Source organism: Vicugna pacos, chromosome 32, assembly GCF_048564905.1.
Source record: "Vicugna pacos chromosome 32, VicPac4, whole genome shotgun sequence".
Classification (NCBI taxonomy): Eukaryota; Metazoa; Chordata; class Mammalia; order Artiodactyla; family Camelidae; genus Vicugna; species Vicugna pacos.
Window position 1 is genome coordinate 9,625,781 of NC_133018.1, and position 70,656 is coordinate 9,696,436.

At 50.7% G+C, this 70,656-nt stretch overlaps 1 protein-coding gene, 3 long non-coding RNA genes and 2 other non-coding genes across 16 annotated transcripts in view; 4 read left to right on the forward strand and 2 right to left on the reverse strand.

Moving 5' to 3' along the window:
* Positions 1-765: 765 nt before the first annotated feature.
* On the reverse strand, positions 766-43,882 carry CMKLR1 (chemerin chemokine-like receptor 1). Of its 11 annotated transcripts, none has more exons than XR_012066215.1 (3): positions 32,489-32,508; positions 2,814-4,492; positions 766-1,513 (listed from the first exon to the last, which is right to left on the reverse strand). XR_012066215.1 is itself a non-coding variant. In XM_072953016.1 (3 exons), the coding sequence occupies exon 3, from the start codon at positions 4,487-4,489 to the stop codon at positions 3,392-3,394; it is 1,098 nt and encodes a 365-aa protein (XP_072809117.1). In that variant the 5' UTR covers positions 4,490-4,492; positions 7,582-7,748; positions 43,635-43,882; the 3' UTR covers positions 766-3,391. The 11 variants fall into 11 exon arrangements, 10 of the variants coding, with proteins under 10 accessions (XP_072809117.1, XP_072809120.1, XP_072809119.1 ...); XM_072953016.1 differs by lacking the exon at positions 32,489-32,508 and adding exons at positions 7,582-7,748; positions 43,635-43,882 and having other exon boundaries at positions 766-4,492; XM_072953019.1 differs by lacking the exon at positions 32,489-32,508 and adding exons at positions 43,355-43,409; positions 43,635-43,882 and having other exon boundaries at positions 766-4,492.
* On the forward strand, positions 14,684-14,756 carry TRNAG-ACC (transfer RNA glycine (anticodon ACC)). Its single transcript has one exon. It is a non-coding gene; the product is annotated as a tRNA-Gly (tRNA).
* On the forward strand, positions 20,698-24,163 carry LOC140690874 (uncharacterized). Its single transcript, XR_012066217.1, has 4 exons — positions 20,698-20,778; positions 22,652-22,701; positions 23,376-23,595; positions 24,053-24,163. It is a non-coding gene; the product is annotated as an uncharacterized lncRNA (long non-coding RNA).
* Positions 38,080-38,152, forward strand: TRNAA-AGC (transfer RNA alanine (anticodon AGC)). Its single transcript has one exon. It is a non-coding gene; the product is annotated as a tRNA-Ala (tRNA).
* Positions 43,883-63,739: 19,857 nt separating the features above from the next.
* Positions 63,740-64,397, reverse strand: LOC140690896 (uncharacterized). The gene is made up of 2 exons (XR_012066241.1): positions 64,051-64,397; positions 63,740-63,930 (listed from the first exon to the last, which is right to left on the reverse strand). It is a non-coding gene; the product is annotated as an uncharacterized lncRNA (long non-coding RNA).
* The window catches only part of LOC140690897 (uncharacterized), a 24,179-nt gene continuing 17,809 nt past the window's right edge, over positions 64,287-70,656 (forward strand). Inside the window, exon 1 of the long non-coding RNA XR_012066242.1 lies at positions 64,287-65,089. This is a non-coding gene — a long non-coding RNA (uncharacterized lncRNA). The remainder of the gene's footprint in view (positions 65,090-70,656) is intronic.

Consider the following 70,656-nt stretch of genomic DNA (forward strand, 5'->3'; position numbering starts at 1 on the left):
GCGGTCAGGGAGGGACCGGAGAGGGAGGCCAGAGGCAGGAGGTGGAGACTCACTGACTACGTCCGTCCAAGCCAACACCACCTCCTTTTGCAGGTTTCTCAAAAGTTAGCTCTCACACCCTCAATTCCCTCATCTGTAAAATGGGAAAGGCCTGGGGGAGATAAGTTTGAGAGGTCCTTGTGATTCTGGCTGTTGGATTCTCTCTTCTCCCACCCATCCTGGCCCCTACGCCCTCCAGGGCTGAGTCTGGAGTCAGGCTTAAGGTAAACCCCTCCATCGGCCAGCGCCGGGGTCAGTCTCCCCTTCTAAGCCCCTCCCTCTTGCCCCCCCTCCGCCTTCTCCTCCTCCTCCTCTCTCCCTCTGCTCCCTCTGCCCCCCTCCCTCCTCTCTCTGTCTCTCCATCCTCCCAAGGGCTGAAGAACTTGGACACTCAGGCAGCAGACCCCATTCCACCATTTACTACTGTGTGACCCCGAACAAGTGAGGTCTGCAGTCCGAACCTCGCTTCCTGCATCTGCATCGTGGGTCCGATGGTCCTCTTCTCCCACGGCTGCTCTGAGGCTGGATGAGATTTTGTGGCTGACACTTGGTAGATGCTTAATACACGCCAGATCCTTTTCTTCGTTGGCAGTCCGTTTCCTCTGTGCAACTCTCCTCCCTCCCTCTCCCCTGCCCTCAAACAGCATGATCTCTTCCCGTCCCTTTGCCCACAGCCCTGCACCCCCTCCGCCCACCCACCTGCTCCACCCACCCCACCCAGGAGGCAGCACTGAGGCCCCATCAGCCAGATCCTGGCCCTGGAGGGAGTGCTCCCGGGCACAAAGCGTGCTGGCCGCCTGTGGAGTAATTCACATGAACAGACTTTGTGATCTCCACGGGGCCTTTGTACGTCTGACCTGCGGAAGGTCTCAGAAGAAGCTGTAGGGACAAGATGAAGGGGATGTCCTGGGTGCATTTAAGCATTTGATGGGAAACTCCAGTCAGAGCAGGGCAGCCAGAAAGAGTGGGCCCTGGCTCTGAGGAGAGAAACAGCTGGTTTTCATTCCGCTTCTGTTCGTCAGCTTTTCCAATGACAAAATCGCTTCCTGGCTCCCCTAGCCCGGCCTGGCGAGCACGCAGCCCAGGAAGAATGAGACAGCGAGCCCCAAGGAACAGCGTGGTCCTCCCCAAGCCATGGATGACCATCTCCAGGACTGGAATGCATCCCACTCCAGCTTGGGTCTCGGATGCCTCACCCGTGGAGATGGGGTGGGGTTGGGGGTGGAGGACGGGGATGCTGGGCGGTGTGTCCGGCCCCCTTCTCACTCTCAAACTAAGCTCAGATGGCTTGGAGCCAGTGGAGGCCCCAGCTGGGGGTCAACTCAGAGCTGTCTCGTCACAAGCACAGGACGGAACAGTTTGTCTCTTAATGAGGTGTGATTCCAAACAGTCCATGGCCTCAGGAAATCGCTGGGCACTGTGTAGACATCTATTCATGGCATCTTGTTGGAGAATTGGCTTCACAATGAAGAAACTTGGAAGAGAGCAGAATGTGGACACTTAGAGACCAAAGGGCCCTCCTACTGGCCTCCCCCCACCCCGCCCCGCTCTCCCCGGAGAGCTTGGGGGCACACGAGGTGGGAGCCATGGTGGCCAAGTGTGAATGGGAGCCAAGGGACCTGGAAGCCAAGTTCATTTTCTTTGCCATGTTGGGTCTTTTCCAAAAACTATTTGCAAAGCTGACTTCAAAGCCCTTAAGATGTTGATATTAATCTGCTGAGGGATATGGAGATATTTATAATCAAAACCCCAAGCCTCTGTAGCCTTATTTCAGGCAGACAGACCTTGGTTCAAGTCCAGGCTCTAACGCAGACCGGCTGGGTGCCCTTGGGCAACTTACTTAAACTCTCTGAGCCCCAGATGCCTCCTCCATAGAAGGGAAGTGATGATTGTTCCTAACTCAGGGCTGCTGTGAGAGATAAATGAGATACACATGTAACGTGCTTAACGTAGGAGTGCTAAATAAATGTAGGTTATCCGCATTGTCTACAATATTCTCAATAGATCCATCCTGCATAAAAGATGAGTTTCTGGGGCCAGGTAGGGCTGGCTTCAGATCCTTAACTCTTAGCTTCTGGCTCGCTGTGTGACGTTGGGTGAGTGACTTCCCTCTGCTAAGCCTCTGCTTTGTCGTTTGTAAATGGGACAAGGACACCCTGCAGCATGGGGAAGTGGGGGGGTCCCAGTTGAAAAAAAGACAACGTAGCTACACACAGGAGATGCTCTGGGCCCTCGGCCCCCCTCGGCCCTGCGTCTCGGGAGCAGAGTTCAAGAAGCGAGGCTCCCGCTTCTGCTCTGAGCACAGGGACAGAGCACCGGACACCCCTTTGGCCCTCGAGGTGCTCCCAGATTGATTTTGGACCAGCCTCCAGCAAGGCTTTGAGAAAGGTGAGGAGGAGGAGATGTGCAACCCCCAGTGCCCCCTACTCCCTGCCCCCTGCCCTGGAGTATTCTGAGCACCTCCAGCCTGAGCCAGGGGGTTAGAGAAGAGGGGGGTGATGGGGTAGGGGCTGCCTGCCTCAAACCAGCCCCAGGGTAACAAATGCAAAGTGAGATCAGGGCTTGGGCCAAAGGGCTGGCATCGCTTATCCCCACCCTGAAAACAGCTAAGATCCGAAGCACTGTCACCCTGGGAAGTTCAAAGGTGGGCTGCATCAACCCTCTTCTTTCTCTGGCCCTCCCCCCGCCCCCGGCCCCAAGTCCTCACTGCAGTCCTGTTTCTCTTGCTCTCACAAAGAGCCCTGTGGCCCCTGGGGATCTCTTCTCTGTCTTACCAGCTGATCCGAAAGCCAAAAAACATGGCCCCAGGAGATCAAGCGCTCACATGTCGCCTCCTCCTCCCAGGTAACCTCGAACCCAGAGGAGTGGCTTGAATGGCAGGATTCCTGGCCAGCTGTTGATATAAGGATGTGGGACGAGGCGTGATCTCCATCGCACCAGGTTTGCTCTGACCTCCTCTGCTCCCATCAGGAATGGACCTTGGAAAGTGTCTGTGTTATTTCAGGGGAGTGCTCCCCTGAAGGTGGGATTAATCCCTCTGTCTCATGTCCAACCCAGTTCGTGGCAGTGCTTTTGAGAATTCTCCCTTTTTCGTTTTGCATCGGTCCAGGCTAGCCTCCCAAAAACCATGGGAAGCTGGTCCAAGGCTGAGTACCATGGATGCTCTGTCTACCATGACACTGAAAGAAAGGAGTTCCAGGCCCTGGATTCCCAGCTCAAAACACTGTTCAGCCCCATGCAAAATGCAGTGGGCATCTGTGGGTACCCAAGAGGCTCCTACCATGGTCCGGAGAATGCATCACTTTGAGCTTCCAAGGCTGGGAGTATCCATTCGGGGGTTTCCAGGCGAGGCTCAGAGCATGCTGGTCTCCCTCTCATTCATGGATGACATCTTGGTAAAGCTCCTGTGGCTGGGGTAGGAGGAGTGGCCCGTGTCCTCACTCAGAGCATTGACGAGACGGGAGAAGAGGGCCACCTTGAACTTCTTGAAGTCCTGACCCATGAAGACGTACAGGATGGGGTTCATGCAGCTGTTGGCAATGGCGACGGCAGTGGCCAAGGGCACACCCAGGCTGAAGACGGAGCCCGACATGGCGCGGTGGTGGAGTTCCAGGAGGTACAGCGTGTGGTAGGGGCACCAGCAGAGGAAGAAGGTGATGATGATGGTCACGATGATCTTGAAGGGCTTCTTGGTCTTGGCCAGGCGGTTGTGCCGCAGCTTGTAGACGATAGTGATGTAGCAGGCAGTGATGACGAGGACCGGGATCAGGAAGCCACAGAGGAAACGGGTGATGGTCACCACCATGTGCCGGCCGAACCCCACAGGGTCCACGTGGCGGTGATCGGGCCACGAGGCAGAGCTGGCGGCAGACAGGCTGAAGTTATTAAAGCAGGATATTTTCCCGTGCAGGTAGGCCGTGTCCCGGAAGACGAGGGATGGGGAACTCAGGAAGAAAGCCAGGACCCAGATCACCATGCAGGCCGTGTAAGCCAGCCGGACGCTGCGGTGGTTCTGGGACCAGACGGGGAGGAGAACAGAGATGCAGCGGTCGAAGCTGATGATGGTCAGCAGGAAGACGCTGGTGTACATGTTGTGGATGAGCAGGAAGTTGCTGATCTTGCACATGGCCGTCCCGAACACCCAGTGGTAGTCCATGGCGGCGTAGGCGATGTGGATCGGGAGGAAGACATTGAACAGGAAATCCGCCACAGCCAGGTTGAGGAACCAGACAGTGTTCACCGTCTTCTTCATCTTGAAGGCGGCGATGACGATGACCAAACCATTGCCCAAGAGCCCCAGGAAACAGACGATGCTGTAGACCACCACCAGGAAGATCCTGACCACCCTGCCTTCCAGGGGAGATAAGTCCTCCAAAACCAGGATGGAGTCTAAATCCTCGGAGTACTCATACTCGTCGGCGAAGGAGCCGTTGTAATCCTCATTCTCCATTCTCTGCAAGGGGAGGCGGGGGTCAATGGGGGAACTTTGGTTAGAACTGACTTTCAGAGGCTGACCAATACCAGCAAGACTGACAGTGTTCCCCCCCCCCACCGCCCCCGGCTCTGAGCAAGGCCAGTTGGGTGGTTTAACCATTTCTCACTTTGCTTTTTTATTTATTTAACAAACACTTCTCTGGAACCTCCTACATCCCGGGTCCTAATCTAAAGCTGGATGCATATAAACTCTCTTCATCCTCACAACAACTCCATGAGATCAGAAGGTTACAAACCTCCTTTTACAGATTAAGAAACTGAGGCACAGAGAGTTTAAGTCACTTGCCCAAGGCCACACAGCAGGGAAGAGGCAGAGCCAGGAGTCAGGTCCCAGCTTCTGAGTCTGTCCTCTTGATATTTTACTGCCTCACTGGGACCCTCCTCTTCCCCTTACAGTCTAGTAGGGGAGACAGACATTCATCAAAAACTCCTCAAATCATGGAAAAGTCACAATAATATTTAGAGCAATGAAGGAGAGGTGCACGGTCCTGTGAACTTGGTTCCGATCGTGTTTCTAAAGCCCAGCCGACAGCCGTGCTGACATCCTCCCCTGCTCCCACCCGGGCATGGTCCCCCACAGGCACCCTTTGGAGAGATGAATTCAGACCACAAGGGTGCCTCACTGTTCACTGTTGTGGTGCCCAAAGCTCCCCAGTGTGGGTCCCCAGGCAATCAGTCCCTGCACACAGCTGGAAACACCTGCAGGGAAGAACGAGGAGGCAGAAGCCGGATCGAGGTCTAAGAACCAAGGGTTTGGGTGGACTCGGAGCCTGAGAGAGAATTCTACTGTTACTACTCCCAGTTTATAGACGAGGAAGCAGAGGCTCGGCGTGGCGCTCGGTGCGATGTGCGCGAGGTTACAGGGCTGGGAAGTGGTGGGGTCTCCTGAGTCCAGACCTAGAGCTGGACACGTCATCCCAACCCCCATCTCCCCCCACTCCCCCCAAGCACATCCTTAGGTGAAGCATGATTCAGCGGTGGGTGCAGGGGAAGGTGCAGGAGAGAGAGTGTGGATGGCTCGATACAAATCCAGGGTGGGACCCAGGAAACATCATTTCAGGCAGTGTTGGCGACCCAGGGGACAGGAAGAGGAACTGCCCAGAGGACCTACTATGTGCCAAGAACCATAATTCCTTCATCTCATCTAGCCTCCCCAGGGCACAGAGAGCTTAAGTCACTTGCCCAAGGTCACACAGGCAGGGGATATTGCTCCTGTTTTGGAGCTGTGGAAACTGAGGCTCAGAGAGAGGAGCACCATTCTTACTGGGGATTTTCTGGGCCCTGTGGGTACCAAGAATCGGATGCAGGCCCTGCTGTCACAACGGTCTGGTGGGGACACAGACACAGATGCATTCCCTGAGCACCTGCTGTAGGCCAGACAGCGGAACTGGCACTTCACACAGTCCCCATGACAAGCGTGTTGTTGGATATTTTCCCAATTTATAGAAGAACAAACTGAGACTGGAGAATGGGCAAGCTTGGGAGGTCTTGGAGGCGGTGGTCGTGCGCATGGTTCAAACCCAGTCTTGGCCACCTCCCAGCCCTGTGGTTTTGGACACGCGATTGCTCCACTCTGAGCCTCAGTTTCCTCATCAGTAAAGTGAGAATACTCACTACTACGCAGAACGGATGTACGGATTACAGGCAATCAGGAACAGGGAGCATTTGGCTCGGGGCTGGCACGTAGTAAACCATCAATAAATATTCAGTGGTAACGTTACAGCCCAGGGGTAGACAGCTGAATTCTGAGCTGGAAATTGAACCCAAGACTCTGACACCCCAGGGCCCGTGCACTTTCCACCACCCAAGCTCTTCCCTGCTGACAAGTAGGCTCCAAACCAGATGTTTCAGCAAGACTGCCAAACGATGCTCTGTTATAAATAACTTCAACTTTCCTCTGTATCAATTCATTACTGGTCCTAGCTGGGCTTGAGGTTGTATTTTATTGCATAAAAGTCATCTTTGCTTTGTATTAAATAAAAGCCTCTTGGAAATTTCTGTTGAGGCCAGGGACTGAGAATTTAAACTTGGGCGTCACTCCACTCTGCAGCCTGGGAGGATGTTCCGGAGGTGCCCAACCAGGGGGTCCTCAAGGGCTTCCTGGGGAACACGGAGAGAAGATGGGAAGGCTGTAGATGCCCCCCCATTCCCATAAGTGGGAAAAATGATGGGTGTTCATGATAATAATGTACGTGCTGAGCATATGACACCAAGGGTGTGACTTTAACCCCAGGAGGGGCCACCCACAAGGAAGACTTGCCCAAGGCATCCAGGCAGGAAATGGAGAGCCCAGATGTGCACCAGGTCTGCAGAACCCAGGCTCTTGACCATTCCTCCACACTGTCCCCAAAATCATCATCCGATGACAGCCACGGAGTGCTTCCTTGAGGAAGGAATGAGCTTGTCCACGGTCCCTGCGCCAGGCTGTGCAGGATCCAGGAACGAGGAGATGGCTTCCCCAGGGTTCCTTTCCACGGGGGCTCACAATCAGTGACAAGGGACAAGACAAAGGTGGTGCTGTGACAGGGCAAGGCCAGGATGCCCCCAAAGAGCCCCGAAGAGGGGCATTCCCCAGCCTGGGCATCAGAGGCTTCCTGGGGCAGGCAGGATCTGCAGCTGAGTTCTAAAGGACAAGTGTGAGCTCAGACGGGAAGGCAGGAGGAAAAAGGACATGCCAGGCCGTCTCCCCACCCACCATGGGCCCCCCTTATTGGTTGAAGTCTGAACGCCCAGAGGAGGGTGAAGGGGAGCAGGGTCTCAGGACCCAGCACTTGGCAGCAGCGTCGGCAGAGAGTCGAGGGACACAGATAACGTCATGTCTGGCTCTCCCGCTGGGCTGGAAGCAGCTCAGGGTCAGAGGCCACATGTCTTTTCATTGTCGAGCAGGGTCCAGGGGGGCGGAGTGTGGGGATGCCTGGCCTCGTCCCACCAGGAATGAGTCAGCCGCTGGTGCGCGCCCCTCCCCCTCCTGCCCCTTCCCTCCCGGTCCCTGAGCCCTTGGGATCTCCCTACAGGGGGGCCTTAGTCACAGGTTTGCCCTCAGCTCACCTCCCTCCTGTCCTGAGAGCCCGTTTCTGCCCACAGCCCAGGTGATACAGCACAGTGGTCAAGGACACAGACCCAGCCAAGCTGCCAGCGTTCACATCCTCTTTCTGCATGAACTCCCTGTAACCTCGAGCCAGTCGATTATCTTCTGTGTACCTCAGTTGTCTTATCTGTAAAATGGGTATGATCCAAAGGGTTTGAATGGTTGAGAGAATTAAGTCCTAAGAAGTCCTGTTATGCAGTAAACACTATTCCTGTTATTTTATTATCACCATTTTTCCCCTCGGGCTATTCTTTTCTTCTTTCTTTATTTTAATTTTTTTATCTTTCAAAGGCAGTACTGGGGATTGAACCCAGGACCTCGTGCACGCTAAGCAAACACTCTACCACTGAGCTATGCCCTCTTCCCAGGCTTCTACCCTTAACTCCCTCCTAAAGGGAGGCTTCTATCTCCTAACTCCCTCGGCCTGAGCCTGGGAAGGTGGGTGGGGCCAGGAAGGCCAGAGGACCAGTGCATCCTGCCCACTGGTCTCCCCAGCTCTGGGTTCAAGAGAAGGTCAAGCACGACACAGCGAGAATTTTGCTTCTGTAAGCTCCAGTCTCCTCACCTCTCCAGTGGGGGTAAGAACCCCTCCCTCGTCATTGGAAAGGTCATAAGAAATGACAATAACTCCTTTGCCAATTGTAAACAGCTATAAAATTCTCATTGTTTGGATTCCTTAAGCCCTCTGTCACCAGGAAGCTTAAGAAAAAGGTATATAAACATAATATGTGTACACACACCCCTAACATTTATTTGAGAGCTCCCTGCATGCCATTGTGCTCTGCAAAAGCCCTACAAGGATATTGTGTGTTTGCGGGTAAGAAAACTGAGGCTCAGAGAGGTGAAGCGACTTGCCTGAAGCCACACAGCTGGGAGGTCTGACTCCAGAGCCTGATGCCAAGAATCCCAAGTGAAGTCTCTTGGGTTCCCCCTGCTTCCCTGAGAGATTAGCAGGCCTGATCCCACCCCTCTGAGCCCTGTAAGCCTTAGCTTTGAACCCTTAAAGCCCAGACCTTCATCCAGTTCGCAGTCATCCCACGGAGCTGCCTTTCCTGAGCCACTTTCCCTGGTGTCCCTTTGCCTTTCCTTCAAGGCACGTATAAGCGGCTACCACTGGGAAATCATACCTGCGGTGCTTTATGAGTCCAGGACATTGAGGCTACCCACTGGCTGTCTCAGGGTGTCCTTTATGAAATCCCCTGCCCGGTGAGAAATGCCCTGGAGAATTCAGGATAAGGAACAACATTGCTTCCCCTGAGAAACTGGGCTGCTTCCTCATACCTGATAAACCAGCTGATCATGTTTCCCTTTTTGATGTGGCCACAAGGAAGCTCAGAGGCACCCTTGCAGGTCCAAGGCAGCAAGCCCGTTCATCCTGTTGTCTGCAGCATCTGCATTGGTTTTGGTTGGCTCTGATGTCTATATCTAGTTATATTTTCTGTTGGTTTTAGTTCCTTGTGATTAAAATAAAAATCGGGGCCGGGACATGATTAGACCCATTTTCAGTTGGGGACACCAAGGCACAGGGAGATGAAGTAAGCTCAGTGACGTATTTTGCAGCACTGTAGCGCCTAAGGCCACTGTTGTTTTTGTTTCTGTCATTTTTGTTGTTAGCGGTGGTTCCGTCTATAACTAGAGCCTGCCAGGACTTTCTTTTGGTACCCGGTTCTGACCCCTCCTGCCTCCTTCCCCTCCAGTCCCCACGCCTCTCCCTCTGATGCCGACCATGTCCTACCTGCTGCCCCACCCTGGGCCACCCCCTCACAAAAGTCCTGCTAGATAACCCTGGCCAGCCCCCAGCTCCGTGCCTGGAGCAGGGGAAGCCCTTAATGAGCATGTACATTACTATTACCGACATCATAATTCCTTGGGCATTTACTATGTCACAGGTACAAGCCCATTAGCAATGTTGTCACAGACTGTCCCCAAGCAGCCCTGCAAACGGGCTGGTATCCTCTCCCCCTGAGGCTTTGGAAACATAGAGCTGGATGCCTACTGTTATCAGTCCGCTGGGGTTGCTGTAACGTAGGACCACGGACTGGGTGGAAAAACAGATATTTTTTTCCTCACAGTCCTGGAGGCTGGAAGTTCGAGATCAAGCTGTCAGCAGGGTGGGTTTCTCCTGAGGCCTCTCTCCTTGGCTTGCAGACGACCACCTTCTCCCTGTGTCTTCACTTGGTCTGCCCTCTGCATGTGTCGGGGTCCAAATCGCTTCTTCTTACGAGGACACCAGGCAGGCTGGATTAGGGCCCACCCTAATGGCCTCATTTTATCCGTATCACCTCTTTAAAAAATCCTGTCTCCAAATAAAGTCACATTCCAACGCACCGGGTGTACACCAGAAATTAACAGAACTGTTGTAAACTGACCATACTTAAACAACAAAAAAAATTAGAATTTTTAAAGAGTAACAAAACAAACAAAAAAACCCCCCCAAAAAATACCGAAGTACTGGGGGTTAGGACGTCAACATACGCATTTAGAGGTGGAGGGGGGACACAATTCAGCACTACAACACCTACGCAGTTCTCATTATTATTTTAACTAAATGTCGATATTTGCTGTTCCTCCAGATCGCTCCCTGTGTCCTGGGGAGTCTTACCCCCAGCTCTCTGTCCCATGCCCTCACTGATGCTGGGGCCCAGGCCCTGTCCTTATAATGAGCTACACACACACAACATGCCCACAAAAAGAGATACACACACTGTGTGCTCACACACATACAAGCACACACACATACACACACATTCTTTCACACACACACACACACACACACACGCCTGGCCGCCAGTGGAGGAAGAGATTTACAGCCCTCAAAACCAACAAACAATTGCCGTCCAGAATGTACCAGGAACTCCCTTCTGCAAATCCAGAAAGACAGCAATCCCGGCAGCAGAACAGGCTAATGATATAAACAGGTAATTTACAGGAGGGAAACCTCCAAACTGAGGCATGAGACAAACTGATGATCACAGGCTCTCAGACTGGGAAAAACTGATGATCACAGACAGCTGTGGGAAGTGTGGCAAAGACCAGAAAGATGGGATGGAGACCCCCTTGGGGCTGGCAGGGTGGGGGCAAGGGCTTCATGCCGCCCCGTGGGTACCCGTGAACCCCTGTGTGCCTCACAGCCCCGCGAGGAACCGCTCTCTGGCATGCCTTAGCTTGGGTTCTCCAGAAGAAAACCTCAAATAAGGATTCCTGCAAAGGTGATTTATTAAAGCAGTGTTCCAAGAAAACCCAGTCAGGGAGTGGGGAGACTGGCTTGGGAAAGGGAGGAGGTCGGACAAGGGGGCAGCACCAGGCACAGTCTCGGGAAAGGTGGCCTCGGTTCCTGCCGGGGTCAGGAAACAATGGAGGTCACATTCCAGGAGGTTATTTATAACACTCCATCCCGTCCTGGGAGGGGTGCAGTCGCGGGCACTTCCAGCCCCTGAGGGCAGTCCTCTGACAAAGAGCTGCAGGTGCGGGCTGTCAGGAGCGAGAGCCCACGGGGAGGCCGTGCACAAAAACAGTCAAGGATCCAGAGGACTCAGGCCGCGCACAGATGGAAGCTGGAGGCTGCTGACGTCCGCTGTGGGAGAGGCGCCGGGTAGCAGCCACGCAGCTGTTGGAAGAGACAGAGTAGCAAGCATACACACCACAGAGGAACGCGGAGCATCTTAAAACCACCTATCCTCATAGCACATTAGTACACGCTGGAAACGTGCCTGCAAAAGCAGCAACGTGCACAAAACAGTAACACACGTTGGGCAAGAACGGGGCCAAATAACAAGATACACGCTGAACGGATTAGAACCGCTCCGTGGGAGCGGGGGCGGGGGGAGAGCGAGAAGGAAACAGGGATAAAGGAAATGAATGCGGTGAAGAATAAAAATAAGACAAGTGCGGGGGCTTCCGGAGGCCTCTGATGCACATGAGGACGGATGGAGGGGTATCATTATGTCAGGCCCTCCTTTCCCTCCCGAGGTCCAGAAAACCCAATGCAAGCAAACGAGCATCCCAGATCCCTGCCTGGGGTTCATGCTTGGGCAGTGGCTAGCCAATGCCCTGGGTCCCTGGGTCCCTCATGAAGCCACACTGGGCAGGGGGAGGGCCCAGCAAGCAGCCTTGGACCTGCCCGTGGTCTTTAGAGCCCCGCTGCCCCACAGCCTCCTCCATCAGGCTGGTAATGAACTCGGACAAGCCCACGAAAGGAACGGCATCACTCCCGTCAGAGGCGGCCGTGCAGTGGCCAAGGCCTGATTCCTCCTGCCGGGGACCACATGGACCAGGCAGAAGATTCTATACAGATGCTCCTGCCCTGCCCACGGCCACGGCTGACCGCTGCTGGGGAAGGGGTCGGGGGCTCAAGGCCACACCTGGTTCCTCTCACCAGAGAAAGCAAAAACCTCAGGCAGAGGTTATTTGCTTAGTTTGTATTAAACAGACACGGATATAGCCCTCACCAAGTTCCAGGCATGGTTCTAAGCCCCATTACAGATGAGGAAACTGGCCCAGAGAGGGTCAGGAAAGTGCCCAAAGTCACACGGATGGCTCAGGTAAGCAAGGCAGGCCCAGTCTGTCATTCCAGACAGAGGAGGAAGCTCAGAGCCTACTGAACTGCCCAGCCCACGCTCTTTCCTCGTCCACTGCCTCGCCTCCTTGGAACATTCCAGAATCCTAGGGTCATCGCCCCAGTGGAACCTCCCAAGACCCCCCACGAGATCAGGGTGTGCATTTTACAGATGGGGCAAGATGAGGCTTCAGGTCCCCTGGGGGTTTCCCCCAAGCCGCTCTGCCTCTAGTTGATGACCCTCTCGGGAAGGTGTCCCATCCCAGGTGCTGCTGGGAAAAGCCCTTTGGAGGCGGGGCTCATTCTTACATCCATCCTTCCGGGATGTGCGCTGCTCCCTGGCCATGGCGAGGAGGCTGGGGTGCAGTGGGCATGGATCTCCACACCTGGACCTCCTCCTAACCCTGCAAGGTCACTGTCATCTGTATCGATTTACCCAGGGGACATCTAAGGCCAGGGGGCTCAGGGGGAGCATCCCTTGCCTGCGCTCACACAGTTGGTCAGTGGCCACGCAGAGATTTGAACCCGGGTCCTTAGGAATCCAGGGCCCCACCTCCTCCAGTTGCCGCCTGGAGGCCTGTGTCCCCCTGGGCTTGGGGAACAGCTGGGCTGAGAGGCATCTGGGCCCAGATGTTGCCCTCTGCTTGCTCTCCATGTCACTGCCATGCCCTCTGCCAGGGTCTGCAAAGGACTCACTCCCTTTCTGTGCATCTTTGCGTCTCTCCCTTCTTGCTTTTCCGTCAGCCTCTGTCTTGGTCTCTCTCCCTCTGTCCCTGCCTCTTTGTCTCTTGTCCCTCTTTCCTGTGCAGTCTCCCTCATCCTCTCTCTGTCTCCTGTTCCCTCCATCTCCCCCAAACCTCACCCCCCGAGAGGCCCAGCCACCCCTCACCTGCCAACATCACTCACCTGTGTGCCTAGAGGACTGAAGCTGCTAGCGGCCACTCCCTCTCCCAGCCCGCTGCTCCGGGCTGCTGCCTCCCCAGCCTTCCTCTGGCGGCAGGCCCCTGACCGAGGACAGGGGCTTTATCGGGGCCCGTGGGCGTGGGAGCCCATCAGGGAAACTGGAAACTCTTCCCCCAGTGTTTGGCCTGGCTCCTGTCCCCATCTCCCACCTCCCCGACAGCCCACCCTGACAGTCTGGGCTGGGTGGCCCCGATGCCTCTCCTCCAGTTCTCCCAGCCTCCAATAGGCTCTGAGGAGCTGGGAGGCCCCTCAGAGGGCATCCCATTTTGTAGCTGGGGAAACTGAGGTCCAGGAGAGGGAGTGACCATCCCTAAGGTGCAGAGAAGTGGACGTTGGCCTGTCTGGTGTGTGACGACGTATATCAATGCCTAGAAATCTGCCTGGTGCCTGACACACCTTACGCCTCATCATTCAGTATCTTCATGGCATAGATTTGCAACTGAAGCTTCGTCCAGAGAGGTCAAGTGACTTGCGCAGGCTCACACAGCCTTTAAGCATCAGCCCAGGACTTGAACCAAGGACTCTGTCACCCAAACACCTTGGCTATTTCTACTTGTCCAAAGTGACAGCCTCAGCCAGCAGGGAAGATGTAATGGGGCCTTCCGGGTACCACACTCCCCATCACCCATGTCCCTCCTTGTCAGCATCCCCACCTCCCCCAGACCCAGTACCCTGGCCTGCTGCCACAGTTCCTTGGCGGTCCCATCCACCAGCCCCTCATCCTTCAGGGCAGAGAGAAGGGACCTCCCAGCCCCCTCCAATGGCTCCAAGAGACACCTCGCGGGTCACCATCCCTGGATCCCCAGCTCTGAGCGATGCAGGAACCTTGAAACCACACAGCAGCAGCAGATGTGGCCACCGCAGTCCTGGCTGCCAGCGCTGGGACGGAATTAGCTCCGTGTTGGGAGCAAATTTCCTCCCTGGTCTCACGCCCACACCAGGGAGCTCAGGCTGAGTCACTGCAGTGGGGACGGAAGGTTGCTGGCTGCCTAACAGGCTGTCCCATTTTCTTTTGGTTTGGATGGGGGCCGTGTTTGAGCTTGGGACTCTGCAGCGGTGGGCAAAAGTAGGGAGTTTATGCCCTTGGACCTGGAGAGCCCACTGGCTCAGAGGCCCTGGGAAACCTCCAGCAGCTGATGAGAGCACAGAAGCAGGGGACCCCGAAAGTGTCCACTCCAGTGCCTGGCACCCCCCTGTTAGAAGGATGCCCTTCCTTCCCCTGTATGTGCTCTGTCTTCAAATTCCCCATCCCCTGCTCTGTGCCCTGCAGGCTGGGCTGTAGGAATATCATTAGGCTCCCTGCTCTCTGATCTCTAGTTGGGTTTATCAGTGAAGGTCCAGCGGGGCTGCAGGGCAGGAAGAGGGCAGGTCAGGTGTTTATCCTCCCAGCTCCCGCCCTGCAGAGTCTTCATGAGTTTAACCACAGCTACACAACCTGGGTCCCAGTAACTGCTCCTCCCCTGGCCCCTCAGCTTAAGGGCAGGAAGGTAGCTAGAGTACTGTCCACCCCTTCTAAGTCCTCATCAAGGCCCTATTGGATGGGGGGAGGGTATAGCTCAGTGGTAGAGCGCGTGCTTACCATGCAGGAGGTCCTGGGTTCGATCCCCAGTACCTCCATATTAAAAAAAAAAAAGTCTAAAATAAATATTAGATAAAACATAAAAGCTTGTTTAAAAAAAAAAAAAAGATCCTTTTCGAGTAGGTCGTCTGTTTCCCTCTAAGACCCTGACCCAGAACCCAGACTCTCCATGCCTCCCCTTCCATCACCCCCAAATCTGTCAGATCCTACCCACTGTTTCTACCCATAGTATAGATGACTGTGGTAGGCCCCTAACTTGCAGGTCACTTCAACTACGATTTCATTATCCACTTCGTCGCTGGAGCGATGGCTCCAAAATGCAAACCCCATCACAGCACTCCCCGCTTAATGAAACACAGCCCCCCGGGCAGCACGCCCTTGGTCCTCAGAATAACACCATCTCCTTACCAACATCCCGAAGGCCCAAGCAGTCTGGCCCCTGTCCACCCTAGGACTAGTCGAGGCTGGACCCCAGCCCCAGAGGGAATCCCGACCCAGCAGCGGGTCCCAGGGCCCAGGTAGAGCACGGAGGCTTCCTTGCAAACCCAGCCCCACTCTTTTACTGCAGACCCAGCAGCCCACCGTGGCCACAAAAGGCACCCCAGTAAGAATGTTTAGACAGACGTCTCTCCTTCCAGGTTAGAAAGCCACTCTGGCCCCCAACGATGGATCCAATGCACAAATACTGCACATCCTCCCGGCCACCCAGCTTACGTCCAAAGCCAACGAGCAAACAGCTCGGGCCTCTCCCCACCCCCTCCCCGGTAAACACTGCCCCAGCCCCTGGAGGTGGCCTGTAAACAAATTTTCTTCTCTGCTTATAACCCACTGGACTGGGAGGCCGGGTACCCCATTCGCTTAATCCCCTGAAGTCAGCCTGGAGTCCACACACGCAGATAATCCCTGAGCTGTGTACACAGCGTATCTGGAAGGCAGCAGGCACGGGGGTGTTTACGTGAGCCGCTCAGGATGTGGTCGGAGGAGGCTGCCAGTGGTGATCGCCGTCTCCCCCAGCCAGGAGCCAGCCATGACAACGCACTCGTCGTCCCGCTCGCGGTGTGGGCTTGGAGCCCAGACTCTGAGTGGCTCTTGGGCGCCCCCGGAGAAGTCATTGCTCCAGCCCCTGTCCCCCTAAATCCAGGCCAGCACAGCCCAGCTTCAGCCCTGAGGGCCAGGCTGCATCTGATACCATCCCTGAGCGTAATGGCTTCTCCTCCTGGCCCCTGGAGACACGTGGGAGGGGGCAACCAAAGGAACATGCGTTCCCCATCACTAGTGCCCCCACCTGCTGCGGGAGAAAAGAGCAGGGAAGCTGAGAACCAGACTTGTCTGCTTCTGGAGCCCTTCTTTTGAACCCCTCCCTCCCTCTGTGTTGCTCTGAGAACATTACCAGGCCCCTGAGAGTCTCACAAGAGCCTCAGGCCAGGTATAGGAGGACACAGCTTTGGCCCCTAGAATGTCACGGTTAAATATTATTAATAATAATCCCCAAAATATCGATGTTTTATTGAGAAACTACTATGTGCACTGGGATGTTGAGAAGCACCTAATGTGTATCTTTGCACAAAAACCCAGGGATGGAGGCCATTATGATGGCCATTTTAGAGGTGAGGAAGCTGAGGCCAAAGAGGGTAAGAGTCTTACCCCAGGTCACATGGCAGAGGTGGGATTTGAACCCAGATTAAGAATCCAGTATTCCAGGAAAAGATGCTTGACATCGCTAATTATCAGAGAAATGCAAATCACAACTACAGTGAGGTACCACCTCACACTGGTCAGAATGGCCATCACTAAAATGTCCACAAATGACAAATGCTGGAGAGGGTGTGGAGAGAAGGGAACCCCCCTTGCCCTATTGGTGGGAATGTAAATTGGTGCAGCCATGATGGAGGATCACATGGAGGTTCCTTAAAAAACTAAAAATAGAGTTACCATATGATCCAGCAATCCCACTCCTGGGCGTATATCCAGAGAAAACTCTAATTTGAAAAGACACATGCTCCCCAGTGTCCATAGCAGCACCATTTACAATAGCCAAGACATGGAAGGAAACTAAATGTCCATCGACAGGTGACTGAATAAAGAAGATGTGGTATATATGTATGCAATGGAATACTACTCAGCCATAAAAAAGAATGACATAATGCCATTTGCAGCGACATGAATGGACCTGGAGATGATCATACTAAGTGAAGTAAGTCAGACAGAGAAAGACAAATACCATATGATATCACTTATATGTGGAATCTAAAATATGACACAAGTGAACTTATTTACAAAACAGAAACAGACTCACAGACAGAAAATAAACTTATGGTTACCAAAGGGGGAAAGGTAGTGGGGGAGAGATAAATTAGGACTTCTGGGATTAGGAGATACAAACAACTATATATAAAATAAATAAACAACAAGGTCCCAGTGTATAGTACAGGGAACTATATTCAATACCTTATAATAACCTAAAATGGAAACAAATATGAAAAAGAATTTATATATGTATAACTAAATCACTGTGCTGCCCACCAGAAACTAATATTGTAAACCAACTATACCTCAATAAAAAAAAATTTTTTTTCAAAGAATCCAGTGCTCTTTCTTTTTATACCTTACAGGATCTACTTGGCTAATGTCCTTAGATGAATCCCTGACAGTCTGGGGCCTTGGCTCCCCCATCTATGAAACAAGGAGGTTGGGGTTGGTGGTGTCAAGGTGCTCTTCCAGCTTTAAAATATGTGCATAGTTGAATGGGGCAAGTGTCCGTCCATTCCCAGCCTCATGCCAATAAAAAGACAGCCTGGCTCGGGTCCATGCTGTGTGACCCTGGGCAAGTTGCTTTACCTCTCTGAGCAGTAGTAGGATTGCCTAGAAAATGGCAATTTTAAAAAACCCTCCTTTCAGAAAATCAAGGGGTCTGGCTGAAGTGATCTCTTGGGCACCCTTGCAGGTCTAAGATCTCTGGGCTGGTAGTTCAAGGTTAATTGACAAGCCTCCCCACCACCAAGACCCCAAGTCTGAGGTCATTGCTGATTGTGACAATGTTGCCTCAGACTCATCCCCGACTCCAAGCTGCAAGTGGCGAACAGCCCACACTTGGGAATTAGCTAGATCAGGTTTAAAGGCCCTTCCTGCTTCAGTGGCTGCAGGCATTGTCACTCTCTCCTCCAAGTCTCAGATGTAAAAGGAGGCTGACATTACCACCTTCCTTCTAGGGTTATCATGAGCATATCATGATGTGGACATGGTACCTGGCGCCCAGCAGGTGCTCAGCAAACATTTGTATAGAAAAATCAGATGGGGCCGTATCTGCGAGTACCAGCAGCACCCCTGCCCCATGGTGGGGAGAAAGCCAGGCTGAGTATCCAGTTTGCAAATTCTGATCCCAAGCCAAGGGCTGTGTTTCCATGAAACCCACAGAGCTCAAAGATGAGCCTGGATGGTGTCTGGAAGCAGAGGAGGGCTGGGAGCCAGGCCACAGCCAGCTCCTCCTCCCAGACCAGATGCCGCCTGGGGCCGGATGAGGAAGTCGTGGCTCCTGCACCCCTCCCACCCCACTTCTCTGCTCGGCCCTATCTCCCTTCCTGGCATCCCCACATCCTCTGCCAGAGCCTCTGCAAAGCATTTTTCAACTCGATTGAAGTCCCTTGGTTGACACAAGCCATTGCCCCACGTCTGTCAGCACAGGGCCTTAAAACCGAACAAACAGACAGCTCTGGTTGTGTGGCCTCGGGCCCATTCTCCACATCGCCAACCTTCCGTCTCCGCATCTGGGACATAAAAGTGGTCCCACACACCATGAAGATGAAGGAAAATGTCCCCCGTGAAGCACCTACAAAACAGCCAGCTGCTCGTAGCATTTCAAATGGCGCTCCTTCCTGCTTTGGCCCACTTAACAGATAAGAAAACTGAGATTCAAACAAGGTTCATGATCTTTCCCAAAGTTACCCAGCTGGTAAGCAACTGGTATAATCAGGAGCTCCAGGCTGGACTTCTGGCTTCTCCCCTCCTGGTTTTCCCTGGAGTCACTGAGAACTACGTTTCAAGCCCAGCTCCAGCCCTCGCAGGCTGTGTGACCTTGCACAGCTCGCTTCACTTCTCTGATCCTCGGGCATCTCATCCATAGCATCTTTCTCTGGGGGTTGTGAGGATTCAGTAAAGCGTGGCTGTGAAGGGCTTGGCATATGCCTGTGATCACAATTACCAGTACTGTTAATATGAATAATTATTAATATGAAAGGAGATGGGGGGGATTTATCTCACCGTGCTGAAACTGGAAAATGCGTTCACACTGTCTTGGTGGCGTCCATCATTTTAGGGTCCAAGGAGAACTCAGCAGGGCATGAGCCTCCTCTGGAACCCCAGAAGTCAGGGAAGCTTGGGTAAACTGGGGACACCAGGAGGCTGCAGCACCGGGTCACAGACCCCTTCCCAGCCTTCTCCCGTGTCCCATCTGCTTGTCCCCTGAGTAGCACCGAGGCCCCAGCACATCTGGCCAGGAGCAGCTCCACCTGGGCCCCTCGCGGGCTGTCCACGGCCCTGTTCACTCCAGGCCACCTTGTTTCCGAGACTCCCTGCCTCTGGCCTGGAACACTGTCCTCCATGGCCCTGTCACAGGAGGAAGTGTGCACAGCGTGGGCCCGGGGTTCCAGGAGTGTGGTTTGACACCTTTGCCTGGGAAAGGTCAGAAGACAGAAGCCCTATTGGAGGGTGAGGGAGGGAAAGGGAGGACGAGGCGGGGCCCCTTCCAGGCAGGCTGACTCAAACCCTCCAGGAGGCTGAGAAACTTCCGGCAAGATGGCCTTGACACTGGGCTAACAGAAATTAATCTCAGAAGGCCCAGGAGTCTTCCCTCCAGCTCTCTGATCCTCCTCTTTCTCTTCCTCCATCCTTCCAGGAAACATTTATTAAAGACCTATTAGGGGCCAGGTCCAGAGCCACATCCAGGGGCTACAGCAGGGAACAGAGAGGACACATTCCTTCCCTGGAGGGCTGCCACTCCCCAGAGTGAAGAACAAGAAGCAGACAGAGAAACAAATACGTGATAAAGAAGGCAAACACCTCTAGAGTCAGACTGCCTGGGTTTGAATCCCTGCTCTGCCATTCACCAGCTGTGTGATGGTGGGCAAGTCACCACGCCTCTCTGTGCCTCAGTCTCCTCATCTGACGCGACATGGAAGCAAAGGGAAGGTGTCCAGGGAAGTCAGGGGAGGCTTCTTGGAGGAGGTGACGTTTGAACTGAGCCTTGGAAAGTTTGGGAAGCTTTTGCTTAGTTGAGCGCTGGAAGGAGACGTCACCTGTGCAGAGGGAACTGGGCAAAGAGGGATGGATAATGTGAGGTTAGAGTGTGTGCATGGGGGGAGGGGGCGCAGAGGAATGACAGGAGACATGGCTGAGAAAAGAGGGGCTCGGGTTATAAGACTCCCCCGCAAGCCACCAAATTTATCCTGTAAGAAATAGGAAGCCATGGTGGTTTTTAAGCAGAGAGATGTCCATTTTTCTAAAAGGACCCCAGCTCTAACCCACATGGCTGACGGGGGTGCTGCACTGGAAGAGGGAAGACTGGAGGCAAGAGCCCAGAGAAGGACATGATGAGCTGGGCGAGAATCCTCCACCAGCTCCAGGTTCCCCCACAAGTGTCTGTCTTTGGAGGCTCCAGAAATCAACGGCCCCATCAGAAAGTGGGGGAGCCTGCTAAGCTCCCCATTTTCTTGAGGCATTTTCCTCAGCCCACACCACACGGGCAGATTTGCCTCAAGAGCCGTTTCCATGGCAACTGCCAAGGCTCCAGGAAAAGTCTTGGATGAGCAGAGGAGTGGGGACCAGATACACGGAGATGAGTCTTCATGGGAGAAGGCGGGTCACATTGGCCAGTTCCAGGGGCTGAGACCCAACCCCTGCCCTCAGAAGCCCTGATGCTGCAGATGAAATCTGGTCACCATGGCAACACTGATTCTCTATCCTTGAGCATCACTGGGGGGTGGGGTGAGACAGAGGGAGGTAATGTCAAGGGGTGGCCAGACCAGTAGATTACAAGATACGCTTACCCTAGGATGGGTGTATGAGGTGGGTAAGTCTGAAGACCCCCAGGAGATGAGCATGGATGTAAGGCTCTAGGGTTTGACTTGGGGATTCCAGAAATTCATTTCCCCTACCCACCACAAAAAAATTGAGGCTAGAATTCCATCATTAAGAGTTCTACTTTTAACTCTCCCACAACTAACTGCAGTAAAAGTGATAATGGTCTGGGGCCAACAGCCCCGTTCACTGGCTCAGGCTGGTTTGGGGCAAGACTGGAGGGGTTGTAGGTGGGGAAAGAAGAGAGGGAAAGAATGTTCAATATTAAATGATGGGATGAGGGGACATCTCAAGGATCCAACTTGATCCCCCTCCCTATCTTCCACTCCAGCAAACCCGGGGAATGCATTGAGGGCTGAGTTTAGAGACCAAACCGACAGAACCCTCCCATCGGGTCCCTGGTTTGCTGTGTGACTTTAGGCAAGAACTTTCCCTCTCTGGTCAGACCTCCATTTCCACACCTCTAAAATGAACAGGTTGGAATGAGAGGGGAAGATTTAAGAGTGGAGGAAACAGAAAAGAAAGTTAGGGCATGGGTGTGTAGCAATCATGGGGTCACAGGGGTATGAGAGAGGAGGTGTGGAAATAAGGCTATTATGTAATCATGAGCTGTTTGTTGAAATAGAATTTGATGGGAAAGTTAGACACTAAGCCCATCAAAGCTCGGGCTCTCACCGAGGCTGGGTGGTGGCGGGGTTGAGAGCCCAGCTCAGGAGCCAGGCTGCCTGGGTTTAATCTCAGCTAGCTGTGGGACCAAGGGAGATCCATTTACTTGCCCTGTGCCTTGGTTTCTCTGTCTGCAAAGTGGAGGAAGTAGTGATACCTCTTAGAGAACTATTCTGGGATTAAATAACTTGACAGACGTCAAGCGCTTAGAATAGCTCCTGGCTTTTGTTGTCTCACTACTGATGAAAAAAAAAAAAAGCTAAAAGCATATACGTGGGGGCGTGTGTGCGCATGCGCTGATATTGACGTTCCCAAGCGCGAGTGAGTGAGAGGATGTTAAGGGGAGAAGGCAGCACAGATCGGGAGGCTGGGTGGAGACAAGCTATAGAGAGAGGAAGGGAGGGCCCCTGGGAGTGTGCACTGGTCTCTTCCCCAACCAGAGGGAGGTCAGCGACCTGCGCTCAACTGACCCAGGACACGGCTGCAGGGTTCAAGGGAAGCCACCGGCTGGGGTCAGGGAGGGGCCACCAGGGGAATCTTGGAGCCCAGGTTTTTCCAAGACGACCCCCTCCTTTGAGCCCCAGGAGCCCGACACCCCCAGTGTGGCGTTCAAGGCCTCTGGGCATCTGCTCTTGGAGGTTCCTCTGCTGGAGGTGCCCTTTTCTTGTCCCCTCTCTCCTCCCAGCCTCACCACACACAAAAGCAAGCAGAGCAGAAGCAAAGTGGTAACAGAAGACAGAGCAATCCTGCTGAGATGTGCCAGGTGTCCGGCTGGGCACTTGGCCTTCCTTATCTCCCCATATCCTGACAAGCCTCCCCGCCCCGAGGAGGGGGGTGGTTAGTATCTCCACTTAACAGCTGTTGAAACTGAGGCTCTGAAAGGAACCAGATCAGGATCACCAGCCCGCCCTGGTGGAGCCAGGACTTGAACTGGGATCTGTGGGACTCCAGAGCCCGCTTTCCAAGGCACCCCAGCTGCCACCCACATGGCTGTTTAAAATGTTCCTCCATCTTTATCAGCACTTCCAAGCACCCTGGGTGGGCTGGCAGCCCCTTTGACTGCAAGGCTGTGATGCGCATTCAGGCAGCATCCTTGCCTCTCCCTCAGTCTTCCTGGGACCCCAGGTGCAGCCCTGGGGTGGGAGATACAGAAGCCGAGAGGCTGGGAGTAATGACATTAACACTCACTGCTCAGGCGCCAACTGCATGCATACCCAGTGCTGCTCCTCAGAACCAAACTTCAAGGTGGGTATTTTCATTCCCATTCTGCAGATGTGGAAACTGAGGTACAGGAAAGCAAAGCCACTAGCCCAAAATCCCCCAGCTAGGAAGGGGCAGGTGTACGCTTTGAACCTGGGCTGTTCTGACACTGGGGCTCACATCTTCAGTCACTGTGACTGCCTTCAGTGTTCTGTGACTTGCCCGCTGGGAGCCCACTGGATGCAGGCCCTTAGTTCTTGCACCCGCTGACCACCCCCCGCCCTTCCGCCCATGCTCAGGGCTGGCAGGGGAGCAGTGTCTCAAATATCCACAGTGCCACCTCAAAGAGCCAGCAGTGACCCAACTCACCTACCTCTGATCAGTGCAGTCACCGCACGCCAGGATCCAGGGCAGGCGGGGGGCTGTAGGGGCCCACCCAGCTGGGAGCACCCCTGAGAGGTCCTGGAACCCTGAGCCGCCCCAGCCCCAGCCGGCCCAGGCAGCCAGCCCCAGGCCCCTGGGGCACCCAGGCAGGCTCTGGCCCCTTGGAATTGCCTGGCTCCAGTCCAGGCAGCTGACGGAAGGGCTGGCGTTGCTGCCAGCAACCAGGACGGCAGAGTATGAGATCCCACCCTGTTCCCAGGCTCGGAGGGGTTGGGGGGAGGGACAGGCTGCCCTCCCCCTCGACTACTTCACTGTGCTGTCACCTTTCCCTGCAGAGAATCTCAGCCTTTCCCCAGGAAGGGTCTCACTGGGAAGACTGCCCCCCACCCTCAACAGAAAAAACAGATTGTTGAAGCCCAGAGGAAATTCCAGAATCCTAAAAGCCATCGCTGGAGACGCTACAGGATGGAGGGGTCTGCCAGCCCAGTGCCACAGAAAAAGGAAAGTGGCCTGGAGCAGCAGAGCTCAAGCCTCACACAGCTGCAGCAAAGCCAGGTACCAAGGCCAGCCTGGTTCGTGAGATCTTGGGTCACAGACTCAGTCTCTTCGTCCGCAAAGTGGGCCGGTGTTAAACTTACATGCGATCACAAATGCAGAGAATATAGGTTGGCCAGTCATCCCAGTTTGGGGATGTCCTGAAAGGCGGGACTTTTGGTGCTAAAACCAGAATGTACTGGGCAAATTGTGATGGGTAAGTGGCCCTACCTGTCTAAAAATCCCGGCTCCCCCAAAGGCACCCCGTGGCTGTGATGCTCAAAGATGCCTACTTCTGGAGTCAGATAATACCAAGTTTGTATTCTAGCTCTGCCATCACACACACAAAAAAAAACTTTGCTATTAAATTTTCATTCCATTAAATTCAACAAATCTGTGCCAGGCACTGTGTTAGGTGTGGGGATGCTATAGAGAGAGGAGTGGGCAAAAACCGGTGCCTGTGGGGATTACTTTGTAGGGGGAAGAGAAAGACACAAGACATCACATAGGTAGCCCTCCAGACAAGTCGCTCTGCCTTTCCGTGCCTCGGTTTCACCTTGAAATTGAGGGGACCCTCCACGTAGGACCTCCCCTCTGGCATCCCCTGAGCTCTCAAATCATTGCTCAAAAATAAAAGCTTCAGAAATAAACTCTCCCTGGGTTCTGCTATTTTCCAGAGAAAGATTGCCTCTCCCTTTCTTCCCAAACCCCCAGAGCTGAACTTCTAGAAAAAAACATCAAGTCATTAGAAAGCTCTTCCTTTTTTCAAACTGAACTCCAGCAACCTGCCACATTTCCCTCAAGCCTGGTTCAGCTCTCCCTGGGGTCACACGGGATAAGCCGGCCACCTCCTTCCCCTGGCAGCCGCCACTTCCTCACTTTAACCTTGGCCAGAACTTCCTCTGCATCATTCTTAACCCCTTACCTGCTGGCCCCGACTAGTTGAGACCGCTCTTTCCCTGGGCAGGGAGAGAGGCGCTACACAGGGCGCTTGTTTACCTGCAGGTTTGTCAGATTGTTTGTTTGCTTAGGGATCGGCTAGGTCCAGCAGGGTGGGAAAAAGCTCCAAAGAGGCTCACGTATCCAAAAAAAACCGTAAAAGTGAGAGTGAAAGGAGGAAGGGAAACGTGGGTGGAGACAGAAAACAGAGCCAAGACTGAGGGGAAAAATGCAGACGATAAGTCATGTCCTAAATACTTAACAAGGGTGGGCCACGCAGAGGACTCACAGACTACTAGTCTAGGGGAAAAAAAAAAAAAAACAGTGCCGGGAGTCCATGTGCCCTGTGGCTAAAAACAAACCCACTTTGGGGAACAAGAAGACTTTGCAGACCAGGAACAGGACTTTCTCCCGAAGCCCGCGTAAAAAGGACACCGTGTGATGCCCTGATCAGCATCCTCAGTGATGTCCTGACCAGTCAGGCCTTGAGGGTCCAGATGTTTCAGGAGAGGCATCCAAACACGGGCGGCCTGAACACCCCTCCCTGTAAGCTGTCAGCTCTGGTCCAGAGGGCCGGTCGGTAGGACACGCCCCGTGTTCGCTCCGCCCCTCACCCACCGCCTGCGCCCCACCCCCTTGCTGTCGCACGCCCAGACGTGCCAGGGAAGGAGCCACTATTTGCTTTGGTCTAGACGTCCAGGGTGATGCATGGCCAGCTTAACATGAAATTTCTAGAATGTCTGGGAAAGTGGCCTTCAGGGCATTCTTCCTGACGCTGTCGCTCTGAAGTGATGTTTTGATGCTGTTAGCAATGGTCAGTGGGACGTTACTCTCTGCAGCAAATGCGAGAACACAGCCATGCTCTACACCAGCTGGGGACGGACCTGGGGGCCGTGACGCTCACTCCCCCCGGCTCGCTTGTCTGTTACCATGTCCTATGGAAACAGGATGCTATAGAGGACGCTCTTGACCCCTACATCAAGTGCCCCTACGTCAAGTGACTTTTTTTTAGTATAAATACTATATTTATTAAATATCTTCACAGTTTATTGAAATGTATTTACAGAAGCATTCCGGAGTAAGTTATCTTTCGGACATCCCATTCAGGTCATTGCCTCTGGGGTGGGACAAATAATCATAGTTTCGACAGAAAAATGTCACTCATTAGTAAACACAAAGTCAGATGCCATCTTTGCCATAAACCACCTGCTTCCAGTTAAAATTTTTATCTGGACACTGTTAATTTTCGGTTGAGAAGTTCAATTTCTCAAAGAATTGAATCTGTTTAAAAACAGATCACATCTCAGCCACCAGGATGACACGGATGCTGGACGGAAGATTGGGTCTGCATGAGCCTCAAACAGGACCCTCTATGTCTAGGTTTAAGTGGGCTGGAAGAAACTTTCTCCTTGTGACATTAAGGAAGCTGGAGTCAGGTAGAGCTAGGTTTAAAATCCCAAATGTGTCCATGTGATGGTCAAGGAGACAATGGTGATGGAAGTCACGGACATTAGAGCTTATAATAATACTTCATAATGGCATTTACTATTAGCCGAATGGGCATCCATTCACAATTCTAATTTGGCTATTTTTTATTTCAATTTTTGACTCTATCTAACTGGTGATGTTCAAAACTATCTAAAATTATAAAAAGGTTAAAAAGCAAATCCTAATTCCCACCCTGCCACCATCTGCCCAGTCCCCTCTGCTCCCATCTCCTTGTATTTGTTTATTATGTATCCTTCCAGAGTTTCCTTAAGCATATACAAATATATATCCTAAGTTCTCTCTTGTTTTGCATAAAAATTGGTATATTACCCACACTATTTTGCAACTTGCCTTTCTTACCCTACAATATACCTTGGAGATGGTTTCATATCAGTCTATAAAAAGTACCCAGACTTTTTCATGGCTGCATAGTATTCCATTACTGGATTTGCCATCATTTACTTAATCAGTTTTCTGCAAATGGGCACTTGGCTTACTTCCAATCTCTCATTGTTACAATTCATCATCATGTATGTGTTACAATGTTATAATCAATCAGTGTGTGTGTGTGTGTGTGTGTGTGTGTGTGTGTGTGTGTGTGTGTGATTTCCCACTTATTCTTAATAGCAGCTAGGGCTCTCAAACCCTTTCTTTATGATGAGTGAACAACTTTGAAGCCCCTCTTTGTACTGGCTGTGCTGTGTTTTAATCCATCAAGAAAATGCTTCAGAGACACGTAGACTGTCAGTCCCTGCCTTGCCAAGGAATAGATTCTGCAGATGTCTGAAACTATCTACAGCGTGAGAGAGACAAATTCATGCAAGCCCCCTCGACAACCCCAAAGGGTAGATCTGGACCCTGTAGATTCCCAGTTAGTCAGTCAGGCTGGAGGAGGCAGGCTCCATGGAGAACAGGGTAGCAACCGACCAGCCAGCAGATTTCTGGTGTCAACCCTGATCTCAGAGCCTGGAGCCCGAGCCCAAGAGGAGCCATTTTCTGGAGCTGGCTTGGCAGCCCAGAGTAGCCCCCAGCAACCACCAACTTGAAGCTGTTTTCTGCTTATATTCTGTTTTAAAATAAAGCCATGATCACATTCCTGAGGTGTGGAGAAACCTCTCTCCTCCATGAACTGGCCTGAGCTTTCCCTGCCCCTCTGGAAAGGATCCAAAGTAATTTTCCACCCATTGCTCATGAAGAACAAATTTTGGCGGGCAACGGGGTGCCCACCCCACTCCCAGGCACTCCTCATCTTTCTTTTTGTAGTACTCACATCTTCCCAACTTGGGGTGGGCCCCAAGTAGCTGACAGAGGAGCCTTTGTCTCCCTCTTCCCTGCTTCCTCATCCTCCTGCCAAGAACTCTGGCAAAGTCTCCACTGGTGTAGGCTTCTGAGGGCCCCCATGGTTTGTAACCACAAGTGGGGACCCTTGAAACCGCCGTAATGCTGAGCCGTGGGAACCATCACCATCAGCCCTCAGGATCCTCCTCACCCCTCACTTTGCTCCAGCCTCCCAAGAGCCCTGATTACTATCCCCACCTCATAGTTGAAGAAACTGAAGCTCAGAGGGGTCAAGTAACTCATCCAAGGTCACACAGCTAGAAAATGGAGGAGCCAGGACTTGAACCCAAAGCCATGCTCAACATGAGATAGTGAAGAGAGCAGACCACCCAAGTTCTGCCACTGACTACCTGTGAGACTTCTTTGTTGCTTAAGTTCTCTGTGCCTCAGTTTCCCAATCTGTAAAATGGAACAGTAATAGTACATACTTCACAGGGTTGGTATTAGGATTAAATAAGGAAAGGACGATAAAGCACCTAGAACAAAGCCTGGCCCACGTTCAGTTCTCAGGAAGTTATCTACTACCGTTTCCATTATTAGCGTTGTCAAATGTGATTCTGATTCTTACAGTTCTATGACACTGCCCCGGTCATATGGGAGTGTGAGTGTACAGAACCTCCTCTCAGAGCTTCCTTCACACTGAGGCATAAATATCTGATGACAGACGACACAGTTCTCACTTATCCATTCAGTAAACCTTACTGAGCACATGTTACCTGCCAGGTACCAGGCAAGCAGCTAGGAACCCAAAGATCTAATTCTCAGTCCTAAGAAACCAAAAGCTAGGTTCCTCCTCCCTCTCTCTGCTCCTCCTTGCATGGCCAGAATCACCGACCCCTAACTCCACTTTGGCCTTCCTCTCCCCAGCTCCCACTCTGGAAGGAAACGAGCCGGCAACCCCTCAGGTGATGCCCACATCCATGCTAGCTCTGCCCGCCTTCCTGCTCCCCTCCCCCAAAGCCAGGACGCCCTCCCTGCTGTACGCATTCACTCGTGCATCCATTCTATAACAGGAATGGAAGCTGAGCCCCGAAGCTTGAGCACAGTCACACTCAAAGAAACACAGTCCGACAGCCCAAAGCACTTACAAATAATTCAGATCCTTACTGCCATCTCTCAAAGAACCACAAAGAATATTGCAGCAGGTGGTGGTGGTGGTGGTGTACAGTCCAGATCCCCTTTACCACTGGGGGGCACCTGTCCCACAGCTGCGGAGAATGCTAGGTACCCCCAGCTCAGAGCTGCCCTCTTCTCCTGAGAATCGCCTGTAGCCAAGCAGGAGCTGCATCTCCCCGACTGCCACGGGGCACAGTTCAGGCTTCAGAGCTCCCCTCGGAATCAGGCTGAGGCTGGTCTCCACCTGAGACCACCTCCTAGCTAAGCTCCTCCCCCTGGCCAATCCTTGAAGGCAAATTTAATGGCATGCCCCCAAAACCCACCCATCGGGATAAAAAAATACTTTTTCTTTAAACTTAAAAAAATTTTTTTTGCTTCTGTTTGGTGTTTTTATTTTGGGAGGAAGGTAATTAGGTTGGTTTGTTTATTTGTTTGTTTATTTTAATGGAGGTACTGGGAATTGAACCCAGGACCTCGTGCTGATAAGTATGCGCTCTACCACTGAGCTGTATCCTCCGCCCAAGAATACTTTAATGCACTATTTTTAAATCAAAACTAATGTGTTAGATGCATGACGGGCAAATATCAACATTTTCCATAAAGAGGAGCTCCAACCCTGAACTTGGATGACCCTGCCTCAGTCAGCTCACCCAAATCCCAACCCTGCCTGAGACACACCTCACCTGAACCCCTGCTGCGGAACCCCACCTAAGACGGACATCCAGAAGCCACGACGAGCCTCTTGGAACTTTCTTTTACTCATTCCTCTGTGGTGGATCCCCCCCAACGCCCTTCTCTCAACCCCTCCCACACAGCCCCCTCCCCACCAAAACCTCACCCTCCCTCCCATCCAGAGTAGGCTCCTGCCTCCCCTCCGGCTCCTCCTCCCACCACCCTCCACTTACATCCTTGTCACCCAAGGTCAGCATCTCCACCCTTACCCTCTCATCCCCAGTCCTCTCTCCCCGCCCGCTGCCTGGACTCTGAGTCACGAACAGAATGCTCACAAGGCAACCATTCCAACCTGTTGCCCCCATCCAGCACCCACTTGGTGCCAGGTAGCTCCTCCCCTCTGCCATCCAGCGCCAGTGCTAGCAGCTGGAGCCCTCTCCTCCACGCCCTGGTTCTCTGTCCTTTCTGGGAACCCCACCTCAGCCACACCCCTGCCCTCCCTAACCTCCAAGGAGCCCGCCCAAGAGACAGTTTCAGCACAAGTGAACTTCAAACTGTGGGGTATTGTGAACCAGTTACATCTCCCCCGCACTTCTGAGACTGTCCCCGAGTTGCCAATTTCTCATGTTTGCCAAGTCAGGTCACAGAAAATTAAAACTGTCCTTTATCAATATCTCACCATTTCAGGAAAAAACACTACGTCAGTGTGTTAATATCGACAAAAATCAGAAATTAACACAGCATTACAAATCGATTACCCATCAATAATAATTTTTTTTAAAAATCCATAGGACAGAGACTCATCTTTCACAGCTGAAAACATTTCACTTTGTGAAAAAAAAAAGTCATTCTCTGGTCTGTGTTTTCTCTTTTCATTTCTCTGCAGGCTGGGAGCCACTTGGCCACATACAGTTTCCAAGAGGCAGGGGTTGTCAACCCCCCTGTTTGACATCAGGGGAAACAGACCCAGCAGACAGACAGCTGTCTTTCCTGTCCACACCCGGTCCTTGAATCCTCCCCCGAGGGAACCCTACAAGAGGTAGGAGACCTGAGTTCTAGTTCCAACTCTGCTCCTACTTTTCAGAGAAGCTGCACAAATCTCTTCCCCTCTCTGAGCTTCGAGCCGGCGAATCTTTCAGGCAACACTGAGCTCGAAGGCAGGCACGCTCTGGTTCAGCGTGGGGGATTGGGGGCTCAGGCTCGGCTGAGCTCAGGAGCCAGCATGGACTGGACATCAGGCCTCTTTCTCTGGCATCACCTCCAGGCCTCAGTTTCCTCTTCTGGGAATGAGTTCTAGGATCCTTGCCAACAGCTGCCTCGCAGACAGGCATGGGGGCCAAGGGGTGAAGACTTGGCACGAGGGGAAACACTTGGGAGAAAGAGGCTGGCCCACAGCCCAGGGCCTCAGATAAGAGGCACATGGGGCCATTTCCAGTTTCAGAAAGACCAATATGTCCAGACACCCAGCCCAGGACAGAGGTTTGGGGCTTCAGCTGGGGGACCCCAAAGTTTTCATCTTTGGACAAAACCAGGCACTTTCCTGTCCCTAGTGGAAGGATCCTCAAGGCCCCAGGTGCCAGCTGGGTTCTTGATGGCTCTTCATCCTGGAAGCTGGCTGTGATTAAGACACGGCTATGAATGGAAGTGGGTCTCAATTGTCTGGGAAATGTATCCTGGCTGCCCAGCTGTAGATGGAAGGGGTAGACAGAAACGGGGCTCACCAAAGTGGCATCTTTGCAAGTGTTGTGGTTAAAGCTGTCTGGATTCTAGCTCTGGGTCTGCCCTCGCCTGCTGTGTGACCTTGGAAAAGTCACTTAACCTCTCTGTGCCTCTATTTCCTCAGGTACACAATGGCCAGGCAAGAGAAGAGGACTCCATTGTCTGTGAGTGTCCCCTTCAGACCTGGTGATCCACGCATTCTCTACCCCAAGTTTCTCCAAATGAGCCACAGAGACAGGGATCAGACGAGGGGGCCTCTTCCTGGAGCTGAGACAAAGATTTCTGGGGGGACACAATTTTGGTCTTGAAACGGATAGGAACACGATGGCCCTGAATGCAAGATTCCCACGCTTAAACAAAGGGTATGCCTTCAAAAGAACTTGATGTGTTTTAAAAATAAAGCGTACAACCTCAAAATAACTTCAGTGAGGGTTTGGTTTTTCCCTAAGGAAAGGAGGGGGCTTCAAGCGATGCTCCAGCTCTTGTTCCCCGAAGGCTGAGGGTGCCGCCCTCTCCTGTTGGGGCTTATGTGCTCGTTTCTTCCCTAATGTGCACTGAGTGCCCATGATGTGCTCCTGGGCGTGGGGATGGTGGATGCCCCCGGGGCACCTTGCTTGGGTAGCTGAGGCACGCTTCCCCCGACCACAGCCAGCTCCCAGAGGGAAGAACCCCCAAGCGTGCAGTCAGCAGCTAGGACCTTGAGAACCCTTCCACTGGGGACAGGTCAGTGCTTGGTTTTGCCCAAAGATGCTCCAACCACTCAAGCTCTGGAAGATGGCAGCTGGCTCAGAGCACAGGCTGCAGAAGAAAGGAAGGAGATGGGGAGAGGAGGAAGGGGAGAAGGGAGAGCAAGAAGGGGTAGACGGGTCCCAGGGACAGGAAGTGCACTGAGGAGTCGGGGGCGGGACAGCCAGCCTTCGAGCTGGCTCCCCACAGTGGCCTTTGTCTGCACTCCATGAGCTTTGGAGCCCCCTCAGGAACTTGAGTGTCTGGGGTGCCCCTAGCCTTCTCATATGACATCCTGGAGGAGAAACCAGCTGGCCACCGCCACTCCTGGGGAACCAGGTGATGCCCAAAGAGGCCTTTCAGATGGTTCCAGAAATTATTGCTACCCAAGGAGCCAGGACCACCTTTGACGTCACCCCTGGATCCTTACCACCACCTGAAAGGGAGCTGCCACAGTTTTCAAGAACACGGGGCAGCAACTTGCCAAAGCCCTACAGCCAGAAAGCAGAAAGAGAGAGAGCTACTCGCTAAATCCACTCCATCGCTGGGGACACAGTTAGCAACGAAGTAGCGAACGCCACGCCCTTATTGAGCTCTGGGCCTCCAGCTAAGCGCATCCCCCATGCAAACGCCCAATTTCAACTTCCCCAATCCCCAAATTCTTTCCTTCAAACAACTGTTGGTGGCAAACACCAAAATGACAAAGATGAAAAATAAAATAAAATAAAATAAAATACGCCCTCCCCGAGATCCATCTTCCCTTGCCCCCACCCCAAAGTTCCTGCGAGGCAGCATCATTCCCATTTCACAGATGAGGAAACCAAGGCTGCAGAGCTGGGAAGTCGAGGAATTTGAAGCCAAGCAGCCGGATTCCAGAAGCTCCGACCACCACGCCCTCCTGCCCCTTCAAACACACCTTGATGAGACCCTGCATGATCTCCGAGCACCAGCTCCAGCGCCCACACAGGGAAGGAAGGATGCCTACGAGCACGAGGCCAGTTTTACCAGTTCAGCAGAAAAGGACAGGGACCCCAGGCTCCTCTTTCAGGTTGCAGGACACCGCCTGAACCACCCTTAACCAGCTGGGCCCGCAGGCTGTGTGAGAAAACTGCAGGGCGACAGGAAGGCAGTGGAGATGGGGCGTGTGCCAAGATTGCAACGCTTACCCCCATAGCATCCCAGGCCTCCTCTGCTTCTCTGAGCTCTGCTGATGTGTAGCTTTGTCACGTTTGAAAAAAAAAAAAAGTTAACGCAATTCTGGCCACTCCACCTACAAAAAAAGGGCAGAGCAGAGGCCCCAGTGGAGGCGTAGGAAGTTGGAACGACAAATTTCTCTGACGGAACTGAGTCAGTAGCTGCCTGTCCCCGGGTCGTTGGAGCAGGACCTCCAGGAAGATCCCGAGGCCAAAGGCTCCCCTCACCTGTGTCCACAGTGCCTGAGGGTCCATCGTGGACACTCCGTGCTGGTTTAAGACACCATATTCACAAACCTCTCTCCCGTGAGCTGTCATCAGTTGCAAACACCTCGGTGTGAAAGAGTTAACTGCTTTGGTTTCCAACGGAATATCTAGATGAGAACTGGCTTCTGAGGGAATGGGGCATGAGACTGATTTAAGTTTCCATCGAGCTATCAAAGGCCTATGAGACAGCCCTAATTGGGGTAGGGAGGGTCTGCGGCAAAAATGGAAAGGCCTAGAAATCACAGAAGAGGAGGGGAGGTGGACTCTGGAGAAGGGCCCAGGAGACGAGCAAGAGCCCCAGTGGTGCCCAGAGGCAAGCGAAGCGTGCGATGTCAGGAGCATGTCTCCCTCGGTTCCAAGCTGTGTGTCCTTAGGGAGCTGACTAACCTCTCTGAGCCTCCGTCTCCGTGTGTCATCATTTACAGGAAAAGAAGATGAGCTGCTGACAGGCTGCAGGTTGGAGCAGAAGTGGGAGTGATTAAAGAATTCAATCTCATTCCAGAAAGTATTTACGGAAAAAAAAAAGTATTTACCAGGGACCTCACACATACCCCATCTTTAGTACCCAGAGTCTTTACAGGAACCCACTAAGTGCAGGGCCCAGGGCTAAGCCCTTTACAAGGATCTCCTTTAATTGTCACCCAGGGCAGGTCCTGCCTTCACTCTCATTTATAAGTAGGGAATCTGAGGCTGAGAGAGAAAAATGGACCCAGTAGCACTCAGGCCTGCCTAACACCAAACTGAATCACTACACTGAGAGCCTCGCCAAAGCACATAAAGCTAAGTCCGCTGGAGGCAGGATGCATTCCCAAGACAGAGAGCGGGGCTGTGAGTCAGAGAATGGAGGAGTGAGCACAAGTCCTCTCTTGGGGCCTCAGTTTCCGCAGCTGTAAAATGGGACCATTTGCCCCACCTGCCACGTTTCTGACGAGTCTGCGTGATCCCCAGGAGAGGAGTGCCTGGCCCCCCGAAGAGAATCTTGGCAGTGGAATTGGGCAGAAGTCCAGTCCAGCCTTAGAGAATGAAACATATCTGTTCCTTCAGGCAGGAGAAACAACACACAGAGCTCTTGGAAGGAAGAACTTCGCTGGCTTCCCAGCCCCCTGGAAGGTGTGAGATGCCAGAGCTGGGAAAGGGCTGAGAATAGAGGGTGAGCAGAATGCACGGAGCAGGGACCAGTCCAGTGGGACAGGGGGAGGCCCCGGGCCCCAGCCTGAGGAATCCCCTCCCCCAGGCCCACCAGGAATCAGTGATGGGGAGGTGAAGGCCATCGCCCAGCCGGGCTCAGGGAAGCTGCGCTGCCCTTCCTCAGAGCCCTGCTTCTGATTCCCCTCGTGTCTGAGGTTTTTCACAGGAGGGGAGGCAAACACAAGAAAAGAAAGGCCCGTGCAAGCCAGACAGGCCCCACCCAGTCCCTGCCCACCTGGCCTTTCCAGCCTCTCGCGGCTCAGGACTCCCGGTCCCCGCTTCTCCCCACACCCCCAGAGCCAGGCCCTCCTGCTCAGGCCACATTTGATTCTCAGCTCCAATTGTGTGCCGCTCAGACTCTCATGTAAGCCACCCAACAGCCCCTCTGTCAGAAAAGCTCTTTCATGATGCCCCGTTTGCAGTGGAGGAAACTGAGGCTCAGAGCAGTTAAGTGTCCCTTCTGACATCTCACAGCCAGCAACCGGCAGAAGTGAGTTTCAAAATGGGCCCACGAGCTGGCAGAGTCCCGCTTCTACCCACGGGTGGCCATCCCATTCTTACTCAAGGCATGCCCTATTTCTTCCTGACCCAAATCCTCGGCAGTTAAAGAGGCCCCCTGTGAATCACGTCTGTCTTAAAAGAGACTGAAAATTGCCCGCGTTCCCCGAAGACCCACTCTTGACGTCAGTCAGCTCTAATCCCCCAGCGATGGCGGGGGGGTGGGGGGCAGCGGACCGTCAGTGCCCAGGCTGGTTCATCCAGCGGGCAGTGGCCAAGTCCCCCCCCCCCCAGTAAACACATCACAGCCCAGACACAGCTGCCACCCGAAATCAACTCTTTTTCGCCCTGAAGGAAACACCTCGTTTCCCTCAAGCTCCGTGCCTACACCCATCAGCAAGTCCTGGACATGCTAGGAGAGGGGACCCAGCCTTCAGCCAAGAAAGCCACCAATGCAAAGAAACAGTCTCCTCTCTGAGCTGATTTCTGGATCAGACAACCCCGGAGATAAAGCCACAAACCGACACGCCCTCTGCCAAGCTGGAATTTCAAACTCAGTTTGCTTGGGATTGTCTGGAACCTTCGATCATCCAAACCTTCCAGTTTAAGCATTTAAGGTCTGGGGACAACAAGATGTTGCTCTAGTGAAATGGGGCGCCTTGGGCCACCCAGAACATTGAGTGGGACCTTCGAGGCCCTGCAGAACATCCAGGCTCCCTCGGGCCGCTCCCTGCTTCCATCCGCCGCACCAGCACCAGACACCCCTCGCTCGTTAAGTGTCTAAATCTCTGCTCACGCTGCTCTTTCAGTCAGAAATATCTTTTATTTCTGGCCAACTTCTCCTCCAGGCACTCAAGCCTAACTTATCCTTGGAACCAGCTCAAATACATGCCCCCCTTCTCCCGGCTCTATTTCCAGGCTTCCGCCATTAAAGCGACCCCCTCTTTGCTCCTGTGGTCCTTTGCACCCTGGATGCATCAGGCAGGCGCTATGAGTGTCTTTAACAATAAGCTCTCAGTCAAAATGGCCCGGGACCCAATGGATGCTAGATGGAATGGCCCCAGGCACCCTGCCATTAAAGCCATAAAGCCAGATGGACCCCACACTATTTACACACCTGTCTTCCAGCTCAACTGGGGGCCCCCTGAGGGCAGGGCTTGTCTCTCCCTGTTATCCTTACTGTCAGCACACAGTAGGTCCTCAGATAATGCTGGTAGAGTGAAGGATCTGTCCTGACTCACTACCTTTCCCGGGCTCCTTTAGACAAATCCTTTAGGCACTTTTTCAGCTTCCATTTTCCCTTCTGAAAAGCAGAAGTTCCAGGCACCATGCTAAGCACTTAACTCAGACGCTCTTTTTCTCCTAAGTGCCGCCCCATGGTGTGCACGGTTCCATTCCATTTCACAGATGAGAAAACTCACTTGCTCACAGCCGCGAGGTCTGTAAGTAGTGGAGCAGGGATTTGAATCCAGCCTGAGCGATGCCAACACCTGGGGCCTCGGTCAGGCCTGATAATCGCCCCATACACCTCATTGGTTGCTTCCACCCACATCTGTCCCGACTGGTCAGTGCTCCATGGGGCCAGCTGTGAATACCAGGATGGCCCCCATCTGAACTCTCAGTGTCCAAATTCAGGAAATTGATGGATGCTGCTCAATGTGACAGTCCACACTGGGGCGGGCAGCATAAGGCACTTCCCAAAGACGCCCACGTCCTAACCCCTAGAACCTGAGATCGTGTTCCCTTACGTGCAAAAGAGACTCTGCAGATGTGATTAAAAGCCTTGAGATGGGGTAATTATCCCGGACTATCCAGCTGGGGCCGATGTCATTACTATTCAGGTCTTTAATAAATAAGAGAGAGGCAGGGGGTCAGAGGGATTCAGTGTCAGAAGGGTTCAGCCTGTGGCTGCTGGCTTTGAACATGGAGAAAGGAACAGTGAGTTAACCAGCATGGTCAGCCTCTAGAAGACGGAAAAGGCCAGGAAAAAGATCCTCCCTTAGACCCTCCAGAAGGAATAAATACAGCCCTACCAATACCTTGATTTTATCCCCATGAAGCTCGTTCAAGACTTCTGACCTCCAGAACCGTACGATAATAAAAATGTATTTTTTTAAGCCACAAAGTTTGCGATGATGGTTATAGCAGCAGCAGGCTCTCATACTGGCTGTCTGAGCTCTTAGCTCATCTCCCACTCAGGAATTCCTAGTTTCTGACAGCTGTTCAAACAAATTCCCATAACACAGGATGGAAGTATTTTGAATGTCCCCTGTCCTTAACCGCCACCCCGGATCATTTACTGGTCACTGCACACCCTCTCTCAACGGCTCCAAAACAAGAGGAAAACGGAAGCCCAAAGAGGTCATGTGACTTGCTGGAGTTCACGCCAGTGGCTTGTACCAAACCCAAGACTAGAACCCGGGTCTTCCTGCCTGCACCCCGGCAGCCCTCCTGTGTCTCCTATGTCTGACCCCCAACACCCAGAGGGAAAAACTGAATGTGCTAGCCGCTGTTTCTTGCACCAGTCACCCCACCCACCCACCTCCTTGCACAAGAGCTTGCCCCCAACGGGAGCCTGGGATTAAGATCAGAGGACCCAAGTCAAGTACCCCAAGAAAGCAGAACTGATTCTGACAATTCTGCCTGGACAGCAGCTGACCCCCCTGCTGAGTCAGCTGCTGACATTTCCAAGGTTGCCAGAGCACGTCTGTGGTTGGGGGAGACCACCTCCACCCCTGGAGCCCAGGACTTCTCCACGGGGCCAGGCATGAAGCCAGGAGACTGGCCGAGATGACCTTCTCTACCCTGGGAACCCAAAGTCACAAGGCACCAGATCCCAAAATCAGCCCAATGGTACAAAGGCAAATTTCAACGCCCAATTTCCTGAGAATAAAAACAGAAATGGCTTTCCTGAGCTGGCCATGTGCTGTACTCACGTGTATTTTGATGTCTATTAACTCATGGCACCACCCCCCTCAACAACCCTAGGAAGGAGGCCCTGATAGTGTCCCCACATCCCAGATGAAGACACCGAGGAGCAGGATTTGAGCAGATGGGTGGCTATGGCCACGTCACGCTGACAACTAATGCCAACCAGACATTAAATTCGGCGTTTGGGATTAACAGCTACACATTACTATGTGCAAAACAGATAAACAACAGGGACCTACAGTAGAGCCCAGGGAACGATATTCAATTTCTTGTAATAACTTATAATGGAAAAGAATCTGAAAAAAAAAAAGCACATTTTCTACTTGGATATGTATAACCGAATTGCTCTGCTGTACACCTGAAACTGACATGGTACATCAACTACACTTCAATTTAAAAGACAAAATTAAAAAAAATTTTTTTCTTGAGGGGAGGGTATAGCTCAGTGGTAGAGTGTGTGCCTAGCATGCACAAGGTCCTGGGTTCAATCCCCAGTGCCTCCATCAAAATACATAACCCCCCCTCCACAAAAAAAATTTTTTTCTCTTTCTTTGACAGCACTGTGTAGAATTAACCTGGCCTCCGGGTTCCATCCAGCAGGGCCAGAAATTCTATTCTTTCTCTATCTTGTTCGTGCTCAGACCTGCAAAATGACAGAGGTTCCAAAAGAGAAGTGAGTTAAATTAACTGGTTTCCTAATTTTGCCTGAAAACAGCATGTCCCAGGGGACTGCCAACCCACAGGGCCCCTTCCCCTTCCCAGGCCCAAGCCTAGGGCTTTACCCTCAGCTGGGGGAGTATAAGGAGTCCCAGCCTGGAAGCCAAGCGCCCCAGGTCCTAACGTCACCAGGTGACCTGGGGAATGTCACTCAACCAATCAGGGCCTCACTTTCCTCAAATCTAAAATGGAGGCAAACGCAACTACCCTCATGGCCCCTCCAAAGTCCCATGAGGGTAGGAACCCTGTCTTTTGCATTATTCTACCTCATGGTGTGCCAGACAGAGTAGGTACTAATAAACGTTTGTTGAGCGACTGAATAAAAGTGTATGTTACAAGTTTGCCTCCTCTCCCCCAAAGGCCTTAAGAATAGGGACCAGGCCTGATCCATCTTAAGTTCTCACATGGATACAGCTTTCACTCGTCCGTGGATTTATTCACACGGGGAATTGTCCTCAAGTACCCACTTCGTGCCCGGCCCAGTCAAGGTCTGAGCGTCACCCAGGACCCACAGATGGCCTCAGTCTGTGTCCTTACACGCCATCTCCTTCTCCTTTTTCTGGCCAGTGACTGTAATATGTAGTCCCGCTGGACCTCCTCGGCCCAAGACAGACACCAGCTGCCTTCTCATCCGCACGCTTGGCCCATTCTGGGGACTTGAACAATGATTCCTTCACTTCCACTTCCCTCTACCCAGCCCTGGGGGAATGCAGCCAGAGGAAAACCCCTACCCAAACCACACACATGCACTCACACACACACACACACGTACCCTTGCACACATGCACTCCAATGGGCAAAGGGACCCTAGGCCAGGAGTAGGATTTTCTGAGTTCAAATCCCAGTTCTTTGGCTTATGAGCTGTGTGACTTTGGGCAAGCCCCTTTCCCTCTCTGAGCCTCATTTTCTCTATCTATAAAATAGGAAGGCTAACCATGAAGCCTTTCCACAGAGGGTTGTCGGGCGATTCAATGAAACAGTACATATGAAAATCTTTGGCTTAATGCGCCTCTGATCAATAAAATTGTTATATTTGCTTCCTTTTTTCCAGGAGGGAAGGAGAACGGCCATTGCCTAAGTTCCAGGAAAATCCATATTTAGGGGCATGGAATGTGGGAATTAACTCAGTATATTTGACAGGGGATTATCTTGAGAATAGGAAAGTATTTGTGGCCTCAACCTCACCATGTTAACTTTAAGATCAACTAATGAAAATTTAGAAGTTAGCGTCAGGGACTGGAAGAGACCCAAGAGGTCACCATATTTGTGGCAGAGACAGCTAGCTGTCCACAAAAATTTACTCTCCCTTCCATGGTACACAGCTATGGATGAGAAAGCTCTCATCTTTCTTGCCAAGAACTACATTTCACAGCGTCCTTTACAACTAGACTAAAGACATGACTATTTCTCACACATGGTACAAGGCTATTAAGAAGCAAATATGCCCCCTCCATGCTTTCTTTCATCAGTGGTGAGGTCCAAGGGATCGTAGGGATGTGAGATGGGTCATTGAATCACTGATTGAAAGAGGACCATCCTCCACTCAGAAATACCTGCCTTATAATAAACGTCTGTTTTGTCTGAGCCATTATACATATTTGGACCTATTTGTTACTACAGCTACTACCCTGACTGATACAACATTCAACTTTGTTATTTACAAATGAGATGATGATGGCCAGAGAGTGAAAGTACCTTGCCTAAGGTCCCACAGCAAACTCGGCAATGCTTAAGAACTTGAGTGTCTTAATCATTTGAAGTAGATTTGCAGTTTTCAACCTGCCCCCTGGAGATTAGAGGGTATTCCTAGAGGCCCTTCAGCAGTGACAGTGATACTGAGTGAGCTGCTGTCTGGAGTCCTCTGCTTCTGTTTCAACTAGAATAATACAACTTTTATCTGTCTTCAGATTGCACTTCTCCATATATTTCATCAGAGGAAAGGCTTGTGGCTTAAAATAATGTCAGAACCCATACACTGGGTGATTGCTAATGTGATCTGACTATCTGTGGTACATGACCAAGTTTCGCTTCTTCCTCACCATGCCTCCTGGCCTCAGCTGCTGACACAGGACATGTAGGCTCACAAAAGTATGTAGATATTTGCTTAGAAAGGAAAAAAGAATCCTCTGTATGCAGCAAAGAACCCAGAAACCTCAACAAAGTACAAAAAGGAAAGAATTTCAAGTACTCCAGCTCAGTGGTTTCTCAAGTTTTGGGGAGCATCAGAATCATCGAAGGGGCTCATTCAAAATACAGACCCTCACACCTCATCCTCAGAGATTCTCACTCAAAAACCCAAAGCCTTAAGAAACACTCATAATTATTCTGAGGGTAGTGGTCCCACGGCTGCACTTGATAAGCCCTGAGTCTAACTTGTAGCTATGAAACGGACAGTGAGAACCACACCCATGTAGCAGAGCTCAAACAAGATGAAATCAGCTTTTGGTTTTCTTATCCACTGGCAGCTGCCTAAGTGGTAACAACCTACTGCTAAAGAAATCAATAATCATTTCTATTTGGCTCAGATGGCTGTCACAGGTGTAGGCAGCATGGCGATACAGAAATGATAATCACATAATAGCAAGAGTTTATAGAGCCCTTTATGTCATGAGAAGCCCACTGCTCAGTCTTCGACATGTGTGATCTCATTTAATCTTTATAATAATCCTATGGGGTAGTTACTACTCCTATTCACATTTAATAAATGAAGAAACTGAGGCATAAAGAAAAGCTGTACAGACACTCAGCTGGCATGTTCTAACTCACCCAACAGAGCCCAAGCCCAGGGTCACAGTGTTCTATTGCCTCTTGTGGGCATCTAACATCAGAACCCCTCTCCAGGCCTCAGTTTCCTGGTCTGTAAAATGGGCATGTTAAGAATATCTTTATCATATAGCCACGGCGAGGATTCAAGAAAATCATGGCAATACAGTGGTTTGCAAACTGAGAGGAGTTGAGTAAACACCTAAGAGATGAGACTTCAGTCTAACTCCCCATCCCATTTTACAGATGGAGAAACTGAGGCTTGGTGACTTTATTTCCTCAATGAACATTTACTGAACACCTACTACAAATGAGGCCCTGCACAAGAAGAGAATAATACCCCAAGTCTGGCCTCAAGGAGCCCCCAGGCTAGCAGGAGAGACAGACAAGATGACTGGCAATTATAACACAGTGTGAGAGGGGCTGTGATGAGGGGGGTGGGTACAGGCACCAGGAGAGTCTAGTGGACAGGTGTTGACCCAGTTGGTTGGCAGGTGGAACTTTGCAGAAGGTGTCAAGCCAGAGAGGGGAGTAACTTGCCCAAAGTCAGATTTATCTATTCCCTGAAGTTTTGGAGGTCCAGAGAAAGTCCCTGTGCTTCAGAGATGACTCCTTCCATGGGCTTCTCAATGCCTGACCGCCACTTGGGCATCACTGGTTTGAATTAAATCTTCTTAACAAAATACCAAGCTACCCTCCTCCCGCCGCCGAGTCCTGGATGAGCCGTTTGTGTTCATCTCAGCAACCGAGGCATTTAAAGGAATCTTTCCTCTGAGCAAGTTTGGAGGAAGGAGAGACAGCAAAAACTTCAGGGAAGGAGGTGGGGGATGCTAAAAGGGAAGTAGGGGCTAGGCCCCTTAACAGAGAGAGAAGGCAGACCCAAGGCCTGGCCACTTCTTCGCTGACCTCTTTGAAAATTGCACAAGTCAGAGAGATCAGACTGCCATCAAGTAGCAGTTACTTGATTATAATAACGTGCTGTTTGCTTGTAATTTTGCGAAATGCTGATCTGAATGGCTTGCCCATTTAAAACGTGCTAGTCTGATCACGGACATAGAAAACAAACTGTGGTTACCAGGGGGGATAGATTAGGAGTTTGAGATTAACAGATACCCATTACTATATATAAAACAGATAAACAATTTCCTGTAATGAGCTGCAATGAAAAAGAAGTTGAAAATATATATGTGCATGTGTGTATCTGTATAACTGAATTGTTTTGCTGTTACACCTGAAACTAACATTGTAAATTGACTACACTTCAATAAAAAATAAGAAAAAAAAAGAGGCATAAACAATGAATGAATAAATAAATGTGCTAGCCTGAAAGCAGACAGGGGAGCGGAATATTTCCAACAGATATCACTGGGAAAGGGTTCAGATCCTTCATATACAAAGAACTCTTGAATAGCAATAAGAAAAAGACAAACATGCCAACGAGAAAAAACATGGGAATGAGCTTGAACAGGGTAGTCATAAAAGGGAACAATAAGATTATAAAGCATCCTCAGCATCAATAAAGAAACGCAAAGTCAAGCAGCCAGATGTGATTCTCACTTTTCCCATCAGGGAGGTTTTAGGAGACGGGTAGCAACCAGTGTGGGTGAGGCTGTGAGAATATCACACCCCAGTATTGTGCCAGGGGAGTCCAAGCCCGCACAGCCTTCCAGGGCAACGTAGCCAGGTGCCTCAAAAGCCTTAGAAACAGGCAAACTTTTTAGCCAGCTATTCTGCCTCTGGAAAGGCATTCGCCAGACAAACACACAAACATGACATACTAGGAGCAGCCACTGCAGTGCCATTAATAACAACAATAACAGCAACAGCAATAATAATAATAAAGAAGGAAGCAACCTCATTGAGGAATGGTTAATCAATGCCAAGTCATCCTCTCTGTGAGGCCATTAAAATGTATGTTGGAAGAACACAGATCATATGGATGGATGGTCATGATCCACGGTTGAGGACAAGGCCGGGTACCAAACAAGAGAGTGGAAAAACGTGTGTACGTCCACGTTGAGATACGCATACAGATCTGGTACGTTGTAGGTACTCAACCGAAGTCATAGGTAAAATGAGTGACTGAGCAAGTAACAGAGACACCTGCAAATCCACCTGCGGGGTGGGAACCTCCTCTTTCATCTCTGGAGCGGAAAGGTGGTACAGTCCCGTGGCTAAGAGGTGGGCTGTGCAACCCCCCCTCCCCCATTCCATTCCCATCTCACCGTCTCCGCAGGGCTGGGCCCGGCCCTTCCCCAATCTGAGCCTCAGTATCTTCACCTGTAAAATGTGGACATGCACGGAGTCCTAAGGGAAATGTTCAGGTCACTCCTTAACTATGGTAACCTCACAATTAGCTTGCATTACTTTGAAATCTGAAAGTCATCAGAGAGCTATTTCCATTCTGACAAAAATACATTTTATGGAAAACCGAAGAATTTCTCTCTCTACTAGTATTCTCCCCTTGCTGGCCCCTCTGGGTGATGTCAAAGCCAAGAGTGATACCTTGTGGCTGGTCTCTGCGCAGGTCTTCCAGAGAATTCCGTGACTTCAGGCCACTCGAGGCTGCGCAGGAGACCCGTGTTCCCCGACTTCTTTCTCGAAATCGCACCGTTGTTTGCCTGTGGCCGTTTGCCTGGAAAGCAGTTCATTCAAAACCCACCCCGAATACCCCAGAGGCAAGCCCCGCAGAACATCCTCATCTCCCAGAGGCTCCCGGGGAGAGCCGGTGGCGTCCTGAGCGCTTTGCTTGCTCACCAGGACTGCTGTCCTGAATGGGACAGAACGCTGCCAGAGAAACAGCTGGAGGGAGGAGAGAGGGAGGGGCAGGAAGCTGGGCTGACCGAGGGCGGGGGCGGCCAGCTGCGGGGAGCGGGGGCCGCAGGGGAGGCCGCCGGGGCTCGTGGGTGGTGGCTGGTGGTACAGCCTGCCGGGGCCGGGGCCGGGGCCGGGACGGCCCGCCCCTCTGCGGGGCTGGGAGCTGTGCCCGCCCGTCTGAGCGCAAACCAGGAGCACATGCGGCCCCGGGGCAGCCGTGGGAAGCCCGTCTGCTCCCTGCAAGGACCTCCGGAGCTCCAGACGGCTACGTACTTCGGAGACAGACGGGCTGCCGGATATCCCAGCTCCCTGGGTCACCTCCTCATCCCAGGCGTCTGTGCATGCTGTTCCTTCCACCTGGATGCCCTTCCTGCTTCCTGCACCTATTCACAGCCTAATGACCTCCCGCTTCACTTTTTTTTTTTTAACAGCAATGAGGGTTTTTTTTTTTAAGTAGCAAATGAACAATCAGGAAAATGTTTTATAATGTGTGATTTCAGTCAGAGTTACAGGGAAGCGAAAACCTTATACATAATTAGAATATACATAACGTACCATTTCCAGAGAGCTAACAAACGACATCAAACCATGAACTATGTTCAGGCTTTGTGTGGTTTAAATATAAATTGTTTTCATCCTCAACCCAGCTCCCCAGAGATAAATATCATTAACACTTTGGTATGAACACACACATATATATTTTATATATAAATGTAAAATGGTTCAGTCATATTGTATGTACAATATTGTAACATGCTTTTATATTCAATGATTATATATGATATATATATATATTACATATCTTTTTTTTTAAATTTTTTATTGCAGTGTAGTTGGTTTACAATGTTAGTTTCAGGCTACAGCAAAGTGATTCAGTTATACATATACATACATATATATTTTTTCTTTTCAGATTCTTTTCCATTATGTTATTAAAAGAAATTGAATATAGTTCCCTGTGCTATACATATATATATATATATCTTACCCTGTTTTAACAGCTGCTAATTATTCCATTGATTCCATGTACCGTAGTTTATCTAATCGATACTTTGGGAGTGGACGATTAGGTTATTTCCAGCTTTTTGACCAAAAGAAACACACCATTGCACACTTGTCCAATAACTTTCTTATATAAAATTCCTATGAACCTGTTTATTATTCCAAGAGACGCCTGCTTCCTCTTCATACCTCAGCTTGGGGCCACCTCCTGGGGAAAACTTCCCTGCCCCTGAGGGACTGCTCTGGGGTCCCATCCCTCACGGCACTGATGCAGTGTTGTCCCTGCCTGTTAGGGTGTCTCTCTCCCTCGCTCTGGGAACTCCTTGGGGAAGGGACTGTGTTTTGTCTGCTGCTCTGTCCCCAGCACTAAGCAGTGTCTGGCTTGCTGTCTACATCATTGCATCACCATCGTCTGTGACAAATAATCAAAACAGCCGAGAGCCAGGCAGCGTGCTAGGCACTCGGTACTTAATCCTCATAAAGGAAGGAAGTGGGTAGTATTTCTGCCCCCATTTTCTGATGAGGAAATTGAGACACAGAAAGATTAAGTCACTTGCCCAAGGCCACACAGCCAGATAGGTGGCAGAGGTGGGATTCCAACTGGGAAATCTGGCTCAAGACACTCGCCCATTTTACAGATGAGGATTCGGGAGCCACAGAGGGAAATTTATTTTGCCAAAGGCGCCCGGAGGCGCCCATACCAATCGAGGCATGATTGAACCCAAGTTGATTCCAAAGCCAAGGCTGCTGAAAATAACATGTGTAGAAAGAGGGCAGGGTAGCGGGAGAAGGGGAAGGGTAACAGATTAAAAGGGAGGGTAGGGGGATAGGAGAGAAGGGAAGGAAGGGAGGGAGGGAAAAAGGGAAGAGAGGGGGAAGGGGGGAGGGAGGGACACCTGCTTTTCTTTGGGCCTCCAAAACCTTGGCCAGGTGGGAAAACATTTCCTTCACCATCTGACCAACCAGAGAAGCTCATCTTCTCTCCCCAACATCCTCAACCCGTAATTCAGTGAGATTTACACTTAAAAACGATCTAGTCTAACGCTTTCATTTCAGGGATCGTAACTGGATGCACAGAGAGGTTAAGTTACTTGCCCAAGGTCACACAGCTTCCTAGAGTCAGATGTCAGACCCAGTCTGACTCCAAACTCCTCTCCTCCTTCTTCTGCCAGGCTTGCCCAGGGGACTAAGAGCATCTCATTCACACCCTTACTGTCCAGATGGGAACGCTGGATCCAGAGAAGACAAGGGACTCGCCTAAGGTCACCCAACAGTTAGCAGTGGAAGAGCAGCCCTGGAGTCTCCTGGTCCAAAGGAGAGAGCGTTCCCGCAATGTGAGGGGACCCTGTCCGTCACCACCTAAAGGCCTGTCATTAATAGAGACCAGCTGCAGCGGCCTTACCTGGGAGCCGTTTAGAAATGCAGGCTCTCAGCAAGCCGTCGTGAGATTCTGGTACCAGCCCAAGTTTGAAAACTGCTGATACAGACATTTCCATTAGGAATAAATTCTGGATCCCAGGACACATCACCTCCTAAATCCACAGAATCGTGGTTAAGAGCTTGGGCTTGGACAGTGCCGATTTGATTGAATCCCTGTCTCCACCACTTGGAGCTGTGGGGGCAAGCCCTTTCACCTCTCTGGGCCTCAGTTTCCTCACGTGCAACGGATGGAGGAGGGGGAGGGGGAAAGCAGGAAGGAGGAGGAAATGGAGGAGCGAGTGGGGGAAGGAGACTTCCGGGAAGATCAAGCACCCTGGGTAGGGCGGGAATCCTGGAAGATGAGCTGGGTGAATCCGGCTTCTGGCTGGATTTAGAGAAACTGCCTCTCCCTTCTTTCTCGGATGCCCTGCAGCAGACCTCCCGGGGGCCACCCACCTCCAGCGCCAACCCAAGGCTATAATGAGGTTCAGGTTTTATCAGCTGGGAGGCACGTTTGGCAGAGAGAGGACGCTGGGCTCCGAGCCAGCCGGGCCTCCGGGCCTCCGGGCCTCCGGGCCTCCGGGCCTCCGCTTGCAGGAGGAGGAAGTCGGTGCACGCAGCCCCACCGGGGCCCCCAGTGAGGAGCAGGCGGAGTCCGGCTGCTCCCCGCCAATCAGAAGCTACAGACTTTGGCCACCATTCTGAACGTGGCTGAAAAGTTTGGCTTTCCTTCCTTGGAGTGAAAAGAGTTTTGGTGGGTTTTTCGTTTTTTGTTTTTTGTTTTTAATACAGGATTCTGATATGTAAGTCCTGATATTGGAGAGAGAAATAGTGCCCTTCAGGGCGTGCAAAAAAGCCTGTGTGTCTTCCTAGAGAAACCGTGTCGTACCAAGACGGCGGGTCAGGCTTCGTCTTGACCCAACTCCAGTTGGTTGGTTCTGGAATCCCGGAGCTGCGTGTTCAAGGGCGTCGGAGGCCACATTCAGGCCGGTCTGGGAAGAATACAGTGATCGATTAGCAATGCCTGCCCTGGCCCTTGAGTGGGTGGGAGGGGGAGCGAGGGAGTTGGAGGGGACAGGGGTGGGGAGATGCTTTGACGGTTCTCCTCCCACTCCGCCCAACAAAAATCCATCGCACTGGCCTAGGAGGCTGGGGGGCTGGTTCCAGCTTCCCATCTGTCCCAGGTATTGGCAGACCCTGATACAGATTGAATTTATGTTTTAATTCCCACATCCTTTGATACCTATTTCTGATTGCCCTTTAGTGTCCTTGGATTCGTTACACGCTAGTTGAGGCTAAATGATTTCTCTATGTTCCTGAGGCTCTGAAACCAAAGGAAGCCTTCAAAGATGTTTTCTGTGGCAGGATTCTTTATAAAACCAAACTATGCCTATTTTGGACTTTCTGTAAGGTGTGGAGGAGCCTCATTCTAGCCTTGGGCTGTGTGGGCTTGGGAAAGTCATTTATCCTCTGTAGTTCCTTCAGGGCTTTTGTGCTTAAATTATAGGTGTGATTAAGTGACAAATCAGGAGATGGGAAGAGTATCCTGGATTATGCAGGTGGGCCCGATGGAATCAAGGGTCCTCATAAAAGGAAGACAGGAGATGAGACAGGGGAGAAGACAGTAGGGTGAGAAGGAAGCAGGGGTCTGAGTGATGGGACCACAAGCCAAGGAAATGCCAACATCCTCTACCCTGGAAGAGACACACGGAGTGGATTCTCCCCTGGAGCCTCCAGGAGGAACCAACCCTGCCTGCATCCTGATTATTGCCCCTTAAGACTCATTTTGGAATGCTGACCCCCAGAACAGTAGGAGCATATGTATTATTTGAAACCATTAATTTGTGGTAATTTGTCGAACGGCAGTCAGAAATGAATCCAAGGGCTGTTCCGGGGAAGATCAGAACACTGACCTCGGTGGCAGACAGATCTGGGTTTGAGCCCCTGCTCCGCTTTTAGCTGGGTGACCTTGTGCAATTTTCTAACCTCTCTGGATCTCAACTTTCTCCTCTGCCCGTGGGAGTAATAAAGTACCTACATTAGACTGTTGGGAAAGTGAAATAAATTGAGACACGCAAGGTGCCTAGAACAGTCTGGCACACAGTTAGCACACAATAAATGTTGGAGTTTCCCCCTTCTACTGGGCCTTAAAAGGCCTCCAGTCCTAATACAGGCCCTCTAGTCTCCCGTGGGATGCCTCTAGAGCCACTCCCCTGATGCCCCATTTTGTTCAGTGTCCCTCCAGCACTCAACAACAGTCCATGGCTCCCCAGTACGATGTCTTTAATCTCGTCGATCAACATCCCCGGTAACCAGGCTCCTGCCAATCTCATTTCCTGGGAAAGAGAAAACGAATGGGACAGCAAAACTGAAAGAGTTTGAGGAACCAAACCTTCAGATGTCAATTGAAATGTCACTTTCTCCAGACCCCCCCCAAAACAAGTCAACACCCCTGTTGTCCCTTCTTATAGCACCCTGACCTCTGCTGCAGCACCAACCCCAGCCATAATGTGATCGTCATTTTTGTTAGGAATAAACCATCCATCTCCCCCTCCACAAATAAACCCCTTGCGGGGCAGGGACCGGTGCTGCGCACGTAGTAGCTGCTCAGTAAATCTTTGTGAAATGAATGAATAGATGGATAACTGAAGTCAGCAACCTCCCATGGCCAGCTTGGCCGAGGACCCAGGATTCTTCCTGACAGCCAGGTTCTGGGTGCTTACCCACTGAGAAGCCTGCAGAATTATCACCACGGGAGAGCTGAGCCCTGGGCCAGGAGTCATCAGACACTTGTCACAGCCAAAACCGTTATTGGAAACCTGATTTGGGTTCAGGTAACAGAGAGAATTCATTCTTCTGTGGGTAAAGGAGAGTCTCCCAAACTCTCAGGATTGTCTGAGGTGGAGGGGAGGAGCATAGAAATGAGATGTTGAGTTTGGGGAACTGAAAGGAAGGAAGGGGTGGGAGGCTGCCCCTGCTGCCCAGGATTCTGTCCACTCAGCAAGCATCCTGGGCCTAGGCTCCCATCCAAGCTGGGAAGTGTTAGCAGCACTGAGCAGGGGCCGGGGTGGGACAAGGCACAAGGAAAGGCTCAATGCTGAGGCCAGGGGAGGGGGACTTCCTGGTGAAGGGGAGGAGATAAGGCCCCCTGCTCCCCCCACCAACTTATGGGGACCCTATCCACCCTGCTCCTCCTGCTGGAAGAGAGTTTTCCACTGGTGGTGGCGGGAGGTGGGGCGGAGTGGGGGGTGGGGACCACCCTGGATGCCTGGGGGCAGTGGGAAGACCGGCAGAGTTGTTCTGGCCCGTTTCTCCAGGATGGGGATGGGAGGAGCTTGGAGCCCCCTTGCCTGCTGTTCTCCAGCTCTCAGGTGATGCCTGACAGCACGTAGCTTGATTCTGGGAAAGCTTCCATTTTCCAGGGGGTAGAACAGAGGCCCAGAGAGGGTTAGCAGCTGCTCAAAGCCACACAGCAAGTCCTGAGCAGACAAGCCTCCCAGTTCCCAGGGAACTGTCTCACCCCTGCTGCGCACGCGCATGCACACGCACATGTGCACACACACAGGTTTTCTGTGAACTTTCCCCTGCCCTTCTCTCCAGCCCCATTGCCCACCACTTCCCCTCCCTCTACTGTCACCCCATCCAGCTATTTCAAATCCCAGTACCCTTGCCTGCGCTGCCCATTCTGCCAGAAATGCTCTCTCTCACCACCCTGTGCCCAGACCCACTGGTAACCTGGTCATTTTTGAAAACCTAGCTCAGATGGCCCCTCTGCCAGGCAGCCTTCCCGGGTTGCCCCTTCTCTTCCCACCTACCCGGGATAGTTGATGGCCTCTTCTACACAGCAGGTCTGTAGTTGGCCAACATGTCCAACCTTTCTCAAATCACACTGCTTTTTCATTCTGCCATGTGCACATCTGTCGCCGCCTCTGGACTGCCGTCACCCCAGTTTCTGACCCTTACTGGAAGTGTTTGATGAGTTGAGATTGCCCCAAATCCACACATCCCTCTCCAGGGCCAGCTGTTATGTGAGCTACTGGAAACGGATCAGAACCACCAAAGCCACTGCATATTAGGGCAGTTCCACCTTGCGGTTAGGAACACAGCCTTTTGAGGTCAGAAAGATCTAGGTTAAAATCCCCAACCCTGCCACTTCCTTGCTGTGTGAACTTGAGTGAGTCACTTGCCCTCTCTGGGCTTCCCTTGTCCCTTCCGTAAGATGGAGATCATCATCTCCACCTCGCAGGGCTGAGGAGGAGGATTCTCCCAATGCATGTAGTGTTTATGGCACAGGGCACAGTACCAGCTCTTAATATATAACTCTGTGGGTCATTTCTGGAAGCCCATCCTCCCTCCTGGCTCTAGCCTGGCATCATTCACCAAAGTGAATGATGGGTTCTTGCTGTGTTCTTATTAGGGAAGAAGTAAAGCTGCCTGGCTCTGCCACTCCCTAGCTGTGTGACCTTCACCTCTCTGATCCTCAGCTGCCCCCTCTGTTATCATAGGATGCTAACAGTAGCTGCTTGGTAGGGTATTCTGAGAATTAAAGGAGTGAGCACTTATAAAGGACCCAGAGCAGCGCCTGCATGCACAGAGTGCTGGCTGACAAAGACTCCAATTCACCACCCACTTCTGCCCCTTTTTCTCCTGCCCCACCCACAATCTACAACCAAGGACTTGGCTTCTTTTCCCTTCACTATTAGAAAAATTCAACACTTCTGAGATCCCTGGACACAGATCCATCATTTCCTTAGACCTGTCTCCATCCTCAAGCACCTCCACAGCCACTGGAATCTGGTTTTTTCCTTTGGAGAACCTCTTTCTTCCAGAAAAATCTATACAGATCCTCAAAATATAAGGCACGTGAAAACAGACCTGCTTGGCTAGAGGGAACAAGGGATGGGAAACCATGTTCCTCAATTCCCTGGTTCTCCCTGGGAGCCATCTGAGCATCACCCAAAATCTTCAGTTAATCCACTGACCCCTGCAACCCACCACCACCTTGGGTGGGGGGATGTCTTCATTTTCCATGTTGATATAACAACTTTATTTTTCATTTTTTAAAAATTGAAGTAGAGTTTATTTATAATGTTGTATTAGTTTCAGGTGTACAGCAAAATGATTCAGTTATACATATATGTATATTCTTTTTCAGATTCTTTTCCATTATACATTATTATGTATTATTGAATATAGTTCCCTGTGCTATACAGTAGGACTTTGTTGTTTATGTATTTTAAATATAATAGCATGTATCTGTAAATCCCAAGCTCCTAATTAATCCCTCCCCTACCTTTGGTAACTATAAGTTTGTTTTATATGTCTGTGAGTCTGTTTCTGTTTTTTAAATAAGTTCATTTGAATCATTTCTTTTTAGATTCCACATATAGATGATATATATTTGTCTCTATCTGACTTACTTCACACAGTATTATAATCTCTAGGTCCATCCATCTTGCTGCAAATGACACTATTTCATCCTTTTTTATGGCTGAGTAGTATTCCATTGTGTATATACACCACATCATCTTTATCCAGTCAGCTGTCAATGGACATTTAGGTTGCTTCCGTGTCTTGGCTATTATAAGTAGTGCTGCTGTGAGCACTGGGGTGCAATTAGAGTTTGCATCTTTCCAGATATATACCCAGGGTATCATTTTGATATCCTTTTAAGTTTACAGAAAAGTCTCAACAACAGTGTAAGAACTCCCTTCTATATCTTCACTCAAAAGTCTCTGATTATTTATATTTTGCCCCATTTGCTTTATCATTCTCTCCTTCCCTCCTTCTCTCTCTGTACACCTTTTCCACAACCACTCCCATTTTGCTTATGGGAAAACTGAGTCCCAAGGAGTTGCTCCTGGCCCCTACCCCCATAGTCCCATATTAGAGGTCCAGAACCTGAAATCCACAAAATTGTCAAGGGCCTCCAGAGGTTATTTGAAACCTGAACTCACAAGCAAATTGACCCCTAGAACACCAAAAGGCAGCTACAAACTCAGCATTGATAAATGTCTGATTAAATGTCTACAACATGTTAGTCAGTTGCTGTCCAACAGCACTCATGTCTTTAGAGACAGAAAAGCACAAATCACAAGAAAATAATTTATTCTTCATAAAACCCCATAATATGAATTACTTTAAAATCTTTTCAGGTATTTTTATAAAAAAAATGCATATGTGTAATGGGATCTGTAGGGACGTTTTGAAGTTTGCTGTGATGTGGGGTGGGGTTCCCAAAATATCAGAGATCCTGGAACTTTCAACAGCCTTAAAACAAGCTCTCTTGGCCCTGGCTCCTTGAGCCTCATTCAAATTGGGCAAAAGATGAAGATTTTTCCATGTATTTGTACAAGGAGGCTGTATGTACCTTTTTATGTGGGTCATAAAAAAAATAATAAATTTTTAAAAACACGGAGCAACAGGAGAAATTCGTCATAGCAACGGGGCTGCCTCTCCTATTTTTAAAAAGTGAGCTGCTCCCTCCTCCTCTTAGTACAGAAAGTTTATTTTCCTGCTGGGGCCTCTGACTCAGAGGCAAGCCGAGAACTCAGTCTGCCGCCTCCGGGGAGAGACAGGAGTCGTGGGGGCCCTCGTGATGGCCGGGGAGCCCAGGTCTCAGGTCCACTTCAGCTGGTATGTCCTCCTGGCACCCAGATGCCCCTGACATGACTGGTCACTACCCGGGCCTCCCGCCCTGTGTTCATCCATGCACTCCCACCCAGGGGTGTGTCTTCAAAACAGCCCACCTTGTAAGAACACAGCTGGACAACTTGAACGAGTTCTGTAAATATCAAAATATGTCCTGACTGGTTGGGAAACCCCAGCTACCCAGGACCCTCTCCTAGGACCACTCTCTGATCCAGGAGCTAAAGGAGTAACAACAGACAAGCCAGGGGGCCCAGGACCCTGACTCAGGGCTGCCTTCTAATTGACCGGAACCCACATCCTCCTTCCTCCTCTCAGATGAGAAGGGCATATCACTGCAGCCTATAAGGCCTTCAAGACAGTAGCTGAAGGAGGTTGAGAGCATAGTGTGAGTTGGAATCCTACCCTAACACTTAGGAGCTGTGTGACCTAAGGCAAGTGGCTTAACCTCTCTGTGTCTCAGTTCCCTCTCAGAGGTAATAATAGTACCAATGAGTTGTGTTGGGGATGACTTATGTTAACCCAAATAAGATGCTTAGCATAGTACCTGACACATAGCAGACTCTCGATAAATGATTTTATTACTAATATCATGATCTCTTGTCTCCTATCCTTAGCAACACTTTTTGTGGCCATCTCTTAGGACTAAAGCAGTGAAATTAGAATCTAGGCTCCATCAATTACCAGCTGAGTGGCCCTGGGCAAGTTACAAAACCTCTCTAACACTGACTTCTCATCTGTAAAATACAGATAATAGCCCCATAATTTATTACATCATTATAATATAATAAAACATACTCAGATCCTGGCTTACAGTGAGTGTTCCTAAACACTGGTTGTTATTATTATCAGGGGTCAGAAAACTATACCCCATGAGCCAAATTTGGCCTGCTGCCTGTTTTTGTAAATAAAGTTTTATTGGAACACAGCCACGCACATTCATTTATGGGTTGTCTCTGGCTGCAGTGATGCTACCACAGGGCTGAGCAGTTGCAGTAAGAGACCGTGTGGCTCACAAAGTCTATAGTATTTACTGTCTTGTGGGAACCACCTAGCAACCCATGGCTGATGGAGGGAGCGTCTGTAGCTTTCGTTGGCATCTCAAAGTCCGTGACCCAAAAGATGGACACCATCACAGGGTCATGAGCATTTGAGGAGCTGGCCCAGGTCTAAATCAGTGCCCTCCTCCATTTTCCCGGGCTTCCCTGTTCTCAGATAATCCCGTTCCAAGACACCCAAACATTGAGGCCTCATAGATAAGATTTCTCTCTGTGCTGCTTTATTGCCTGTTCTGAAGCAGTTGGTGGCCTCCTGGTTCAGGACTCCTCACTTTTATGTGATGTAGGGGCAAGAGGAAGGCGATGATGGGGCTCCAGAGCTCAGGTGGAACTCAACAAAAAAGATCTGCGAGTGATTCACCCCAGTAAGATGTCTTCCCATGTCTGATCGGATTTACTCCTTTGGGAGGCCAACAGGAGGCTCTGCCATTCCTCACTGGTTTAACGCGATTTGGGTTGTGTGGTATGGAAAACTGCACAGATCGTAATCTGTGGACCTCCCAGATGCTGAGGATCTTGGTGGCCATGCTCCGTGGCTTTAGTTCCATTCCCAGAGATGGACACTTTGGTTTCTACTGTGTGAGGCGTGTTGGTTCCCAAAACCCTAACTGAGTTCTGACGTCACCTAAAAGACCAGGCTGGACTCAGCAACCTGTAGACCTGGTCTTGACTGAAGGTCAACCAAACCTGCTGAAATCTAGGCCCCCTGACACTAGCGCCCCCTGCAGCTCCCCTTTTCAGCCCTACGCCCCTCATCTCTTTCTGACACACTGTTGGTGAGAGCCAGGGGACAAATGCCTTGCTGAGATTCAGCAAATGTCCCCCGGGTAGCCCAGATCCGGTGAGGACAGAAGTTCCTCCCCAGAGAGCAGGCTTCATGAGGGCTGGGACCATGTCCGTCAGCTTTCTGCTTCAGCACCTCAAACAGCCCCTGCACTGCACCTAGGCGCTGATATTCAGATGGCAAAGTCCACACATCCTACAGGAGGCGGAAGGAAATCCTTGATTAGAAGTCAAGATTCAAAGGGTTATGTCATTGTAATGACACAAATATGATAAGGTATCTTTTTTTTATGCATTTATGGGAATATAACAATGATTCTGAACTCAGGGTCCATGACCCCTCTAGGAAATCCATTGATGTTCTCTGAGGAGGCCACAAACACATAAAATCACGTGTGCGGGCACAGGGTTTTCTGGAGAGTGGGTCCAACATTTTCATCAAATATTCAAGAGTTCTAGGACCTCAAGTGCTAATAAACATGAGACCACAAATGTGCTGCATATTTCTGTCCCTAATGTCCGGTACTACGGCTGGTGCATGATAGGTCCTCAAGAAATATTTACTGGATGAATCATTCACTGAGTAACTGTTTAAAACCACACACTGCCAAACCGCCTAATAATCAGATATCCTGGATGGTCAAACCCCACTCATCTGCAGTTCAGGGATAACTTGGATGATTGTTTTTTTGTCACCAGGAAGAGGTAAATGAATGGTGCTAAGAAGAATGAACAGGAGCCGACATCAAGGCGTGTCCACTGCCAGCCAGCAGAGTGTTCTCAGAGCTGCTGTCTCCTGCTTTAAGTACCAAAGCAGCCTCCCCAAGGAACTTTACAAAGATGCTTTGAATCTTTTCATTGAAGTATAGTAGATTTACAATGTTGTGTTAATTTCTGGGGTACAGCATAGCGATTCAGTTTACATAGTTCATGTATATCAAACTATCTATTGTTTCCTTATAGGTTATTCCAAGATATTGACTGTAGTTCTCTATGCTATACCAAGGATCTTGTTTATCTATTTTATATGTAGTAGTGTGTATCTGCTAATCCCAAACTCCTAATTTATCCCTCTACCCTCCCTCCCGCTTTGGCAACCATAAGTTTGTCTTCTGTGTCTGTGTGTCTGTTTCTGTACCAAGATGTTTTCTTATCCCAGGCAGTTGTCTGCACAGAAAAGTAATGAAACTGCATCTCTTGAAAGGCAGTCTGGGATCTAATTCGCCATCGCTTCTACCTAGACTTGCCTCTGATCAACCTCCAAATTCTTTCCCCGGACCAGCTAGAAAACACACATCTTAAAAGTTGGTGAATTCAGTGAAGAAGTTTTCCCTTGTAAATAATAGCACCGGAGGATGCATTGAATAGGCACTCAAATGTGCTACAGGAATAGGTGGTGGGCAGAGAATGGTACACAGGGTCATGACTTTTTTGGAAACAATTCGGTAAGAGGCATGAAGCATTCCTACTCTTAGGCGGAGTGGTTGCCCTTCTCGGACTTTGGGCACATTTCTCTTGCTCTTCGTAGGGCAAAGACTTATTCGCAGATGCATATAGCTTAATGTGATTAATAACAGCAAAGAAACTGAAACCAACGCAAGTCTTCAACAGCAGGGGTTAGTTAAACAAATTGTAGCACACTCATACCGAGACAGGAAGGGGGCAGGGCACAGCCATTCGAGGAATGCTACCGCAGTTAACATCAAAGTGGTGAAAGATTCAACCCCCAGGAGGCCTTGAGGCCCAGGATGATGAGAAAGTTAACTTCTAGTAGATTTTGAGCTTCGTTATACGCTCCTTGTAATATATTAACATGGTGAATAACATGCCCAAGGCACCATGGCAGTCCCAAGGCTGGCCACAAAAGGTCAAAGAGTGGGAAATGGCCAACTTCCTGGGAACCCCAGCCCCTTCCCCAGGCTAGTTAGACTGGTCCTTCCACTTATTAGCATATGAAGCCACCAAGCCCATAAAAACTGGCAACAGAGCGCTTCATGGCCTCCCCCACCACTGGGAGACTGCCCTTACCCTGTCTATGGAGTGAGTACCTAATTTTAATCTGAGCACCCAACCCCCACACCTTGTGGCCTTTCTCTTGCCTTTCAATTTATCTCTCTGAATAAATCTACCTTTACTCAACTGTGGCTTGCTCTTGAATTCTTTCCTGCGCAAAGCCAAGGAACCACACTTGGCACGGCACATCCCAGGGACTCGGCCGAGGCCTGGGACACGGCCCTTCTCACGCCCCACATCTGTTTTCCCTGCATCAGTTCCGAACATTAAATCATAAACTCGTGTCCTGAAAATACTCTTGAAACTTCATGAAACTTTAAAAACTTTTGTCCTTCAAAGCTTAGCATCAAGAAAGCAAGGACAACCCACAGAATGGGAGAAAATTATTTGCAAATCATCTCTCTCATCAGGGACTTGTCTCTAGAATATAAAAAGAACTTTTATAACTCAATGTAAGAAGACTAACAGACCAATAACCCAGCTGAAAGATGGGCAAGCAATTTCAATAGCTACTTCTCCAAAAAAAATGTACAAATGGCCAATAAGCAAGATAGATGATCAACATCATTAGTCATTAAGGAAATACAAATCAAAACCACAGTGAAACACCACTTCACACCCACTAGGATGTCTGTAAGAACAAGAGTTGCAGAGGATGTGGGGAAACTGGAACCTTCACACACTGCTGATGGGAACCCAAAATGATACAACTGCTTTGGGAAAACCATTCAGCGGTTCCTAAAAAGGGGAAACAAAGTTACCCCATGGCCCAGCAATTCCACTCCAAGGTATACACCTAACAGAAATGAAAATGTTAAGTCCACACAAAAACTTAGACACACATGTTCATAGCAGCACTATTCATGATCGCTGAAAAGGAGAATGAACAAAATGTGGTCTATCCATACAATGGACTATTATTCAGCCATAAAAAGGAAAAGAAGTACTGAGACGTGCTACATACAATAAGGATGAACCTCGAAAGCCTTATGCTACGTGAAAGAAGCCAGACACAAAAGGCCACGGATTGTATGATTCCACTGACATAAAATACCAAGAACAGGCAAATCTAGAGACAGAAGGTGGGTTAGTGATCGTCAGGGGTTGAAGGAAAATGGACAGTGACTGCAGGTGCGCGCACTGTTTCTTTTCTTTTCTTAATGGAGGTACCGGGGATTGAACCCAGGACCTCATGCATGCTAAGCATGTGCTCTCCCACTAAAATATACCCACCCCCAGTGTTTCTTTCTGATGTGGTGAAAATGTTCTCAAAATGACTGTAGTCATAGGGTCATAGATGCCCAGTTTTGTGAACATACTAAAAAACCACTGAAATATGTATGCACTTTGGGTGAATGGTGTGGTATGTGAATTACAGCTCAATAAAGCTATTTGATATAAATTATTACATAACAAATGTTATATACTGTCTATATAATATAAATTGCAAATATAGATTAAATGTATATATAAGTTATATGCAAATATATATTAAGTAAATGATGCTTGGTGACTAGAATATAAAAATACTCTTGAAATAGACCAATACTTCCCAGACCTACCCATCAAATGGCCAAGAAGAACGAATGCACAGCTCTGAGGGTCTAGGGTAGAGCATAAACCACTGGAATATTTTTCTCAGAAGCCTCATATTTTAATTGCAAAATTCCAGAACATTTTGCCTTTCACTTCAAGATACGGGCATGTTAATTTTACTATAAAAATCATTTTCTCCAAATCCATGAATAAAACTGATGTTCTAGGAAAAAAGAAAAAGTATGTAGTAACATAGGGAGTTGGTCATAACATAAGCAGGGGAACGCAGGTATAAAACTCTGTGTACAGGATGGGAGTGTCCTAGGGGGTGAAGGAAAGGGAAATACGAATCTATGGAGAGAAAAAAAGACTGGAAGGAAATATACCAAGATATGAGCAGTGGTTGTCTCCAGGTTGTGGAATTGCAATTTCTTTTAACTTCCTGACACTTTTCTTTCCTTTCCCATATTCATAATGGATGTTGCATAATATTAAAGAATAAACATTTTTTTTAGTCCAAGAGATGAGACCGGGGAGGGAAGACACCAGGCACTGTTTTTCTGGAGATGGCTTGGCCCCGCCCTCCCTCTGCTGCCAGCAGGCTCCCATCCCCCCCCCCCCCCCGGGATCACAGCTGGGCCCTGAGTGACACGTGCACTCATGGAGGCTCCCAGCATCCCTTGCTTTCTGCAGGTGGTGGCGGAGAATGTATGTTTATTCTCAGCAGGGAAATGAGACCAAAGACTTTGCAAAGTCCTGGGAATAAAGACAAGCAAGATCATCATAATAATGACCACAGCTGGAGGAGGCAAATAAGGACTGGATGTGATGTCAGGGACAGAGCTCTAAACCTGGTTGGCATCAGAAGACAGATGTGAGTTCCAGCCTCTGCTTGGCTTCTGACTCGCCAGATGACCTTAGTCAAGTAAGTCACCATCTCTCTTCAGGTTTCAGTTTCCCACTCTGTTAGATAAGATTACTGGGTCCTTCTGGTTCGGATGGTTTGTGGTTCCGTGGTCTCACACCTGCAGTCTTTCTTTCCATCATCCACGTAACAAACAGTGTGAACCTCTTCACACTGGCTGCTCAGCACTACCCCTGTCCCCAGAATCCCCAAAATTCTGTCTTCAAAGGCAGTCTCTAAATTGCGTGATACTTTTCAGCCCACCTAACTGGAGAAGACTTCCTGAAGAAGGCGGTGTAAGCAAACGGCCTCCTCGCCCTGAACCTGGTCACGCCTGCGCGAAAGTATTTCTTGAGGATCAGCCGGGTACCAGGCACTGATGCTGTGGCAGTGAGTCAGACACACTGTCCTGCTCTCTTGAAGCTTCTACGATCAATGATGTCACCAGTTATAGACCACTCGTCCTGCTCCAGAGGCAGATACACATACAGTACTTTTTTTATCAGCTTCACATCAGCCCTTTGAGGCTGATACTACCATCCACATTTTACAGCTCAGACAATTGACGCCCAGGGGAGTGAAGTGCTTTGCCCAAGGTCACAGAGTGCTTTGTCCAAGGCTCCAACCCTAGTCAGTTATACCTCCAAGGTCCCTGTGATTTGTCGGCGGTTCTTAACTTTACAGTTTAGGCAGAACAACAGACCTCAAGATCCACCCAGTCTGGACCTTGGCGGTGAGAAAGAACTAGAGAAAAACAAAATGAGCGAAACATCAAACTTGCCCCTGACTTTCCAAGCGCGAACTCTGAGCTTGTACGAATGAATTGACATAAAACAACAGCCTCTACTATGGACAAGACACGAAATAAGTATGGAATCACAACATGAGAAAACTGCTCTCTTCCCAATTCTCTTTCACCCTTCTGATTACACCTAGGAAAAAGTCTCCATTTGGAGCTAATGGGTCTTCATGCCTTCTCCAACACTTGTTAGTTTCCCTCTATAACAAAGGAAAAAGCGACTTCAGGCTCAGGCAGGCAGTAATATCCAGCTGACATTTAATATCTTTGTTTCATTGTTTCTGGGTGGGGGATATTTTGTGGTTACCTCCTATTTGAGGAAAGTGATAGCTGGCTTTCTATTTACTGTGGTCCTATGCATTTTCCTCTTGAACTACACTTAATGATTTTTTTTTTAATGAGTACATTTACTCACATTTTTTAATGCATAGCTGTAAAGAAAAATTTTAAATTCACGACACCGTAGAGGTGGTATGCAAACAGGACGAAAATAAAAAAGGTAGCATTAGAACGACTGAGGCTTGAGAAACACTGCCCCATGAAATTAAAAATAACCCGGCCATGTAATTATATTGTCCTGAAAGTATACTGCAAGTTGCCTAAATAGTACAAGTTCACAGCAGCCCATCACTATTAAAGCAGATTTTTGAGGGCTTACGTATGCAGTTTCTGTAGCAACAGAGATATAACAGAACCATATTCAAACCACTAGACCTACGTGCCTGAAAGTCTAATTATTGGAAAATTATAGGCCTCAGTAACACAGCTATGCCTCACTGCACACACAGGCTTGACCGAATACCTCGTGGTAATTGGATAAACCACGTCTACATGGAAGCTGTGTGGAAAGGAAGCACCCTTCCCCCAGCTGTGGTCTCCTCAACCACCTGTGTCTGTGGAATTACATTTATTCATTCATTCACTCATTCCGTCATTCAACATTGCAATTACCCAGCCCCTGTGGTACGCGTTGGAAATACAATGAAGGACTCCCCTGAGCCTCCAGTCCAGTAGGGGGCACCAGACATCAGGCTCAACTTCACATGCCTGAGTGCCTAACTGCCAACCAGGCTCTGAAAAGAGCACCATTCTTTGAAAACACGTAACAGAGGAATTTGCCTACCCTGTGGGTCCTCAGGGAAGGCTTCCTGGAGGAGGTAACCATCAGGTTGCAATCTAAAGACTAGGAATTAAATAAGGGAGATGAGAGAAGAGAGGGGTAAAAGGGCGGGTATGTTCATGTATGTGGATGAGATTTCCTGTCCCACGCACCCCCCGCACAGTGAGCATCTCACCCTGGTGCCATTACCCAAGTGTGATCCTTGGATTCATATGTCATATGTCTTGTCCCCTAAATGCAAACCAACAAGGGTATCTGTTCTTCAGGGGAAAATGGCGATCCAAGCCCAACACTGAGGAAAACTGAGAGATGGTAAGTCTCCAACATCTGCTTCCCTGTGGGATTTGAAAGGGTGATTTTGACCACTCAGAGCTTTGAAGCATCAACACAGCGGTTCTTAGCCGGCGCTGCACTTGGAACTCTGGGAAGTTTTCAAGGCTCCAGGCCCAGGTCACGCCCAGGCCACGCCCAGAAACAGCCAAACCACGCCCAGGCACAGCCAGGCCACGCCCAAGCCATTAAGTGAGACTTCCTGAGGATGGGGCCTGGTTTAAAGTTTAAAGCTCCTCGAAGGAGTCCAATGTGTGGTTGAGGCTGAGAACTGCAGGAACCTAGCCTTAAGAAGGATTCAAACCTACAAAAACGTACTGAGTACCTACTGTGCGCCTGGCCCTGGGCAGGGGGAAGAGTAGAGGGTGGTGAGAATCAGACCCCCCAGTCATGTAAGGACCACTATGTCAGGCTGCGCCCACCCTCAGTGAATGCGTGGGAGCCTAGGTAAAGATGAAACGTGCTCTGGTCTCATGACTGGCCTGGGGGATCTGATGAAAATGCAGGTTCTGATTCAGCAAGTCTGAGTGGGGTCTGAAGAGTCTGCATTTCTAAAGAGCATCCTTTTGTCGCTGCCCAGCCAAGAACCAGAGGTGAGTTTCAGGTTCTGAAGTTAACCTCTCAGATTTCAGCTTCTCCCCATCGTTTCTCCACCACTTTGACAGTCCTGAGCGTCACCTGGGGGCGATAACGAACTAGAGGGAAAGAACAAAACGCACCCTCACGGCCTGACGGGAGTGGACCCGCGATGGCCCCCAACCACTCCCCACCACACACATCCCCACAGCATGGGGTGGATCTCAGGAAGAAAGAGACGGGGAGGAGGTAGAGGTGGGGGGATGGGTTGCTGGTTGTCATAAATAGTAAGCCATCTGTACAGCAGCATCCCCCCGCTGCCTATGGAGTCCCCCATCAGGAGCCAGAACAAAGACGGAGAATTCAAGAGGCATCAGAGATCAAAACGGCCTCTGAGGCGCTCCTGCAGCGGGTTTTCATTTCTAATTAATCACTATCCTTGGCAAGTCAATTGAGCCTGTTTTAAAATGGGTACTCCAAGGACAAGGGATGGGGTGGAAGTTGAAGCCAGAGGTCTTTGGAGCTGACGCTCAGGGCAGTGAACTCTTGGGGAGCGGACAATGGGGTCAGCTGTGACCCATTCAGCAGGGCCAGAAAGGATGGATCAAGGGACAGGAATGCTTGCAGAGGCCAGGCTGTTCACAGGAACCCGTGGACAGTAGACGCAGCCCTGGGGACTGGGGTCAAGTGGAGACGGTACCTTCACCCAACAGATTGGCAGCTACTCAGTTCCATTGCCAAGCAGAAATATAGACCTGTTTCTGCATTTCTGGACAATGTGCTATAGCTTCCTTTTTTGTTGTTGAAAATAATCTGGAAATACGGTTTCTTGAACGCTGAAATCTCCTGGCTTAGAGAAGTTGGCTCAGGTTGTTTTCAAACACCAAACCAGCCATCAAAATATGTCTGAAAGCCACCTGTGGGCGTGCATGCCAACATGTCACCTCTGAAACAGGCTGGACTGAAGGAATTACCTGGGAATGAAATGGCCCATGGGCGGGGCCAGTATTGGGGGCTGAGAGCAGGAGAACGTGGCTGGATGACTTTCTGAACACAAGGGAAGTATCCCCAAAGTGTATTCTCAGAGGAGGGAATCCTGGTGCCCCAAAAGCAGCCCTGGAAGGAGGGTCAGGATGCAGCCTTCTGGTTTGTTCTCCTGATTAGGTCACTTCCCCATCCTGACCCTCAGTTTCTTCATCAGTGAAATGGGAGGGCTGGAATGCATGATTCTAAGAACTTGTCTTACTCTGATGATCTGTGACTCTCCGATTCAGATATTCTACGATTCTAGCATGAGGATACCCTGTGACTCCAGGAATGGACATCCTCCCGTTCTGGGAGCAAATTTCACCCTTACGGGATAGCTTTCATCCCAAAAGCAGCAGACAAGGACTCATGAGGTGAGCATGGAGGCGTGTGGGGACCCCCTCCTAGGAACTTCTCTTCCAGGATCCCCAGAATCACTCAATTTATCTTCCCCATCATGCTCTTAATCTCTGAAAATTTAATGGCTCGACCATAAGCTGCGTAAAGAACAGAGCTGACCCATCACCAATAAATCAGAAACACCCGGCGATGCTTCTGAATAAATGATAGCCTCTCGGATCAGTGAGCAGGCAAGCTGGGGATGTTTAATGTAGCTTGGGAGAGAGATCTAACCCGTGCGCTGCTGGGGTGGGAGGCATTGCTAAGAAGACAGGGGTGGTGGTGTGGAGATAAGAGACCCCAGAATCATTCCTGCATGTTTGGACGGAACCAGACCCAAGCTTTCCCAGCCACGGCTGGCTTGACGTTGCCTGCAAGAAAAACATCCTCCAGAGAGAAGAAAAAATGTCCCAGGGTATAGGGTCAGGCCATTCAAGATGGCAGCTGTCTTGCTCTCTGTCCATCCCAGGCTCGACCAGCCCCTGACTTACCTACACCCTACTCAGACGAACGTGCTTGCCCCCTGCCCCTACTAGAGATTGTTCTGATCCTTGGGCCAGAACGGCTCCACCCGCTAGTTTATTAGAGAGAAACATCTGCCCTTTGTGATGCTGGTTAACCTGAGGGGCTGTGAGGGGCGTGCCCCAGCTCTGGTTCCCCTGGTAACGGATGAGCCCAGCTGATGTCAGTTCCCCCCTTCGTGGCCGCCTCCTTCTCCCCCGAGGAGTGAAGGCTGCTGCTATGTCCTGCTCTCCGTCTGCTGCGCGCGGTGGACTCGTGCTCCAGGGCTTTTCGTCAGACGTGGGCGACCCCCTGCCGCGTCCAACAAGCCGCTGATGTCTCTCGCTGTTTCTGGGCTCGTTCTTCAATCTCAAAGCTGGGCAACTAACGACAAGGCTCGCGGGCGGGCGGAGCGTAATGTGTATATAGGGTTATGGAAAGAGACATCAACTTAGAATCCTCGATGGCAATCGCAGCTCCTGTAAAAACCCCCTGCTTGGCTGGTTTGTTCATCTGTACAGCAGGGAACCCAGTAAATGAAGACGCGTCCCACTCTTGACCTTGCACTTCTCGGTGTAACCACTGACCGCCCCCATTTTACGCGGAAGAGGAAACAGGCTCTGAAAGGTGAAGTTACTTGTCCGAGGTCTTACAGCAGTTTGGGATTCAATCCAATGCCTGAGCCCCCAGTACGGGGCTACTTTCCCCCACCGTGGGAGCCCTGGGTACAGTTTGGCTGCTTTTTCGCTTTGGGGGCTGGAGCCCCAGCTGCACACCCCACCCGGGGGCCTCGGAGGGCCAGTTGCCATGGGCGGCTGTGATGCACACAGTCTCCCTACACGTCCTGGCTCCATGCTCGTCCCCCCATGTTGGCTCTGAGAAACAGGCAGGTGGGCAGCCGTGGATCCAGACCCCTGGAGTCAGTTCCTGGTGGATGCCATGTTCAAGTACGCCCCCACGCCCTGCCAAGAGCTGTTTGGGAATTCCAGCGGACCCTGGATCACGGGAAGCAGCTCTGCTTGGAAACAGGTGAGGAAATGCAATTAGGGGCTGGTGATAGCCCTTCACTGACAGTGTGGTCCCTGAGAGCGCCTAAGCACATCCGGCTCCAAACTGCTCTGCCCTAGAGCTCGGCACTCCCACATCGCGGCCGCCTCTGCACCTTCACTCCGTTCTGCCCACTGGAAACTCCAGGTCCGGAGTCCAGGGTCTCCTTCACGCCTCCCCTACAACCTCAAAGACCCAGTCGGTTCCCCTTAGAGCTGAAAAAGGTGACCCAAGGCAATGGTTTTTGAACGTTTAAAAAATGTTTAAGACTTCAAAGTCTTACTCAAAATCTCAACATACAAAACAGATGAAAGGAGAAGGTAGAGAAGGCTCTCCCAGCCCCGCCCACCTGGCCGCCTCCTGCCTGGCAAGGGAGCCCCAGGGCCCTGCCACAGAACCCGGGGCCCCAGGAACCCAGTTTGTAAACCTCTAGTCTATTCAGGCTCCGAGGGGATAACACCTGGCCCAGGGTGGCACAGGGAGGTAGTGCAAAGATGAGGCCCCTTTCAGTGGGCTGCTAAAAGCCCCAACAGGAAACAGCCATTTCCCTGGGCCAACTCAGTCTGCTTGTACGAATTTGCCCCGAATGAATAAACTTGGGTTGATTGGTTGGTTAGTATTTATTTGGTGGGTTGGTTGGAGGGTTGGTCAGTGGGTTTGGTCGGTGGGGTTGGTTGGATGATTTATTAGTTGCTTATTGAATGGTTGAGTAGTTGGTTGGCTGGTTGGCTCGTTCACTGATTAGTTGGATAATTGGTTGATTCGTTGGTTGGTTAATCAGTTGGTTGGTGGCTGGCTGGTTGGTTGTTCTTTTACTTGGCTGAGTGGTTAGCTGGTTAGATAGTCAGTTCACTGACTGGTTAGCTGATTGATTAGGTGGTTGGCTGGTTCTTTGGCTGGCTGAACAAATGACTGGTTGAGTTAGTGGTTTTATATGGTAGGGCTTTGGAGAAGGCTCTGAGACGTGAAGTGGATGTTGGAGGAAAGAGGCACCAAGCAGATGGCCTGAAACATGGAGGGAGGAGTGACATGGACTCAGATTTCAGAAATAGTGGAGGTAGGAAAACTAGCAAAGTTGTTAGAGCCTGTTTGTCCGCTTCCTGACTTGGGGGGGTGAGCAGGTGGGTGGATGAATGTGTGTCCTATAGAAACTGTAAAGTCCATTACGCATGTTGAGGGTCCCCTCCTACTCCCCCCAGGCTCCCAATGCCCCCTGGTTTCTTCCATCCCTTCCCCCAAACAACCCTGATCTTCAATCCCTTACCCACCCCGGGCTGTCAGTGATGGATCACAGCTCAATGTGTTTGCATGTATTTATTATTTGTATATATATATATATTTTTTAATTGAAATATAGTCAGTTTACAATGTTGTCGATTTCTGGTGTACATGAACATGCAGATATTCGTTTTCACATTCTTTTTCACCATAGGTTACTGCAAGATGTTGGATATAGTTCCCTGTGCTCTGCAGTATAAACTTGTTTATTTATTTTAAACACAGCAGTTAGTATCTGCAAATCTTGAACTCCCAATTTATTCATTTATTTATTTTTGAGAGATGGAACATGAATGGGGGTATTTCAGCCATCCCATAGGAGATGGGATCAGGGTTTGAAGGAAAGACGATTGGGACCCCAGGAGTCACATCCCATGAGAGCACTTCCTCTGACCTGACGATAATGGTAGTGCTCACGTAACCCTCACAGTAACCTTCTGTACTAAGTGTTGGAATAACCTCCAGTTGAAAGATGAAGAATCAGACTCGGGGGGGCAGTGACTGAGTTTTGGCGGGTGCAGAGCAGAGGGCCCAGACTTGTACCCTGTCTCCCGAGTCCACACTCAGCCCCAAGATCACTCAGTGGCACCACCTTGGGTCCTCTGCAGCCACTTCTCCCTCCCCTTGGTCTTCTGGATACCAGTCCTGGTGCTGATGGGGAGCCCCGAGCATCACTCACTCATAAGCCAGGGCCGTAGCGGGCTCCACGTGCCGCGTGGCAGCCACCTTCAGGAATAGGAGCTCAGTGGGCCCACCGCTCCCAGCCCTGCCTAATGAGCTCTGACCTCAGCTCTGAAACCACAATCAATTAATAGGAAAGCTCCCAGCTGGGGCCACTTTATGCATTTATTTGCAAGATTAATGGCAGATACGAAATTGCTGCTTCACCTTGGGACTTTCAAGGAAATCTGGAGAACATCCAGGAGACAGCCCCATAAATATTCCTCAAGGCCATTCCTGCCTTCTGCCCCACCTTGTGTTATCAGAAGGTGATGTTTTTCTGCCCACGCTTTGCAAGGTTAAGGGGAACATGGCAGGGAATGGGCATGGTTGTAACTGAGAGAGTTTCAAGCCTCCTCCTCGCTCTTACCCTCTCTCTTTGCCCTTTCGAGGGCTGTGGGAAGAGAATACGCTTTGGGGGGACCACCAATGGTTCCCCCTTCATGTATTCCTCCAGAGGCCAGCTTTAAAGGATTAACAAAATAATAATACATTAACTCACCCATATTGTGGGCTCGCTATGAGCCAAGTTCTTCACATTGTCTCCCTTGATCTTGGCAACAGCCCTATGAGCATGGAACAGTGATTAATCCCCATTTTGCAGATGAGAAGACCGAGGCACAAGATCACACAGCAGTTTAGTAGAGGAGCCTGAACTTGAACTAGCACCTCCTGACACCAGAGCCAGAGCTCTTACCAGAGGCCGTGTAATGTGGGCTCCAAGAATCCAACTCATTCTTCCCTAAGGGGCATGACACAGTGGTGGTCGCTGGTCAGGACTAAATGAAGGAAGTAGGTCCTGGGAGTCCCCAGGGCTGGGCCATTTGAAACATCTCCTGTCTTTGGGACACTCAATTTCCATTCAAGTGTACATCCCAGCTGCCTGCTGGGCCAGGGCTCAAGCTCTAGGTCAGATAGAAGTTTCCAGCCTCGGACCCTCCACTTTCCAGCACTGTGGCTTTGGACCGTCTCTGAGCCTTAGTTTCTCCTCTGTACAGAAAAAAAAAGGTTGCTTTGTAAGGTGTGTTTTTGTATCTTGCTAAGTAATAAGTGTTCATGATTTTTAAAAGTTCCAAATGTACAAAAGAGGAAAGTCTTTCTCCCACCCCTGTCCTCACCATCCCCCAGGCTCTCCTCCCCGGATGTGGCCACTAGTACCAGCATTCTCTGCGGCAGCTCCATCTGATAAAGCTGATCAGTGATGGTGACATGCTGCACCTGTGCTCGTCAGAACACTGGCTATTGAGCGCTTGAAATGTGGTTAATGTGGTGAACTAAATTCTGAATTTTATTGGATTTTAATTCATTCACGTTAGCAGCAGGTGGCTAGTGGCTGCTATACTGGACAGCACAAGTCTGGAGACCCTGATGATAACTAACACCCACTGAGCAGTGACCACGTGGCAGGCCCTGTTCTAAGCACTTCCCATTATTTACTCCTCATCCTCACAAGAACCCCAGTAGTAGATACCACATGCGCAATGTTCGCTCTGGAGAAACTGAGGGGCAGTGAGGTCAAGTTCTTACAAGTTCACTCTACCAGGACGCGGAGGAGCTGTGATCTGAGTCCAGGCCGTCTGACTGCAGAGCCTGGGATTCAGCTCCATAAGCAGGTTTCGTCATAAAACATCTAAGCAGCTTAAATGAGAATGTGTGTAATGAGCTTGGCATCGTGCCTGGCACAGAACAGGTGCTCGGCAACTTACCCCATCCCTTTAATCTGGTCCATATCTTCCCTGCTCTCTGTTTAGGCCCCACTCGCTCCTACCCCTGGGCCCTCGCTTATGCTGTGTTCCCCTCAGTCCTTCCACTTCACCAAATCCTTCCCGACTGTCAGGCACCAAGGATGGGATAGAGGAGTCCAGAAGCCTGAGTTGGCCTAGACAAGGCCACAAAAAGTAGGACGTGTGGGGGAAGTGGTACAGAACTCAGCACCACTCTGTAACAGAAGCCGTGGCCTTCTGGAGAGGGACGTAGCCAAGCCACAAGTCAGCAGGACGATGAGATGACGGCCATCAGGAGGATGCAAGCTGCATACTGGGGGGCAGTGGGAAAGGAGGTTAGATCGAAGGGGCTGGAGCAAGACATTGGGCTCTGACAACAGATATTAATTTAGATCTGAGTTAATAAGTGGTATGGGGCTGGGGTTGATGTACTCATGCATTTAACAAGCATTTATTAGGCACCAACTTAACTGGTCATTAATCACTGGGGGCCACATTCATTTTCCCACCATGTGACTGTGCTAAAGAGACACTGGAAATTCTGGTACATCTACTCAAGGTCACCTCTGCGCTGGAGAATGCTCAGGGGCCAAGTTCAGTTCTTTACCTTCATCCTGTTAACAGGTGCCTTCTCTGTACATTAATCGACTCAACGGCCCAGGAGAAAAGCAATAAGGATTTTGATCCCATTTTATAGATGGCAAAGCAGAGGCTGGGGGGAATTGAGCTGACCTGTCAGTGCATGGGCTGGGTGAACACGCTGGCCCCAGTCTGGGTTTTTTTCTCTCTGTCAAACTGTTCCTTTGCAGGGCACTGAGGTCTGTAATTTCCATCTGCTAGGGCGGGCCTTGCCAGCGGAGGCATCCGGTGTCCCTGGCACTGGCTCAAAGGACTGCCTTCTCGCTGCGGAGGGAAGGAATCCTTTTGCTTGGCACTCTGTGTGCCATTTTCCACCTTAGTAGGTTTTAATCTTGCAGACAACAGATACCTAAGCCGCCCACCACCCTGGAGGAAGCAAAAGCTCCAAGTGCCCAGGAAGAAGGGGCTCCAGGCCATGCCCTGTGTCTGGGCAAAAGGGGCAGCTGTCATGCTTAGGAGCCAAGGGACCAACAGAACATCCCACACAGAGCCTTGGGGGAAGGAGCAGCAGCAAAAGAGGCGGTTCTTGGATCTGGTGTGGGTGCCCACTGGAAAAGGGAGTGGGGCATCCCTCGGCACCTGGGAGGACCCCCTGCCCACTTGCTTCCCACCGGGTCTGGGCCTGTCCCTCCTTATCTCTGCTCTGAATCTCAGGGGCCTGACCCTGTGAGCTGCATTTCCTAGGCTCCTGGATCATCTGGATTCTGTCTGGACTCCACCAATGGGAAGCGCAGGCAGGTGATTCAAGGATGGGGACCAGGGAGGAGCCAGGGCCTGTCTCCCCTTCCTTCACCACTTTGAGGGGCGTGTCTGACAGTGCTGGCCTCCTTAGAGGCATAAGTTTCCCCTGAACAAGCACACTGTTCCAGCTTTTGTCAGGTGTCCCCAGCCCCTGGGTACCAGCAACACAACCCCGACTCTGTTCCTCCAGCCCCTGGGGAGGTGGCAGCTTCTTGCTCTTGCTGATCTCTGGGGTGTCTGCCATCTTACTTTGTGTTCGCCTAAAGCAGATCCTGTAACGAAGACTTGAGTATGTGCAGGCAACCCCGGGCAACCCCAGAAAGAACAAGGAAGGGAGTTGGGGAAGTGCGATGGGAAAGGGAGAGAAGCTGCTAAAGGGCTGTGACTTTGACGGACAACTGGGCTCAGTCCCAAAGGGGTCCTTCTAAGAATCATTGGGAAACATGC